At 40.3% G+C, this 72,089-nt stretch overlaps 1 non-coding gene across 1 annotated transcript; it reads left to right on the top strand.

Annotated features, from left to right (window-relative positions):
- Positions 1-23,306: 23,306 nt before the first annotated feature.
- On the top strand, positions 23,307-23,388 carry trnas-uga (transfer RNA serine (anticodon UGA)). Its single transcript has one exon. It is a non-coding gene; the product is annotated as a tRNA-Ser (tRNA).
- Positions 23,389-72,089: the final 48,701 nt, after the last annotated feature.

Below are 72,089 nucleotides of genomic sequence, written 5' to 3'. Positions count from 1 at the left end.
GAATACATTACGTCTCTTTCTATGGACATAATCTTTATGTGCACTCATACATAAAGCAGCAGTGTCTACATAGAAGCCTAAATATTTATGGGAGGAAACTTGCTCAATATGCGGCAGGACAGTAACTGGAGGAGGATATGAATACACTGCAAGATTCCATGATTATTTATGCCCTAAACCATACCTAACAGTGTAGTGTCGTCCGAAACTTTACAAAAATGCATTTTGAATGTAAGTCACACAATCATCTGCATAATGTATAAAGAGTGATGGGGAGCTGTGCATTAAATAAAGATTAACCTCCAGTTTGAGCATCGTTATGAAGAAATCTTGCTGAATTTGTCTGTATCTAAAAGAAGTAAGTTGTCTAAGCTGTAATTTTATCTTGCTCAGTTGGTAGAGTTGTCATCTCTCAACTGGACAGGTCAGGGGGTTCGATCCCCAGCTCCTGCAGCCACATGTCCGATGTGTCCTTGGGCAAGACACTCAACTTGAGGTTGCTCCTGCTGCTCTGTCGGCGATGTAAGAATGTGTATAAATGCAATTAGTTACTTTAATGGACACTTTACATAGCAGCCTCTACCATGAATGGGTGTGAATGGGTAGGTGTGACATGCAGTGTAAAAGCGCTTCGTGTAGTCAGAAGACCAGAAAAGCAGAAGTCCATTTAGTCCATGGATGGCGGGATGGATGGAAGGAAAGAAGGATGGATTAATGGATGCTCCATGGAAGGATGGATACTAGAAAAGCACTATAAAAGCTCAAGTCCATTTAGTCCATGGATGGATGGATGGATGAGTGATGGAAAGATGGATGGATGGATAGATAGAAGTCAAAAGACTAGAAAATTGCCATACTGTACAAGCTCAAGTCTATATACCATTTTCATAAATTGATATGTAAAATGGAAACATTAGCAACCTACTGACTATGTGATCTTCTGAACCAAAGTTAGGACTTACTCTCCTTAGAGTCATGTGTGTCTACACCAAACTTTCCAAAGTAAATGCACTGTTGCATCTTGTTGCCATCCTCTCTCTGATTTAAATATTTTAAGGTGCTAATCACCTGCTTAACAGAAGCATCAGTTCATTCCAACTGCATTGTTAAAACCAATTTGGGAATGTTAATTTTTAATGCTATGATGTACTCCTAAACTGATTGGCTATTTGTTTCTGCCTGTGTTATAGGTAGTAATGCAGTTGTATTTTTTTAAAAACACTTTTAACAATAAAGATGGCTTCTAGTCCGTTACCACTGGATGTACCATGCTGTGCTGAGAATGCTCTGCTGCACACCTAAAGCCTATGGCTGTGAAGTTAAGGCAGTGTAGTTATCCATGAGCACCATAAAGCGGGAGGGCCCCAGCTGTGCCAAATGAACCCCAGCTGATTTTGTCTTGAACAGGCGTAAGAGCAGTCACCTGTTTACCTGCCTGGAACCTCAGGCAAGGGGTCCACTTCAGCGATCTGATGCTCCATTGGGGGTCATGGATCACAGAATCCATGTTTTTCTTTTCCGCCCTGCTGGTGGTTAAGATAGTATGGAGAGGCTGGCCATGGCGGTGGCACAGTAGGCATGAGGGGTTGTCCCCCTGTGTGCTTTAGGAGCCAGTAGCCTCATTAATTCCACCACCCACTGGGTGAGTCTGTACCATCACAGCAAGGGGTATGGGTCCCTTTTAAATCTCATATCTTCATTTGGACAGCCTGATTTCAGATCCACATATCATCCAGGTGAACAACTCATCTTGTGCTTAAACAATGATTTTGTGGGATGCTGAAATTGAAAATAAATGTCTCTGAAATGTGACATGTTTGCCAACTAAAACGAAACTTCTTCAACTGCCAAACAGCGTTAGGATGCTACACAGTAAAAACAGTTAGTCATGATACTGTCAGGTTTATTGTCAGTTAAACTAGGACATAGTGAAAAATTAAGTGATAACACTGTCAAGGTTTGGACTCTTTGTTTCTTTTGTAATTTTATAGAGTATTTTTTTTCTCATACATCTAGTGTTCTTGGGGCTTTTATTTTGTTTGTTTTTTGGTTCTTTTCTTCCTATGTTTCTGGTTTCAGAGGTGTGGAGCGTTCGTGAGCGCTGGGGCCTTCTTTCGCAACTGCAGACTATTTGGCTCATCAACGGCAGCACTTATACCCCACCTCGTCTTCCAGCAAGCTGCCAGATTGTCGTCGCAACTTTGTGGTATATCAGCCCTCTTAGAGTCTTTGGAGATTGATCCTTGTTATTTCTGTTGGGATTCCAATTATTGTCCCGTGTTTTCTTTCCCAGTGTCTCGCTCTGATTGTCCCAGTGCTCCTGAACGCCACCAGCCTCACCACCATTCCGAACTCTCACTTCAAGTCACTGTTTGCAACACTTGGATATCCTTTTCCCTCAAGACCCTTCAAATTACCTTCAGCTATACAGAGACTGTTTTTTTCCCTGTTTTCATTCATAGCCATAGCAATAGACCTTTTGAACATTTCATCCTGGGTTTCACTTTTGGGTTCAGGACAGATAAACCGTCACATAATCAATATGTTGTGTTCATGTCATCTCAATTAACGTACAATTATCCAACTTATAAAAATGATTTGACTGGAATTAATAATAAGCACCAAAAAGATGTACCTTATGTTATATTTGGCCCAAATATAAACATGTAATAAGATATCATTATATGAAGTGGGCCAACTAATTTTTTTACATGTATTTTACATACTTTATTAATCCCCAAAGGGAAATTCTGGTTTACACTCGGTTATGAGAGACATGCTTCACACACACATAGGCCCAAATTACACACATGCACAAACAGGACCTGTGGACATGCATTAACCGAGAGATCCCACAGAGTGGGGGCTCTACACACTGCTACAAAGGGATTATGTCGGAGTTCTTGGGGGTACGGTTCCTTGCTTGGGGGCACCTCGGCAGTACCTGGGAAGTGACCTGGCACCTCCAGCAACCAGACCAACTTCCATACTTTGATCCCCAACGGGACTTGAACTGGTGACCCTTCAGTCAGAGGTGCTGCTTGTCAACAGGCAAGGCAGTTAAATGCCTGGGGCCCCAGACCAGAAGGGGGCCCCGGAGGGCTGACAAAATGTCAACAAAAGCAGTGACCCATAATTTACAAACGTTGCAATGACTAATGACAAATTCAGTCAATGGAAATTACAATTCAGCCTTGAGACTCTGATAAGTTTAAAAAACTATTTTTTTTTAACCTTTGAAACTTTTTACTTTTCACAAGCTACCCATTACTTGAAAGTGATGGCATTAGTTAGACTACAGGAAAACAACCTCAGATTGAAAACTAGTTTGGTATACTAAAGCTACTTTGGGAAAAAAAAGATGTTGAAAATATTTTGAAGGAAAAAAGAGACTGAATTCTCAGTAGCATGCCAACAAAAATGGCTTACTGCCCACCTTTACTGGCCATGGATATTAAAAGAAGCAATTTTGTATTGGCATAGCTTAAAAGCATTCGGAATGGACAAGAAATGGTGAAACTGGTTGAGTGAAATTAAGAGTTGGAAACAATTGTGAATGAAAAATTAATTTGCCTCTTATCATTGCTTGATTTGGAATCCATTAATCGGTTCATTTATTGGACATTTTAACCTCATCAGTCTTTGTTGGCTGTGAAGAGCTAAAGATAACTGCGGTAATAATGACGGCAATCTCCAATGGGATCTATAAATTTCAAAATATATCATCGTTCTTTATTTTGGTAATTTGGCTTATGTCCCAAAAAAAAAAAAAAATCTGAGTAAATTAACACCCAGTTTCCTTAAGCACTTCAGTAGCATCGAACATTCGCATCAGCACAAGTGCACACACACACACACACACACACACACACACTTACCTTCCTCAAGGGCATGAACAATAGCACACAGGAGAGCGGGCTGTGTGGAGCGGTGTGGCATATTGCTGGGACTAATTTACCAGCGGCGAGGGGAAGTGCTGAGTGGACACAGCTCGGCGGCTGATTCGGGGCCAGGGCTGGGGCCCCTCGGCGACAGGCGGACAGCGCCAAGGAGCTGATACAGCGGAAAAAGTGTTTCGCACACAAACACTACAACACGTTTGCACGTTCTCCTTTCTTTCACACTCTCATCTTTCACTTCTTCATCAAGGGAAGGCGGGGGTGCATGTCAAGGATATGCCACCCTCAGGTGCCAGCTGCAAGCTCCTGTCGATCCATGTACTTTTCTTTTTTTTTTGTTTTCGCTGTTTTCTTTTTTCCCTCTTGCTTTTCATTCCTTGGCATCTGTCGCCTTGCTCCTTGTGCATGTCCATGCTGTGTCCCCATCAATGACAAGGGCATCCCATGGCGCCAGATGGACCTCCCACCTAGCCAACCTACACTTCTTGACAGTTGATGTTGTCACAATTTTGAAAAAACAAATAGCAATTTCCCACCTCATGACATCCCATAAACACATTCTTTCTTTGCTGTGAATATTTTAGAAACATACATCATCAAGTTTGGGTTACCAGGGACATTATTCAAACTCTCTACAACTAAAAGTATGGACTTAAAATAGCATATATGCATATAAATTCTGCATCATAGGATTACACACCATTTACCAAGATTTACAAAGGAGAGTTAAAAAGTCCTTATAGATCACAATATAGTTTAAAGGTCACATACTCATTGTCAAAAAGTTTTAATAAGTCTCAGAGCTCGCTAAAACATATCTTTAAAGTTTATTTCCAAAAATCCACTCCCATCCTATATTTGATCATGCCTATAAACCCCTCTATTTCAGCCCTGCTCAGAACAGACTGTTTCTGTGTCTGTAGCTTTAAATGTAAATGACCTCTGTCTGACCACGCCCCCTCTCTGGAAGGGCTTGGGTGCCTTGGGCGTTCTTGCACTAGCCCTATAGTTAACGACGAGAAGGCAGACTCAGAGGGCAGAACAAACTACTAGCTGTGGGAGTGTCACGCACCCGGGGGAGGGGTTACTGCCCTTGGTGATGTCACAACGGGATAATCTCCAAACGGCCTGTTTGAGCACACATTTTCTGAAAAGTGAAGCAGGCAAAAGACGGAGAAGATGGACTTTTCTCACAATTGGGGGCTTTGTAGACAGACTAGAGATACTTATTAGTGTTTGAAAAACATGGTTAAGTGTATTACGCATCATTTTGTGAGCTTTAAGTTCAAAGTTTCTGACTTTAACATTAAAAAAAACACCTAACCGTCCACTCAAAGGGACTCTGCTGCAGCTCTGACACAGATTCAGCACCATGGACAGCAACAGCAGCGCGACAGCCTGGCCTTCAAGGAATAGCAGAAACGACATTCTATTAACTTTTCATTATGGCTTATTACATTTACTTCTGTCAGTTTATTTGAGTGTACAAAACTCTGCATTACTTTTACTCAATATAGTGCCCTAAAAAGTCTCACAATGAAACTCTAATAAAAGAGCATAGTGCATAGATTGACTTGGAACTTGTTACAGATCATTTTACCACACAAGTGTCTTTAAATAGACATTGTAGGGACAGTTATGACACAATATTTTCAAGGTCTAACCTGTGTATGTCTGCTATGCTTTGTAGGTAGTGCAACACATAGTGTTGAAAGCCTGCCTAGTACAGAAAATCATAGCGTTTTCTACTTTGGTTATTTCAACTTGAAAACATTTTTATTGATCCACTAAGGCCAACATGATTAAAGATTTATTTGGGGGGCTTTTTGTGCCTTTATTGTAGAGGTAGGAGCGTGGACAGAGTCGGAAATCAGGGAGAGAGAGAGAGTTGGGAATGACATGCAAGGCAGGAGCTACAGGCCGGACTCAAACCCGAGCCGCCCACTGTACATGGGGCGTGCGCACAAACCACCACGCTACCTGCGCCCCAGTCCAACATGATTATACTGAATGATGTGATATTGAAATGCTGCTGATTTGCACTGTCGAGATCATTGAGATTATACTGCAGAGTTTTGGTACAAACATTTATATTCATTTAAATCCATTGTTTTGTTCTATTTAATCATCATTGTGAATACAAATGAGGCAAAATATATGTTTTTTTAGAGATGCATCAGACTCTGGTACTTTAACAACGTACATTTTATTTTTTTTCTGGTTTCAGTTTTACTTGCATTACCGCCTTTAATCGATGCAATTTCAAGACATGTCAATGCTATTATCATACCATACCATAGGCATAATAGAGGCATTGCTTAATAGAAAAAGAGTGTGTTATCATGTCATTTCATCTCTTTAAGTGTCTGCTCATTTTTTGCAGACAAACAGTGATATGACCCGAGTTTGGCATCATGTCGCTTAGTTGTCTTTATCTTCTCTGCGTGTCACTGTGCTCCATGCTGAGCCTGTAATCACAGCCGATCCTTGACCAAATAGACCTTGCATACCAATCGCTTGTTTTAACTACGTTGGCACATGTTGCTCTTTTTTGCATTGTAAGTCATGTATCCATTAAATGTTAAAAGCTGCTCCCTGCCGTGCGCTGTTAGTCTCTGAATAGGAGGAAGTAGATCCCTGCTGTCACCATGATGATAAAAGCACGGTGAGAAAAAGCATAAAAAGAGAGTCTGCAGGTATTTTAGGCCTAAATGCAGCATTAATTAGTTATGAAACAGATAGTTTCAGGCCAGGATGTTCTCTATGGCGTGCCAGCGGGGGGGGGGGGGGGGGGGGGGGGGTCTGGGGGGGGGGTCTGGGGGATTTCAACTCAGCGAGGTATACAGTATAGATCTGGAAAACTTGAGGATTGCGGGGGAAATGGGCGCAAAGGGCCTGCCGTAAGCATTGCTGGTCTGAAGGCAGCCGGCAGCCCTTTCCTAAAGAAGCTCTGGGGAAATTTATGATACCTGCCTCCCACCTTGAGGCTTCAGCTTGTACAAACCTGTACATTGCTCACTGGGGCACAGAGATGTAAGACACACATGCAGAGACTTTAGTTCTCCCTGGACCACCCTGCTCGTCTTCTTCAACATAGGTCCTGCTCCTGCTTGTGTAATTCCTCTGAGTTCTCTGAGCGAAATTTTACCTACTTAACAGTTTAAAATTCTTCAGTGGAAACATGAGGGCCTGTTTTTGCTCTTCATTTGCGTTTGCCTATATGACTGCATTATATATAGTGACTATACACGATGACTGGAGAAAAGTGTTAAGCCAACATAACATGTGTATACTCAATTTTTGTGTGGTTATATTCTATATTAGACAACATTCAAGTTAATAAATTCTGCCTGTTATAGCAAAGCTGCTCAATTCTGCTTCAGGAAAAAACTTTGTGAAAGCAATATCACGCCTACTGCCAAATTACGCCGCAGTCCGCCATTCGCTGCCACTCTAGTCAATGCTCATGTTTCCACAGAGGCTTTTTGTGCCTTTGATAGAGAGATAGGACAGTGGATAGAGGAATGACATGCGGGAAAGGAGCCACAGGTGGGATTCGAACCTGTGGTCGCCCGCTTGGAGGACCAAGGCCTCCATACATGGGGCTGGCCTCTGTACAGATATTTACAGACCACTAGAAATGGGCAGTTAAAGTGTTCTGTTGTCCTCAACATCGGCACACCTGTGACTATCTTAACCACGGTTGTGCTTCTTTTCAGTACAACAGCACAGCCTTAAGTGTGACGTCCATGTTATTAATTTATTCTCCGGCTCCTCTGCTCTCATCATTTGTATTATTTAAACGTTTTTGGGGTTCATTTCACACACGAAAAGACACAGAATCCAAGGCACAAAGAGTCACCACACGAACGCAAGAATAAAACGAGTTCTGATTTGGCCAGAGGATAGTTTCACCAAAGTGTTTCTGTTTGTCTCATACTGACTTCATAGAGGAGGAAAATGTGGCATCATCTACTATTAAATCTTACAGAAGAATGTATGAATTATTCATGGCCTTTTCGCCTTTGGTAAATTGAAACAAATTCACTGTTTGTGCTGCATAGATCTGTAACTTCTGTTAGAAGACATTTTTTCCGACAGTTGTTATGTCTTTGCCTTTCTCTGATTTTGCTGAAAAGATCAGAAAAGGAGAGACGAGGATGCTATGAATATGGCCAAGTGGCCTTGTGGGAAATCCCTTTGCAAGCAAAACTTAAAAAAAAAAAATCACAGGATAATTTCACAACAGACCAGCAGTTACTTTGATAAATGGACACTAAGTCTGTCTCTCGCTGGTCATTTGAGGCAAACTCACATCATTATCAGGCACAATCATTGCTTAACAGTCCATAGACTTCGCATTGATCAAACAGCACAAAGCAGCAGCTCCACTTGTTAGTCACAAACTGCCGCCCAGGGGATCTACCTTTGGGAGTCCACAGCCCTGAGGGCAAGATGCTCTGCAACATTTGGCACAGCACATTTTTCACTCTGACACAAACGCACAATGTGGCAGTCTGTCGTGAGCCACTGCTGTCTAAATCAGCAGAGATCAGTAGAGTTGTTTGCTTGCATCTAAAATTAATTGGTTCACATTTACACAGTGACCTACTGGCAAAGTGGCCTCGTCAGCTAGTTTCGACTGTGGCCTCCCTTTTGGGACACTTTTTTTTTTGTGGTGAAAGCTTGGGAGGCATCCCGGCCAAAACTCTCAAACACGGAGTCTTAACCTTTTTCTTTGGGGAACAGGCTGCTGCTGAATGCACAAAAGTGGCTTGACATTAAGGAAACTGAAACTGCTGGCATCGACGAGAGGGGTGGGGGGGGGGGAGGGGGCTAGGCAATACGGTTTGAGGACCTTTAGCTGAGGAGTGAGTCAGCAGAAGTTCTTAAGTGTATAGATCTGACCTTAGAGGTCAGGATAATTCCACGGCATATACACTGTCTCTTTCACACCAGATAAAAAGGTTAGATAGCAGCTGTGAGAGTGCAGGGGGGCTGAGACCAAGACAAATCTGTATCACTCTTACTATTCTATACAGCTGTTCAAAAAAAAAAAAAAAAATCAAAAGGTTCTTTGATAAAAGATTTTCGAAAGGATTCCCATTTTTTGCTTCTTTGTAACTTTCCCTAATAATGTATATGGCTTTCTCCACCAAGGTCACATTTGCTCTGTTAGACTTACAATGATACTTCAAAGTCATGCACACTCACCATCATACAAAGAAATAGAACAAAATAAAATGTTTGTATTCTTGTACCTTTCAAAAGTGGGGTAATGCTTGTATCAGATTTTTACATTTCAAGGAGAGGGTTTGTGGAAGAGAGGAGGAGGAGGGGGTACTGGAGGGTACTAGGTAGGTGTCTTTATTCAAGACACTCAGAGGTTGAAATGAATTCAATTCAAGATGAGCACGATAGAGAATATTAAATGTGCTAAACTGGCAACGTTGGATTGTGCTTTTCCTTGAACATTATTGAGGTGGGGCAAAGATAACCCTGGTTTGGAACAAGTGGGACAAAGCTGCATCCAGTTTATCTCTGACTCCACAAAAGTGCTCTCAAGTCATCACCCGATAGTGTTGGTCAGAGATTAAACATAGGCCTACATAAAGAGTTGACTCCAGTACGGGTTTGGATGTGTTGCACTTTAAGAGGTGTAGTAGGCCTATACAAAATTACACTCTAGAAATAGAGCTTTCCCTTTGTTAACGAGTAACGCAGGAAGGCTAACTCGTTAGCTTGGCTTGTTATGTTAGCTTAAGACTCTTAGTAACCAGATCATTTCTTTATTTTTTACTCTGCTTTTACACAGGGAGTCACACTGTACTGTTATTTAAATCTTTGTTCCCTTTTATAGGCTAACAAACAATTAGCATAACTAAGAAGGCTTACTTCCTCCCATTAGCCACCTGTATGCTAGATAATCATGGCCAATCTCTCCTAACTAGCAAGCTAAATCTTCTGTTTTTGTGTAGTAAAACATAAACAACTCTTAATTGCGATAGATTATAAAGGATGTTTTTATATCTAAAAGTTAATCTTGCTCAAGAAGATTTACTTTTTCTGAGAGTTAGCTACTTGTTAGCCTTTGCTATGCCTTCTTAGAAGTCAACATTTTTATTCAAAGTCATTATCAGCTCAAAAAATACGTAGGTTTTTATGAATAAAGTAGTGATGAAGCTACCAATGTGAACCACATTTGCTACAAATTCTGTTATTTTGCTATTTAAATAAACCAAAATGTTGGAAAGTAGGAGTATGCCTCTTAGTATTTTGCCTTCATGACTTTGTTTCTTAAGTTCTTTTGTTTCCACTGGTTTAATTTATTCCTTTCCCGTCCACCTTGGGAGCTAGAAGTGTCTAAGTTGAAACTGCACTTGCTGATTTATGTGTTTGAAAATAAATCCTAACAAATTATTCTTTTGCTAGCAAAGCATTTTTGAGGGTAGCAGATTTGGAACTCCAGAAAACGCTAACACAACATTTCTGCAAACAGGTTTCTAGCATATGTTCCTCATCTAAATGGAGGCGCAGTATAGTCGAGGTGAGTCCTTTTCTATGTTGCATGAGGTGAATTCTGTATTTATTCTGAGCTGTAAATGACTCCAGCAAAAGTTGCATTCATAACTTGGCGCCAAGGGGACTCACCACCATCTGGACTTCTTTACTTGTAGCTTGCTCAGCTCCTCCTTCAAATGCTAATCAGCTATTTCAGTAGCCTTCAAATATATTTTTTATTAATCAAAACCTAGGTGTGCCTTAAAACAAAATGTAGTAATTTCTGTTATATCCCACTCAAGAGTGAAAACATACAGAGGCACTTACTTACACACACTTACACAACAGTGCATTGGCTATCCTGCTCACACAGGAGCATACTCAGTGGAACACTTTGAACCAGTACAGCATCATTAGCGCGCTAGGTTGCCAGAGGCTATGGGAAAGGGCTACCGCACACGGCTCAGGCAGCTCGCAGTGTCTTCTGCAAAGCCCAGGAGGTTCATTACTGAAACACAGGCTCCAGTAGCCAGCACAATGTGAACAAGAGGGAAAGTTATCATGGCAATGATTCAACTGCCTGTATCTTTCACTCAAAAATGGATTTCCTGAGCTTAGCTTGCCTTCCTCAGGCTCATTTAAGAAACAGCGGGGGAGAATCTTGAGGCAGTCTGTCATTTGTTGTAAAGGGAAAGTGACCACTTGAAATAAGCAAAATCGACATTTTGTCTTATATTGTTATGTACCCTTAAGCGGAAATATGTTAAGTCATATATATACACAGATAGTGCCACAGAGGTGGGTATTAGGACCTACACACATTTACACTCCAAAACACACACACACACACACACACACACAGATTGTTTGTTCCAAGATGCACAGTCTACTTGTCTCTAGAGCTCATCTATTAACGCTGATGCTTGGCTTTGACACTCAGGTAAAATTACACAGGAATATCATTATCTGTTAGCATTTGCTGACCTTGACAGTGCATGAAGTACAGCTCCTCTCGTCTCCTCCCTCTGAACAGGAGAACAGAGCAGTGAGAACAAACACGCCGCCTAATCCGTGCTGGAGTCAGCGCTCTCAAAGAGATGAAATGCAAAAAAAAAAGCAGAGTTTCCCGAAACCAAAATCTGTTCACCCCCCTCCTCAAACTCCCCCATCTCTCTCTTTTTCTCTCTTCATCACCTTTTTTTTTTCTTTCTATTTTCTCTCCTTTCTCGCCACCTTTCCTTCTCAAGAACGGTGTCATTTTCACTCGTGGAAAAGTGCTGTCAGCGCTTGTCTCAAAGTGCCGAGAAATTTCAGAAAGTCTCTGAAAGTAACCCTACACGTGTCAACTCTTAAGTGGTACATATCCGGTACACTGCAGTCGGAGAAAGTGGGAAAACTAACGCGAATGGAGCTCCTGCAGATTTAGCAGTGTCTGATGTCCAAAAACTCAAACTGTAAAAGGAGACTTGATTCAACTTCATGGCTGCAAATAGACAGAAGTCTTTAGCTAAATCTAGTGAGGTTAACTTAAATGTTTTGCATATTTGTATTTGCAGTGGCTAAATCTTATAAGTAAATTAGGAACACATTTATTTTAACAACTAATTCTTATTTTAAAGAAACATTTTCTGATAGTCACTAAAACATTTTTTTTTATTTTCAGGCTTAAAATAGAAACAATATGATGATACTACATCCATTGTTGATGTCCTCTAGCTTAGCATGTCCTTGAATTATCATTGAAAAACTAGCTTTGGTGTGAGCTATCAGTAATTTCTCATCAGAGCTGTGTGTTAAAAATTACATACATTTAAAGAGAGGAAGCTAGTTAGCCTACCATGCTAAAACAAATAATTTCAACAAATCACTCTTTATTTGTTTAGCACCAATTTATAACTAATGTTATCTCAAGACAATTTACAAAACGGTGGGAAAAATTGCAATAGATATTCATTTATAGTAGACTATACAGGGTGATATATTCTATGCAAGCTATGCGATATTTAAATGCAAGCAAGTTAGCATATCATGCTAACATCTGATTTGTGTCCGACATGATATGGTGAAGTGACCTCACTCTCATCAGGATCTCCGGTGGAAACTGATCGCTGATTGTGAAGTTGGATCCCCTCAATTCTCTGCCTCTTCTTGAATAGCAAGCTTCATCTTAGAATTGACGACTTTGGCAACACTTCTGCTTATCGGCCTTGGTCTGCCCGATCCTGGCGAAGCAAATGGTTTCCACCTCACTCTCGTCCATCTTTCAGTCGTCTTTCATAAATAACTTCACAAACAGCTCCGTGGATTGGTAAGTTTCTTTGTTAGCTTCAGGAAGCCCATGGAATACTATGTTGTCTCTCATACTCCTGCACGTATGTCATTTGACATTTTAAAGTCAGGACCCTCAGTGAGGCGTTGTCACGTATGTTGAGGTCATCCATTGATATGTTAGAGTTGTCAGGTTCACTCAAGCTAAGCTGCTTCCTACCACGCGTTTCCGTCGTGTCCTTTTGACATTTTGTTGTAAATTGTATGAATGTAAGACTCTAAATCCTCAATGGATTGATCCACAAACGGTTCCAGTTTGATGTACACAGAGTTGATCTCAACTCATGCTTAGTTTAGCAGCATGTTTGGGAAGGCTGGCACAGAGAAATGCTCACAGAGTCATGCCAGAGGCGATCTCTGTATCAAGGATGCAGCCTGTTCATAGCAGATGATGTCTCAGATTCTACACTGGACACATGCAAGCTTCCCATCTCTCATTTGCAATGATGTTCACTCATAGAACACCTGTTGATGCTGTATTGTCTTTTGTCCTATCGTGTGATATTAACATGTGTGTCACACAAGCTAGCATTGGTGAAGTCTTTTAATGGATCCCAGATAGGCACAAAACAATCTCAGTTGTCAAAACTCACAGCATTGGAAAGATAATGGATGGAATATGAAAATCAGGAGAGAGAGGGGGGAACGATATACGGCAAAGCACGGTGGATCAGAGTTGAACCTGGGCAGCTTCAGGACTATAAGCTGTGTGGGCCACACTATCTTACCGCTAGGCCAACATGCGCCCCAATTAGAACATCAGACATTATCAATCAATATTTATTTGTATAGCTCCAATTCATAACAAATGTTATCTCAAGACACTCTACATAAAGCAGGTAAAAGACCTTACTTGCAGGTCGCACTTCAGCAACATATAGCAAAGTTACAATGGCAAGAAAAATCTTCTTTTTAAGAGGCAGAAATCTTACAAATCCAAGGCACAAAGTTGATTTTGCTCAAAACGGTATGAATCACTACATGATGCTGAATTGATCCTCTCTGACTTTCTTATACCAACCTTGATTTAAAAAGAATCTAAAGTCATACTGTATTATCCTTTTTGTTTCCGCATACAGAGTAGCAAAGAAATGTTCCAAGTACCAATAAATTGCAGCTCTCAACTTCAGCGTCACCTAACCTAGCCCGTGCCTGGTCAACTACTTTATTCATCCCTCTTAGATTACAATTCTACAATTCTACAATTCACTTGGCAGACACTTTTATCCAAAGCGACGTACATCAGAGAGTAAACAGAGATTACAAATATTTGTCTGGCTGGGAAGTAAAACTGTTTAATTATAAAGTCACACCCTCCTGAAAAATTACCAAAAGAACTTAAAAAACCTGATAAAAAAACAAGAAAGGGGAACATCTGTATTGTTTCTCCCTGGGGACTAACAACCTACATAATGTTTGGTAAAAACAAGGATTTAGTGGCAAACCATTGGAATTAAATCGATATATGCAACAGTAAAAATATCACACAGGACATTTTCGGAAACAAGAAATTACCTTCGACAAAAAGATGTAGTTTAAACAGAAAGATTCATCAGAAAAATGAAGAATACTTTGGATTTGTTAACTTTTTGTGTTCATGTTTATGCAAGACATTTTTTAAATTAAATTTCACTTGTAAAAAGATTGAGATTACATTGACTTCGATTGTTATGTTCCCAAGATTTAAAAAGTGTGTTCCCAGCATGCTCATTGGGGGATGACATGATTAATGTCGAGGTCAATTGAAAACAGCCCTCCTGAAAAATGTACGTGTCACCCCACCTTTGGAAGACTTCCTGTACACGCCAGCGTTGGTCGCACCCTGATGAGTGAACGATGACTTGTCTGATGTCCTCCTTCTATAAATTTGCTCCTTTTCTTTTTTGGCTGGGGTTTTCTCCTAATTAATTTCCACCTCTAAAGGAAATTAAATGGGTTTTAGCACTCCTACACCATCTATATACTTCTCATTCCCCGACAGTATTCCATAATCATTAATTAGTTTGAGTGTTTTATGCATTTGCTGTGATTTGGAAGAAATGCCAGCGAGCAAATAAGTAAGGATAAAGGAGGGGATGGAGAATGTGTCAATTATGTGCTATGGTATCTCGAGCAAAAGATGCCAAGTTTGTATATTATTTATCGAAGCTAACAGACGTAGCTCAAATGCAGCGACGACATGAGTAATCACAGCCCTGGGCATCTGCCGAACAGTAGATCCTAGACGTGCCAGGGTGCCATTCATGACACGGTAAACGCTCCTCTCTCTTTTGATATTAATCATTTCTTGCATTACTAAAGCAGATTTCCCCTCTGTTCTTATTCTCCCCCCCCCTCCCCTCTGCTACATCAGTTCTGCCTCTCACTTTCTTCTCCCAGTCTGTCTGAATTTTTTATGCTCCGCTCTCTTTCTTTTGCCGCCTCCAAAAATGTGTAGACAAGACAGTTACGAGGCTGTCAAAAAAAAACTAAATGTAACAACAGAGAGGGAATAAATAAAGTGAAAGAACATCAGGCACATGCTTTTATTTTATCTTTTATTCAACTGTAAATCGGCTTCTATTTTCATCTGAGCAGAAGTACTAATTAAAAACAAGATGGAAAGGTCAGTGTAGCAATACCTCAGGCAAATGGCAGGGAAAACAGCAGCGAGCCACAAGCCCACATTCTTCCTTTTTTTCTCCCCCGTTTCTCACTTACAGCGCGCACTCATGCAACGATTTTTTTTTTTTGCCTGCTAACCTGTTCCCACTCTCGCAAATGACCTCCCGCCCACCCTTTTTTAAATTTTTTTTATTTATTTGTCGAATATAACACACATCTCCTCACACTTTGCTGCAATTTTCTCATGTGATAGTGTGTTCCACTCCCTGAGCACCTTTTTTCCCCCCACAATGGCCCACTGAATCATGTGACAGAGCCCCCTTGAGCTTCTGTAATACCACTTCTTTAGCTCCCAGCCACAGAGAAAAAAGGGGGAGATGACTCTTTAAAGACCCGGCAGCTTCAGGGAGAGGAAGAATATACCCCATAGATGGCCACTTTTATAGGCTGGAGCTTTCCATATCCCCCCGCCCCTCTCTCCCCACTATTACCCTGATATTTGACTGTAGCCAGAGACGAGGCACCGTTGTTCACCCCGCAACAGTGGCACCATGCACCTTAGTCTCAAAGAGCTGCAGTAAACGGGAAGGAGGGAGAGGGAGAGGATGAGAGAGGAGTCAAATGATCCATAACATATTATTCTGTCATTTGAAAATAGCATTATAATGCGCCCGGCCTCACCAGCACCTAATGCTTTCCCTTCCCCGAGGCCCCTTAGGTGACATTTCTTGCACACTGTGTTCTCTGACGATTCCTTATGTAGCCCTCAAATTAAAGCCATTAATTTATAGTCACTGGAGATGGCTTTCCACCAATTAGTCCGGTTCTTTCAGGAGGTTTCTGCCTGATTTTTCCCCCCTTTGCTTCTGTTACCAAGTACTTGGTCACAGGTGGATTAATAATGACACTAAATACTTACATACATTTTACGTCATTTCATGTCAAACTTTATTTCAAGCCTTGATGATCGTGGAGGTTTTCGCTCATTTACAATGATGTCGAGATTCAAAAATGAACCTAGATTGCGACAATTGCACACTGTGGTGAAGTGCTTTGACATCATTGTCATTGGCTTGAGTGTGTTGTGTTACGACCCTGGCTCAGGGGAAGCAACATAAAAGGAGTCAAACACATATGACCAGCAAGAAATGATCTTTATTCCTAACCAGGTTAAACATGTGGTGGCTGAGGTCATGCTTCTGGTACTGGCTGCAGATTGAGAGAGGGGGGCGGCGCTTGACTTGGAGTTTTGTAGGAAACCCACAGGTGCAGCAGATCAGTAGGTGAGGAGTGTATGGCGGTCAGGTAGTGCCTCGAAAGACATGAAACAATGTCAAACATGCACATAACAGTTGTAAATGATTCCACATTTCTGGAGCAAAAACACTGAATCCTGATTTTCCCAGGTTGGGTAAACCTGCAGGACTTGAAGCAGAAGAAGGTCAGCAGAGCAATTTTGGTAGGGTCCATTGGTCAAATTCACCATAGATGTTATATGAGACAGATATAGTATGGACCTGCTCTATATTAAAGGTGTTATCAGATTGTTATGAAGAATGCAGACAGACCCACAATACGAACACAAACACTTTTGGAGAGAGGTTGGGAAGTTATTTTGTACAATGTCTGTTATTTTGGATACTGGCTGGGAGTTTCATGTTTTGTGAGAGGGATTCTGGTGTTTTAAGTCTTCAGAGTTAGAAGCAGAGTTGCAGAAGTAAGGGCTTGGATGCTGGGCATCTTATAGCACATAAATCTGGACTGAAATCAGAAGATTAATATAGTCAAACAGAAGTTTTCAAAGATGCTTACAATAGACGCCTGCTTTGAATAACACGATGGGTAGAGGGCTGATCTGGTGACCAGTGTGAGTGAGGCAGCTTTTATACCGTGGAGTGTGTAGGTAGCTTGATTGCAGATGAGCGGAAGGTGTGCAGGCCCTAATGGTGACAAGGTGTGATGATCCACACCAGTCTCACTGAACACACACACACACACACACAGAAACAGGACAAAAAAGAAAACACAAAAGAGAGGGAAAAGACGCAGAAAAACAGACTAGGATCCAACACATCGATAACTTGTACTGTAAGGATTCGTGGGTTCAAAAATATATAACGAAAAAATGTCCTCCTGTTTTCTTTAAAAAGCTAAATGTATCACTCATTGAGAAACTTTGCTATTTGCTATTTTTTTTTAAAAGGCTGTTTCAGAATCATGCCGTTAATCACCTACCCTGCGGCAGCAATTTCAAACATGAAGATGACTACTGATGAAATCAATCTTCCTGCTGATAGTTTGGTTCGCTTTGTAGGTCATAGAGAGACATCAGTATACATTTCGGTGCGTTTCATGAACAATTACAAACTCCTCACAGGAGCTTTAATGGTCGCCCCAGATGGCTATACACCAATGAATCTGGTACTGCGCAACGAATCTGCCCGTTAAAAGGATATTTTTCCTTGCCACTGTAATAAAAGTACATTTTTCGCTGCCAATGTGGCCAAGAACATGCCCAATGCTGGATTTATATTGTGTCAGTAAGTACAGTCTTGACCCTCCCTATGTGCAGAGGTGGGACAAGTCATTGTTCACATGCGCCCTCACAGATCACGGACTGTGTTCTGATGCACTAAAAGTAAACGGATGCAGGTGATGGCTGGCGTTCCTTTGTATGTGTGTGTGTGTGTGTGTGTGTGTGTGTGTGTGTGTGTGTGTGTGTGTGTGTGTGTGTGTGTGTGTGTGTGTGTGTGTGTGTGTGTGTGTGTGTGTGTGGCCAACATGGCGCTCTGACACATGCGCACAGCTAAGGAGCAGGAGGAAAATCTCTGCAGGTACACCAAACACCTAAAAACTGACTATATAGACATTGCACAAAAAGTAAGGAAATTTGTGTTTGGTAGATTATTTCTTTGTCGTAACAATGCTTCTTAGCAATAAATCATATACCATTGGAAAGCCTGATTATTTCCCTTATAAATGGTACCACATTTGTAAGAAACATGCATTTGTGGGATGAGCAGCAGAGCTGAGTATGTGGGTTGCGCCCATGAAAAACTTGGCAAATCTTGCCAAATCCAATGCCAAACAGCTTATTCTGCTGTCGACTCTTTTTTGGTTTAGTTTAGTGGATTGGATGATTGAAGTCTGAAGAAACAAGACATATTAGCAATTCAACAATATGTTTATATATATTAACCACTTAGATTAGTAGGAAAAAACAAGATTTGTTTTTAAATCACACAAACATTTAGGCACATTCAACGATATTCTGTGTGTTACAGTTGTTTCTCATGGACACATTACTTGATTTTGTGTTTTACTTATCGGGGTAATAATAGGACCCTTAAATTACATGCACACATTCAAATCCCAAGTCCATGTCAAGTTGTAAGTCCTTTATGATATTGTCAAGTTGAGTCCAAAGGCAGCAAATCTGTAACTCGAGCCTGACTCAAGTCCACCCCTCTGCCTGAATTTAAAGTGTCTCAGTTGAGTTTTTTGTGATCATTGGAACCAGTGAGCCTCTCCTGGAGAAGATATAGGTGTCTTACTCAAGGACACTTTGTCACGGTTGGACACTCACTTTCTTCCAATCGATTGAGTGACCTTTTGGTAAAGGGAAGAAAAAAAAAAGCTCCCTGTCCACTGGCCCGTTCTTTTATTTCACACATCCATAAACAGCGTAAGAGGTGAACTTAAATGACATCTAATACCTTGAACACGATCCCATTACCCCGCCATTTAACGCCGGCTTCCACAAATGTGTATGAACTGTAGTTCTAGTGATCCCATTTGCACCAAGAATATGGTGAAATCTCTCATCCTCTTAACAACATCCTCCTCGTGGCAAAAAAAGAAAAACTCTACACCCTTGATGTCTCACGTTCAGCCAATCAATGAGTGTTTTCCCCACCCTTTTTTCCTACAAATAAATCTTTCAATGTACTCCTATTGATTGCACATACAAGTGTTCAAACGTAAAAAAAAAAAAAATTCAGAGCACTGTGAGATTCCTTTGTGGGTCTTTTTCTGGTATCCTCTCAAGCTGGAACAGATCTTTCCATCTCAACAGGCTGTATCCAATCATTCGTATGCGCTGGTCAGGTTTTTTTTCCTTTTTTTTTTTTTTTTGCCGGGCTTCATCCGACACTGATCGATGGAAACGGGTTGTGAGTGAGCCAGGATTTCTTGTCACTCTGCAAATTAGATCTTCTTTCCGTCAGCACTTCGCCTGTTTCATCTCTGAGCTCATGTTTGGAGAAAGCAAGAGTAGGGTGCCAGGGAGGCGGAGGGGATGGGAGTTGGTAACATACCATTTGCAGGCGCACAGGTTTCCCATTGACGCTTTCCACCTACACATCGAGTATAGACGGTGAGAGTAGATGAGTGGTATTCGGCAGACAAGAGGCAAGCCTTTGAAAACAGAGAGGGAAAAAAGTGTTTACAGTTGCCAGGAGGAGAGGCTTGAATATTAATGCGAGCCAGGGTCATCAATTTATTTATCTATCCTGTTAGGCAGGTGGATGAGGAGTCAGGGTGGGTTTTTGCATGGTTAATTATTCTCAGTTGTCCCAGTTAATCCTTGAGCACTGAGGTACAGGCAGATGCAGTGAAGAGTGCCGCTGCCAAAAACTCACATCTGTGCTTCAGGAGGAAAAAAAAAAAAATACTCAAAGAGTAAAGAAAAAAAAAAAATGGAGGGAAGGGAGGATATTCATTGCTGTGCACACACTTTTCCTAGGTAGACATTTCTTGGCACTGGCAGGTGTAATTTAGAGGGGATTGCATATTGCAGACTCTTGGATTTGCATTGAATTGTGGGAAGTAAGCAGAAAAAAGTGTAGAGGCGTAACTTATTAAGTATTGCATGTTTCGACTCAAAATGCGTGCCTCAGTTTGGAAGTAATAAGTGAAGAATAGGCGTTATTCTTATGAGGCTGAAGTTGAGAATATTACGATCAATATTGTTCTGATGTCTCAAGAGAAGAAAAAAAATTAAATAAGTTAACTGCATTTTTTTAATGAATTGTTGTGCAGCGATTTTTCTTCATTAGTAAGGATTTAATTTCTTGTAGGTTTATGACTTATCCTTACAAACAAATAATTACAATACATCCTACTGGGAATCGCACACATTTTAATCAGTGCAAACCTCAAGCTTTGACACGGAAAACTCATCTCGCTGCATTTCTTTTTTCTTTTTCTTTTTTTCTTCAGAGATGCATGCATATTCAGTAGTCATTTGCGTTATTGTCTTTACCCCCAAGATGAATAGCAAACAGCGCTGTTGGAAAGGGAGCCGAGTCGTATGCACACAGTGGTTTATTCATTAGTCAATACTGAGCGTCGTTTCTTTATGTACTGCTGTGCTGTCACTCATGGCATTTGAGGTCAGAGGCAACGTTGTGTAATGTTCTTAACCTCTTAAATCCTGCATAGAAGGGGAAAGTTTGTGCACACTGCAGTACTGTTATACTTATTCAACGACTACTAAAAACCGCCAATTAACCAATAATACAAATTAAGTAGAAATAAAGACATTTTACATGACTTGTGTCTAACCGAGGACTTCTACTAGATACCAGTGCATTGCATGTCAGCTCAACTCCAGTCCTGTTCTCTCTTGTCAGTCAACACCCACAGGCTGCGTTCTTAAAGCGCAGCATGGTGCAGCACAGCCAGACAGCTGGAGTCCCGAGACCAAAGAGGTTCGCGCTGTAATTACAGTATCACGAGCAACAGCGCGAGATATTATGATGTATGTGGTGTAAAACCGTATAAAACCCTTACGAACCCATCAACAAACACACATGAGGTCTTTGTTCTGAACCGTCAAAACCGAGTGTTTCATTCTTAAAATAAATCAGATGTGTTCATTTTGTTTCGATGTCTGACTTCATGTCCCGATGGTCTGCTCTGTGGTAAATAGATGGGTCGTCTACAGCATGTGGCATATATAGAAGCCTTGCGTATCTGCTACGGAGGGCACACACACACTGACTAAAGTTAAAAAAAAATAATAATTTACTACACTGCTGTGGCAGAGCGACAGACCAAACACGCATCTGGTGAAATTCAGCAGTAAAACGAAAGTCATCTAATAATACCATAAAGTCAAGGTAAAGAACTGTAAAGCATTCAACATAAAGGTAAACTATGCTAAAACAAAACTAACTGACTTCATATGAAACAAATGAGGACAATCAGAAGCCGTTTTTAACGAGGCAATTTTAAGAAAAGTACATTTTGTCCTCTGAAGTACCAACTAGTGTCATTACAACTGTTCGAGGACTCTTTCGAAAAACCTGTTCTTGCAGGGTTTTTAATGCTGCATCAATGAAACTGTAAATGGACTTGAGCTTGTCTTCTTACTACTCAAAGTGCTTTTACACCGCAGGTCACACCTACACATTCACACCCACGTTCATGCACCGCCGCTGAAGCAGCAGGAGCAACTATTGTTTAAGTGTCTTGCCCAAGGACACATCGGACATGTGGCTGCATGAGCTGGGGATTGAACCCTCCGACCTTCTGGTTGAGAGCTATATTTTTCAAATGTATATAAAACCGACATTTTAACACAGCTCACTGTGGATCTATGTGAGAGGGAAAAAATGGGGGCTCTTTTGTGCAGCTACTAGAGCAGCAAATAGCAGGCACTCGTATTATTTTCAATCTGTTTGCTCAGCTTCAGTGGCAAAGATGTTGACAGAACAAAGTATCGCAGTGTGCTGAAATGATGTGCTGTCCAAGGGAAAATTCAGTCCACGGCAGGCCGTCTCACCCCAGCTGTGTGGGCACATGTGCATTCCCGCATAGACTCTCTCTCACACACACACACACACACATTCACAAATATTCACACAGGTGGAAAAAGCGCCGTCCCCCGTGTACCTTTGGCGCCGTGAGATTTGCCCATCCATGTCTAATGCCATCAGCGTACGCTAGAGAGAGCTGATAGCATTTTGTCCTGTACTCTGCTCGCTGAAACTCTCCCCGGGTGCTGCCCAATGACCCGTCCCTTTTGCTCTGTCACCTGGAGACCGAGGGGGCCCCTCTGATGTGACATCACTTTTTTTTCCCCCAGCCACTGAAACACCATGCCATTATTGATGAGAGAGGACGAAGCAACTCAGGACAACGTTTAGAAAGCATTAACTGTGGTGTACAAATTCACAATAATTAACATGCGCTGTATCCATTAAGATCGAGTCTGGCTGTGTGGACATTGGAGCTTTTTCTATAGAATACATTTAAACATTTAACAGCTGGAAACACAAGGCTTAGGTCCTCAATATCAATGATGGCTTTTTTTCCCCAGAAAAAAAAAAAATCAAAGTTGTATTCATTATTATTTACTGCAGGTTTTGGTTCATTTAAAGAGGGGAAGTAATTTGCTCACATTTTTACAATTAAATTTGAATTAAGCGTCTAAGCATACAGCAAGATTAAAAAAATAACCTCCTTTGTCTACCTTATTGTTCGACAAATGGATGTTTATCAGTTCTGCTTTAACCTTATACATTCTGTAACTTAACAATGCCGTCTTTTCCATAAAAATCTTTATCTTCATATAGCTCCCATTAAAAAGTGAATCCAAGCTGATTATTTTGTAGAAGTTCTCTCACTTATCTGTGCCATTGATGAAAAGAAAAAGAAACAGATTTAACCTAAACAAAACACATAAATTGATCAGTAAATGCATTTGACATATTTCCGAATAGTTTGATTTCAGTCACCCGTTATAAAGGCAAAGCTAGCTTGGAGCCTTAGCTGTTAGCTAACTGTAAGTTAGCATACTGTACAAATTTGCATTTTGGCCTCTTAAGAGCGTTCCTGCCTCTTAAATTGGGTTAACAATTATTTTATTCTCATACTGAAAAAAGACAGAACTTTTCGGAAATAGTGTGACTAAGTAGCGCTAGCATCTCCAGTTAAAGCTTGTTTGCGCATAAGCAACACCATTACCTGGCTGCGATGGCCGAGTGGTTAAGGCGTTGGACTTGAAATCCAATGGGATCTTCCCGCGCAGGTTCGAACCCTGCTCGCAGCGATACCTTTTGTGGGGACCGGCTCGCCGGTTCAAGTCCCGGTGCGGACCAAATATGGAAGTTGGTCTGGTAGCTGGAGAGGTGCCTGATCACTGTCGAGGTGCCCCTGAGCAAGGCACCAAACCCCCTCCCCACCACCAGCTCAGGAGCGCCCACTGTGGGCAGCTCCGTCACTCTGGCTTCTCTCCATTAGTGCATGTCCATAGGATCCTGTTTCTGCATGTGTGTGTATATTTCAGCCTATGTGTGTGTTCATGACTATAGAGTGTAAAAACTGAAATTTCCCCTTGCGGGGATCAATAAAAGTAAATCTTAAATATTAAATCTTAAGCATAGGGAGCAATTCCAAGGCTTCTAACAAACAAGAATCTGAAGTATTTTCTTTATCTCATTTTCTGTTTTGACTTGACCTTTTATGCGTTTCATTTATTCAATGTAGGTGATATACTGGGGCGCAAACAAGGAACATAACCCTTAATGGTATACTTTAGCTTCTCTTAGCTTGTACAAGGACCCTCTCTTGAGATCTTTGATGCATAATAACAAATATGGCCCCTACGAATCTGAAATTTTCAGATGTGTTTTGTTGTAGTGTTTGTACGAAAAGGTTATTTCAAAGTGCTGTACTCTCCTCTTAGCCGTCTCTCTTTCTATACTCTCCTCTCCCCTATCCTATCCTCTCCACTCCATTTCCCTCCTCTCCTCCCCTCTCTTATCCTCCCTCTCTCCCCCTCCCGTCTACTGTAGCATTCTGACCTGGCCTGTCAGGGGTGTCAGCTGTAACTCTCGAATTTGAAAAGCGCCCATCTAGCTGCACACAGTGACGCTATGATTACCCTTTTCATCATAACTGTGAGGTCTTAACTTGAGCTGATTCCTCTCCCCTGAAAGAGCTGCATGGAGCCAGGGGGCGAGTGAAAGACAGGGAGAGAGAGAGAGAGCCATGGAGACAGCAGCATGACAAAAGAGATGCTAATGCCAGGACGCACGCAGACAGAACTCTATAAATAAGAACAAACATTTAAGCATAATGACCTATGTACTGGTTAACTATTCATATCTCTTAGAGGGAATGATTGGGCCTTTAGCCTAATAGATCCATCAACAACTCTTTGAAGCACCTTCCATTGGAAACATTAAAAAGTTTTACAGATTTGTTTTTATGTTTTTAAGAGCCAAATGCCACAGTACAGATTTATACCTTCATTCAGGTAATGAATAGAGCAGTCTGGTGTAAGCCAATGAAAAATCAAGGTGATAATGAGGTGTTAAATATTTAAAACAGGCAAAAATCACTCACATGTGGAAACACAATGTATCACATACTGTCAGAGGCAAGTAATTATTAAAAACAATTGAAGGTAGCCTTTTTTTTTGTTGCCACTATTCTGAGGTGCTAATAAGTGGTTAGTTCAGAGCTACTCTTGAGTAAGAGGTGATGGTTGTAGTTTTGCTGAGATAGATGGGCTTTGATAAATCATTTTAACGTCATGCTAGGAAGTGTTCAAGAGGTCAAACTAGCACACTTCCCATGTAGGGAGCTACTAAATCACATTGATGCTTTTTCCCTTAGCACTTTGCTGGTGAGCTAGCTAGCATCCATGTCCCATGAGGTTCGGCACGCCATTATTCTTTAATTGGTGCTAAGCATCCTGGGCTGGTGGGAAATACAGTAATAATGCAGATTTGTGGGGATGAACTAAAGTGATGGAAAACACTGACATGATGTCAGTGCTAGTAGAAACAAGAATATTGTTGGCGGCGTGCTTCATATCAGCTGTTGAGTCCATTTCCATCAGAGAACTGATAACTAAAACACCTAAATATAAAAAAATGACTTTGAAATGTGTGACTTTTCACTGCACAGTTCTGCCACAGCAACACCAGAGAATGTGAAAGTTAATATGATAATTAAGGCAAAAAATGTAACCCTAATGTACTTTTCCAAGTAACTAATTACTTTCCTAATGCTGTAACTCTGTTAGTAAAACAGTTACTTTTTGATAGTAGTAACTCGTAACTACAATACGTTAAGAATTTTCAGTAACGTGCCCAACACTGACTTTGACTCATTCTTATGACCCAAAATGTGGCAAAAATTCATGGATTCCATCTGAAAGTTATTGAAATAGTTTAGTCTGGAAAGTTGTAGAAAGTAGTAGAATAACCACAAACAATATATCTCCATCCCTCGAACCATTACATTGGATTAAAGTCTTTGCTACTGAGCCTTTTTTTACTTCACCATTTTTTTTAAAGAAGGCAGCCTGAGGCTGAGAAAACTCACAAAGTCCCAGTTCACACACCAAAACCAGTGTGTTAAAGTTTTAAATTTAGGGTGCTGACACACGACTGAGATACCATGTGAGCACATAGTACCCCACCATCCTCTCCTCTGTTTGTCTTTCTCCACGGATTGGGAGCATCATTAGCCCAGATTCCATCAGTGTCACTAGTTTTTGTCAGCTGCCATCTGCTTCACTCAGTTACAGTCGGGATTAATGGCCATGGGGTGAGACGCGACCAACACCCCTCCCTTGCTACCAATCTACAGCTGCTAATCTACCGCCTCCTCCTAATCCTCCGTCACCACCTCGTATCCTGTCAATCTGATAAGTGTGGGTTTATGCATGGGTGCCCTTGTGGGCATTTCCACATCATAATTTAAGAAGAGTCAAAGTTGACAGCCGTCCATTTTCTGTATTGGACTTACAAGCAGTAAAGTGTAAAAAAAAAAAAAAAAAAACATTTCCAGAATGACCTCTATGATTCCTGTTACAATCGACTTTTTGGATTGGAGAAAGCATTACGTTTTGTATATTTCTACTTCAAACATTCAGCTGACAAACTTGTAAAAACAGGAAGGAAGAATGAAATAGTTTGGAATTCCACTCACATTTTATCGAATAAAAGTTGTTGAGTTTCCTCCTGGAATGGCTTCTATTTGGAAATGAATGGCTTCTGGCTCTGAAAAACCCATTTCCGGCGTGTAATGAATACACTTGAATGTACATTGTAATATCTGGTTGGTAAAGTCAGTGTAATAGATCTAGTGCCTGTAGCAGCTGACACTGAACCCAATAGTGCGCTTTAGCCACACTGATAATTAAAAGACGCATTGATCTCTTTTCCCAGTGCGTGGACCCCCTCCCCTCCGAGATCCAGTTCCCATTTCCTGCTGGATTTATTTATCACCCACAATGCCACTGGGGTGCTATCACTCACGGCATAAAGAGGGGAGAGAGCTCTAGAAACAAGTCGAGAGAACTGAGAAAATGGTGCTCTTTGTGCTCCTGCGTCAGCATACAGATGGATGGGCCATTAGTGGTCATGGGAGCATGGTTCAAACCTTGTTATTAACACAGGTGAGAGAGAGTGCATCTCCTGAATTCCAAATGGACACAATGCACAGCAAAACATTTTTAATAACACAATAACAGAAATTTGGTACACAGTCAATCAAATCATTTTTAATGGACAGGGCTTCATGTGAATTACACACATTTGACCCATGACTCATGGTTTGGAGCGAGAGTGCTCTTACTCTTTGCTAATGCTAAAGTAAATGCAGCTATTGTAGGGACATGTAATGAGGATATGGAGCATGGAAGGAACAACTACAAAAGTGTATCGTATCATACTGCACTTGTATCAATACTCAACCTGCTGTGGAATGACATCACTGTAATGTTAATGTTTTCACTTTAGTTCCACTGGCTGTTACATACTGACAGGCAGACGTAGTATACCATTGCTTTACACTTCAGGTTTGAGGATTAAACAATATTTGTCAAAACAAAAAGTATTTTTTTCTATAAGAAAAACACACAAAAATAGCTCTATATTTTGGTTCCATAAATTGAAGTAATAGCATTTAGGTTTACATTCAGTCGATTGAGTCATAAATTAAGTGAGATTGAACAAAAAAAAAAGTTTCTATCTATCTCCTATCTAGATCTAAAGATCTCTATCTATGTCAGATATCAAAAAGAAAATCCACAATCATCATCAATGCTGAATGTATGAAAGAAAACCAGGCCAAGGCCAGCTTCCTGTTTGATCTGTTCTTAATTTTAAATCTGTTCACCTTTTTGTTTAGATGTGTGAAGCTCAGTGGTACAAAGAGATAAATTGGCAAGCTGGCCTTGTTAAATTAATTGGATGAAGCTACAATGAAATAAGGTTCATTATACAACAGTAAGTTCCGACCGCGCAATCAGATTGGACAAGAGGCATTCCATGAGTAATGATATAGGAGTACAACATCGCTGGGACTTATTACAATATGGATCACTCGTCCTTAGCCAGGAGTTCTGAATACTTTTAATTTACATTTACAGCTGACGGTGTCTCTCGTACTTTAGAATCGCACAGCAGACTCTAATTTCACTGGTTTCATGATCATGCTTTCTTTTTAACATACAAGTAAACTCCTAAAACCGCCAACTCCTTCATGAAATTTGTGACCCAAATGTCTGAGAATTTTTCAACCAATCAGATTCATTGAATGAAAAACAGTGCACCTCGATGGGCCTGAAATAGTATGAAACATACCAAACACAGAGCACAGAGAGGGAACAAAACCAACACGTTTTAAGAGCGCATCATAGACTTTTGACACTTTATTTCCCCCTGTCACATGTCCGTGACCCACTGACAACAGCTCTGCGACCCACTTTTGGGTCCCGACCCAGCAGTTGGGAACCACTGGGCTAGAGGATAATCTGGCCGATTTGAGGTCTGATTCCCCCTTCCCGACAATCGCGGGGTTGTCCCAGAGTCGAGGCTGCTCAGAATCGATTATCTTGGTGGTATAAAGATCCAATCTTAATTTCCCCGATCTGCTTGGAGATCATGGCCCCGATTTACATCAAACATGTTTGATATTTAGGACTTAAAACCTTGAGGATGATGTCATGAAATGTCTGGCAGAAGTCGTACATGACTACAACGACCACTGGAGACAAAGGGAGGACAGTAATACATGGACAGTAGTGGCGACTGGTGGCAAGACATAACACAGACAGGTGTGCTGAACATCTGAAATTCATGTGATAGTTACAATCTTCCATCCCCCTCCCCTAGGATTATAATCGAAAATTTAATTGCCGGCTCATTTGTTTTTGTGAGGTCATGCGTTCTTCCAGTAGTATGAAATTTGCCTTTATTTTTTATATCTTTTAGTGTATGCATGCTTGAGATTATGGAGAAATATATGTGTTAAGATTCTCCATCTGTGTGTGAGCCTACCCCATTTCAAAATTGTCTAGGATTTTTATACTCCTCTAGTCTGAGTTTTTTTAAACCACTATTTTCTACTTGTATAACTCTTGTATGGAAGCAATATGACACTCGAGGTCGAGATATTGTACTTGATATCAGCACATCTTGACCTCGAGTGTCATATTGCTTAACATTGCACATTTTTTGACAACTTACAAAGCAATTAGTAAGACACTTGTATGACATGTGAATGTATTGTCATAAAAAATACAAAAGCTGCCGTTTTGTAAGTGTAACGACTCATTTCTACTCACAATGGAGGAAAAATGTATTTTTATTTTCTAAACCATTCAGGCTCTCCAATTAATTTACATGTGGCACAGACTGTATGCAAAATAACAACATAATTCAAATGTGTCAAATATGCCATAAATAGAGTGTAAATTCAGGAACATATGCATGGATGCACAATGGCCAAGTGCACATATAAAGTGCATGCAATTGCACACAAAATGCAATTATGTTAATGCAATGGTAATCAGTAGTTAATTAGAATCACTTCAGTGCCCCTACAGGAACTCAATACAACTAATCCATCAGGAGCTGTCTTGTTTATATGTTGTAGTGGGCGGATTTTCACACATTTTTACAAAGACAGGTTTAAAAAATCAAACACAGAACAGTTTAGAAATTCCAATATTTATTATTCAAATTTTGATTGTGGATTTGTATAATGAATAAATGCATTTTTATATCACTCTGACCTCTTAGTGGTTCAGGTTTCCCCTTCCTTTCTATGTGACGTTTCCTATGCTGTTCCTTTAAAAAAAAAAAATTTGATCTTTTATCTGTTTCGTAAGATATTTTGCATTACATCTGTGAAAAATGTTAATCATCCTGTGTTATACAAGGGGAAAAGAGACAAGACAACTGCACTACACGCCACAAAAACATTCAAATACACAGTTATAATTTTGTATCTCCTTCCATTCGTATTTTAGTTGAAGTACGTATTGCTTTAGTATGTTGTTCACCAATTCAGTTTCAGTTAGAGCACTATATGTAATTTCTGCCCCATGGGGCCCCTCAATGAAAACCATTACAAGTGGTTTATAGTTGTGAAGAAGCGTGGGATCATGGGAGTTGATGTCTCCATAAAAAGTAATCAAAATTGCAGGACAAGTCTATCTGACTCAGGCCTGAATCTGTGTTTTTTGATGTTGTAATCCATTAAATGTAACTTCATGACATGGAATTCCAAGTTATGCTAAAATAGCTCCAACATGTGTTAGCATAGGTAACTTATTGTGCTTCAACACTGATCAGAAATTGGGACGCATGTGTGAACACTTACCGCCATTTTTTCTTCCTCTGACTTTACCCAGACTATTGTCTGACATCCCCCTGTTAAATTTTGAAATATTGGTGTGAGTACGCGGTGGTAGTAGCAGTGATATAAAAGCAAAAATTCTCACTGGAGCGTCAGACTTTGTTGCTTCCTCCACCTCTTCGACGTCATTCTTTTTTAAGTCATGAATTGCATCCCGAGATCAGACGCCACCCCTCCCCACCCAAAAATGTCAGGAGTGCATGCGTGAAAACAGCTTTATACAACTGCTTATTTCCTCACTGTCTGACGCATTATCCGGCGCTTTCCATTTTCCTTTGTTCCCATTGCAACTGCATGACAAGCATCATTACATTACACACAAAAAAACAGCTCTAAACTCCCAAGTACACAACTAAACTTTAATAATATTTTAAAATATAATACATAGTTTGTTTCATGTTAATGCAGATATAAGATGTATTATACGTATAAACCAAAGTACATTGGCATGTAGCATTGGAAGCGTACACTTGAATGTTGCATCAATGAACACTAATAGGGTCTAAAGTGACCCTTCCTGCCTCTTATTGCTGGTGGTATATATTTCTCCTTTCATGCTACATCAGCTCGTTCATTCTTTAAAAGAATATCTGCCCAGTTGCACGCCAAGTACTCCAGTGCATTTCAGCATGATGGGCTTCAACTACAATGGTTGAGCACACACACACACACCCATTCAGGGCTGATGAGCACTGGCTCTCTTGAGACAGCTTGGTGAGAACAGCGAGGTGGAATATTCATGCCACTGAGCAAGGGCTGGAAATCCATTGAAATGCAGTGAGTGGTGTTGTCGAGTCATAATGGTAACAATTACCAAACTGAGGAGGCTCACTTTTTGAAATAAGGCCCTGCTTCGCCATCCAATTAACGCTAGGATGCTCCCACCAAATTCCCAGTGTTAGCACGGCTGAAAGGTTATTCGTGCAGTTAGGCCTGATGCCCGCGCTTTTCTCTAACACTCCTGCCACATTCAGAGCCCGCTCATTCGCCCCGACATTGAGATGGATCTCAATGCAAGCCAGATGAAATGGGCGTTATGCAGAGAGAGCCATTTCTGAATGGGAGATTGAATTACCCAGGAGCCCTTATAGGAGGTTCATTACAGTCAGGCTATCCAAGATCTCCTGATTCATGGCTCCCATGCTCTCTTTTTTCCCCCCCCGTGTGTTTGAGGAAATGTGTGTGCACCAGTGATGGTAACATTTGCAGACTGATGTGGTAAACAGTCCTGATGGACAGGGCCGAGGGTAATCAGGGGTAGACACCCTCATGAGCCGTGCTGCATCTAATTAGATTAGTTCAGGTTAAAGAGCATAAAGGTATGACTAAAGCTCAGCCCTCCACCAGATATACTGTATAAAAAAAAGAAGTATATTTTTAAAGCAGTAGTTCATCTGTTAAACACGTCTGCTCTCTCTACTGTGAAGGATGGAGTAGCTACAATGCATGTTTCCAGCATGGAGGTTCCATGGTTTGTATCAGAATAGTAAAAACATTGCAACACTAATACTGGTTACATGGGTAATCCCTAAAGACGGAAATCTCTTGCATGCAAAAGTTTGCTTGGGGATAGAATCAAAAAGTGACTCACAAAATTGCAATCCCAGAGCTTGCTTATGAAACAAATATTTCCCATAGACGCCAAGGTTCAACCAATAAGAGAAAAGGGAATGAATTAAGTGTTTGACTTCATCGTTTTTTTTCATTGATGCTAAGGGCCTGTGTCCACACACATTGCCTAGGTTACGAAAGTTAACTTCCGCTACTCTCTGCAATGTCCATTAGATGTATTTAAGATAGCTCCATGTGCCTTACTTTAAGTCAAGGAAATATCACCAAGACGACATGAACAAGATGTCATTGAGTCGTGTTGTGGCATCAGCAGCAGCTCTACACCTGGAAACTGTTCCCTCGAAAAAACATGTCAGAGTAACATCTCCTTCCATTGTTGCTGAGAAAGCTGATGTCGAGAAGTCCCGCCCCTTCATGCTTTTGATTGGTCGGTGAGGGAGAAGTGACATTGACAAGCGTGCCTCGGTTTCAGATGTTGACCTTTTTTTTTTTTTCAACTAAGTGCACTGTGAGCGCAGCGACCGAAAAGAGTTGGCGTGGAGGATGTTTTAGGGCTGAAAAAAAATAATAATTAAGCTGAAATATATTTGTTTTTTCTATTGCGCTACCAGCACACAAAACGCTGTCTGTGCACACAGGCCATTTAAAAAAAACAGGCTGTTGATAATTCCAATATTCACACTGTTTCAATTTGTACAGTGCTAATATGATGCCCTCTCCTATCCAACACGTTCCTTTTTGTAAACTCAAATATTATAATTTAAGTCCTGAAGCAAACCAAAGCAAACCAAGTCGTTTCGGTGCCGTAACCTAACCCAACTTTGACGGATTTGCCAAACTATCACAGGTTGTCTAGGATAAGGCTCCAAAACGACTTGGTTGTGTTCCAGAAAAGATTGTGGATTGATGTAAAACTATTCATTCATTGTGTAGTTTGACAGTCAGAGAGCTTTGACAAAGCTTGTGCTGAATGTAATAGTTTTCTTTGAGTTCATGATATTTAAGTATACGCATCTTCCACATCTCTATTGCATCTCTATATGTATGGACAGATTTGCAGTATTGCCCTGTAACGTGTGCATTTCAGTTAAGGAGAACCTGTCAATTCTTGACTTCCTGGAGAAGACATGCACACACCTGTCAAAAACAGAACCTTTGACTTCTTTGTAATGGGATGCATCTCTCTCTCTCTCTCTCTCTCTCTCTCTCTCTCTCTCTCTGTCAGCTCGTACAGCTCACTGTGCACCGAAAAGTTTCCGAAACAAATTTGTTGCAAGCTGCCAGCATGAGCACAGCTTAATATAAAGAATGCCAACAGGTAAGGCGCCGACATATGGCCGGTAAAAGGTGACAAGCAATAGCAAGACCAAACTCTTGACAGTGCTGAGTGCAGAGCGGTCAGGGCACTCCTTGACCGAGCACCACTACACCCAGCATGCTCCTCTTCCAACCATCCCTGCCATTACCACTGGCTCTATCAGTGCTATTTATAGTTGGCTAACCTTTTGTTACTGGGCCCCCATCCAAGCACACTCTCTCTCGCTCGCTCTCCCTCTCTCTCTCTGTCACTGAGTGGCCTCTGGATCGCCACATCCCTTCTAGCCTGGGATTGGAAGGGATAATTATGCCGACTCTTCACTTCAGAATACCCATTGTTAACCCTCCGGGGGCCACATTTCAGGTGGCCAATGAATATGTCTGCCAGAGCCATGGCTTTCGAGAGTGAATCACCTTTCATCATGCTATGTTTCATGCTTTGCTAGGTTTAAGGGACCTTTATGACAGCTCCTGCAGCCATGTAGGGTGGAACTGGTGGATTGTTCTATGGTGCATAAAGGAAAGAAAAAAGAGCTTTCCGAAAGTTTGACCAACAAATGTCAAACTTTATACTGTTATCTTTTTGCAGCGGGACAGAAGGACGGTATAGAATGTCTCTCGAAACTGGCTCCAACTGAAATGTGCAAATCATGGATTTTGAGCTATGCGTAATTTTCAATACTACGCTTTATCATTCTATAGAGCTCAATTTGTCAGAGAAGTACACACTATTGCACAACAGGAAGTGCTGTTTAGTGTAGGAGTCGTAGTGTAGTTTATCATTCTGTTCAGGTATGTGTAATGTCACAACCTGGCTCAACAGTATGTGACAAAAGAGAGTCCACGCATAGTTGGTTTAATTATGCAATCTATTTTAATTAAATGATTAAGTTACATGGTTTTACCCTTGTGAGGATGTCAGGATGTGTGCAGTGTTGAGTGTATGTGGATGAATGAGTATATGTCTATAACACAAGCAAATGCTGACAGCAGTCTGCAGGCCAGGGAAGAGAGTGAGAAAGACTCAGTAGGTCTGCTTTATAGCCTCCTGAACCCAGCATGCTCAGGTGTGCCGCATTACAGAAATCTATCAGACTCCACCCACATCTACCTGCAACAAGCAAAACAAAGACAGCTAAGGGCAAGAACAAACCGGTAGAGAGGCAAACTCTGAGGCTGTCACAGTAACTAGAAACAATACACAATATTACTAAAGAGGGAGTTCTGGTAGACTGGGAGTTCTATACTTGATCGTAATATTGCTTTTATAAAACAATATCAAGCAGCAAAGAGCTGAACACAGTAACAAACAACAGCAGATCAAGTTTTTTTTGTGTGCATTAATTTTGCTCACCTCATACAACTAGTTGCTCTACTTGACTGTTACTGGACTCTTGCCAAGTAACACATTCTTAATCCTTTCAATCAAAGACCATGTACTGTAATATTATTAACAGTATTCAGAACATATGAAGCATACATTAAAGGGGACATATTATGAAAAATCTGAAAGAGTTTTTGAGCATATATTTGGGTAGCCTGAGTGCCTACCGACCCAAAAATCCACCCAGTCCTTTGTTTGTGGTCTGCGTAAGGATTTCAAAACAGAGAAAAATGCTCCATTTCAAATTTGCTCTCCATGTGATGTCACAGTGGGATTCTGGTAAAAGAAAATCCCATCCCCTCCACTGATATCTCCACCCATGTACTCCACCCACTGCCTAGAGCAAAAGTATTGCGCATGTAGGCCATTTTTATTCTCGCTACGGAGGAGTGTTGTCTATAGGGAAAACTCAGGGGGGCTCATTGCATTTAAAGAGACACACACACCAAAACGGAGCATTCTGAGAGAGCTGCTTTATACAGGGTCACAAACCTCCTCTGATGCTTGATTCATGTTATATTTTGACCAAAGCACAGCACTGATGTTTCATTTAGACCCCAGGGGACTGTTTTACAACATGGAAAAGGGGTATAATATGTCCTCTTTAAGGTAAATGTCCCAGTGTTGTTATGCTCAGTATCATCACTCATGGAAAGCCTTGTGTCCAATTCAGTTATATGGTCCAAAGTCACTGTAATATTTACAGAAAACACAAGTAACTTAGAGCATGACAAAGATCTCAATAGTTTAACTTAAAATATATTCCCCCGAATCCATTTCTGCTAAACTGAGCAAAAAAAAAGAGTCCGGTGGATATTCCTGCTGCAAAGTCCTGGTGATGCAGCAGTTTTCCCTGGCTCGCTCCCAGTCCAGATGCCTTTTTTTTTGCCCTGTGACAGCTGCACTTGTGGATGATCCATTTAACTAATAGACCGGTATTTAAATGCATCTGTTCAGAGGAGGTAGTTGTATTCCAAACAGGCAAATAGTGAGCTGCTGACATTTTCACTGCGAGAGAAGGCAGGCGATGTAAAAAATAGGCACTTGACGTTCTTTTAAGCGCCTAACTGAGGCTGATGCAAACTCAGAAGGGATGACATTTTAAAAGCTATGTTTCATATTTTTCTTTTATTATAGGGAAAATCTAATTAAATTTGCTTTACCATAGTACAGAAGCGACAGGGTACAGTTGGTTTTGCTTGTATATAGTTTAAGCGTGTTATGGACCACTGGAGTGTACTTTTCCATCCTTTTCTTTAGTGTGCATGTGCTAGCTTGTGCCTTTTTAAGACTTAAGGGACCATAGTTAGAACAAATTTATTTTCATTCTAGCTCAGGCCAAGTATATGCAATTTTATTTCCAATGCTTCCAAATGGAAGGCCTATTGAATTACTTAAGAATTAAGAGGGGCAACACTTAAAATAATTGGACATGTACCAAACCACTGTTTCAGGGACCATTAGCAAACAGGTCAGCTAAATGTTTTTGGATGCGTCCGTCACAGTTTACAGCTTTTACCTGCTGAACTTGAATGGATTACAAGCAGCCAGTTAAGGTAAACAAATCAACTTGTTTTTGACCTGTTGGATTGTATAATATGTCTTCTTCTTACATATTTATATATTTTTCGGTTAATGGAAATATTCCGGACATCTCAGCCATTTCTTAAAGTCAGTCACCTATTACTCGTACCATATTATCTGCAACTGACAAGATCAATGAACCAGAAATGTAAAGGTCCCATACTATTCTAAATACACTTAACTATGTCACTAGCTTGTCTACACACCCTCCACTTATGAGAAAAGTTCATCCTCTGCGTCTTTTGCCTGCTCCACTTTCCAGAAAATGTGTGCTCAAACAGGCCGTTTGGAGATCTTCCCTTCATGACATCACAAAGGGCAGTAACCCCTCCCCCAGGTGGGTGACACTCCCATAACAAGTTTTTGTTCTGCCCTCCGAGTCTGCCTTCTTACCGTTAACAATTGGGCATTGTTCAAGAAAGTCTGAGCCAGCCAAGAGAGGGGGCGTGGTCAGACACAGCTCATTTGCATTTAAAGCTACAGACACAGAAACAGCCTGTTATAAGCAAGGCTGAAATAGAGGTGTTTATAGGCATGATCAAATACAGGATCAGAGTGGATTTATAACAAGGAACTTTGGGTACCTCTGGTTGAAAAGGAGGATAGTGTGTGACCTTTAAGTTTAAAAAACGGTTTATGCCTATAGCGTTTCCAGTTCCTTTAAGGTCTTTATAGTTAGGTACATGCAGCCGGAGCATTACCAAGGAATATGTTAACATGTACGTATATACCTAACATGCCAATACATAAACATTCCTGTGACTCCTGCTAAACAAATGCATCTGTTTATTTTCCCACACATTTGCAACATTAGTCATAATGCATTTACCATCAGCATATTTTCCTATTTTGCACAAGTGCTGCCTCTTTGTTGTGTTTATGGTATTTTTGGTATTTTCTACCAATCATCCACTTCATTGCCTCTCCGCCAGCTCTAAGTGCTGTGTTTTACCACACTTATTACCATTTTTGGATGGGGGTAAGTGAGGTAGGGAGTAAAAAAAACAGTAGCAGAGTGAAAGGCAGTACAGCCAATACAACAAATCAGCATTACTTGGTATGCAAAGAGCAGCCAGAGCTATCGTGTTATAAATTGGCGTGTGGCAGCAGGCCAACAGTGCATTGCATTAGTCAGATGCCCTCAGTGTAATAAAATGCAGTAGAAGGAAGGCGGCTGGGGGGGAGGGGGAGAGGAGTCAGGGCGCTTTCTGTAGATTGAGATCTTGAAAAGGGAAGCTGCTGAACAATATATCTGGGAAGAAGCTCAGACCAGTGGAGGAGATCATATCAGCATGCAGGATTATTCCAGACTAAATGAGATGACATTCACTTTGACAAATAATTTTCTCCTGTTGTATGCATATAAAGAAAAATCAAATTGGAAACCTGCATTTGTACAGCGGCGCGAGGAAACGTAAAGCTACAATCAGCCTTTTGTGCAATTTCTCACAGCTGTGCGGAGAACAATTTATTTCCCAGAATACAAGATTCGTTGCTTTTTTGGTACCACATTTGGGCCCTGTCAGCTTATTTCTTATACAAGAGTAATTCTCTGATTTATAGAGAAAAAGGCTTTCCTTTTTTTTAAGACTAAAGCTAAGAAGTGCACAGTTTGAGTTATAAAAGGTTGGAACAAATCGTGTATTCTGGAAATATATTTGCTTTTAGAGTACATTCTGATTTAACACTGAACTTCTACTATTTTTTTCCTATAGCCTGTCTTAACCAAGCTTGACATTTATTCAGGTTCATTGTTTCACATTTTCTGCCTCGTCTTCTTTGACATAATTACCTGCTCAAGCATTATGTAGAATTGTCTATTTCGGTACATATGTTCTTGTCTTTCATTAGACTTTAGAAGATTTTGAACTAAATACGGCTTCTTTCCACTTTGTTCTCTCGAGTGCTCGTCAACTCTTTCAGAATAAAACTCACAAGATTCAAGCCAGTCAATGACAAACCAGACGAAACCAATCAAAGAACCACATTGACGTGATCCATCAATTCATCCATGATGGATTTGAAGCTCTGTCTTTGTCATATGTGACTGTTTTATCATCCTTTCTTTTAATGTCCTTCCTTAGAGGTTGGAAAAAGATGATGGACAGCATAGATTGATTGTTCCTAACATCTCATGAGACCCACAGGAGTGTTTTCTTCTTGCGACCATTTTGATCTGTCAACCAAAATAGAGACAAACCAATGGGCATCCAGACTGTTGTCCAAATATGGCGACTTAAATATCCAGAATACTGCGATAATAATGGCCAAAATGTAGACTCCTAACAGAAGTTTACAAATCAGTGGGCGACCGTATTAATAATGGATGTAGCCACTCTGGTTTATTTAATGCGTAAATGGAGCCTCATTTGTGGCAGTTGTCCTCTGGCATGTTGGTTTTCTGGAGCCAGAAGTTATCAAATTTAAAGGCTGGTGCTGGAGAGAAGTGATGGGTTGGAGAACGTCAAGTTATCAAAGCTAAACAGTAGACGACCATGGCTAATTCATGAGCTGACGAAAGAGCTAGTTTACCTGTGAATTTCCCATAAATGAGATTCCAGTTTTGGTGATAGCTGGCTGCTAAAGTGTTTGATTTTTATCACACCAAAAAAGCTAAGGTAAGTGCCATGAGTCAAACAGAAAGCCATGTGTTTTTTCCAATATTTGGATGAAGAAATCCTGCCAACAACACAAACACTAATTTTTGCACCAGGCTTTCAACATGTTAACTTTCACTGTAAAAATGAAAAAAAATAGGCACCTCGAGGACTTTTTTTGCTTTTTGGGGTTAGCCTCAAGTGGACAATTGGTGAACTGCAGTTTTTTTGCCTTTCGACATTGGTTTAACTATGGTGATGAAAAGAAGGGTGTGCTTAAGGTTGTTGCTAATGCAAAATTCTAGGCTTTTGTCTCCAAAAAAAATACATGTAACAGTGGCCCAATCCCCTTATTTCATACATTAAATTATATAAACATACATGTAGAAATTGTGTTTCTGTTGCACATTGGACCAATGGAAAATCCAATTAGAACAAGCAAAAGAGCCAACAATGCTTGTCTATTGGCATACTGTCAAAAACTAGCATGATAATAACATCAAACACTAAATTATGACTTATACATGAAGCCTGTGATCTCTGCATTAGCCACACAAAGTTCTGTCTCTTGTCTCCACAAATACAAATGATGAGTTCCACCCTCCCCTAACCTGATGCTGCACTATTATGCAGATTGCACCGGAGGAAAAGATGAGGAGAAGGTGTGATGGTGCACAGGATGATTTTTATGGAGATAAGAGTACATGAATTATGATAATATAAAGAACCCAGTTGGGTGGTAAAGTTCAAAATAATATTGTATGTGTTCAATCTCGTGGTAATAATCATCACTGGAGCCGCTCCAGGCTGTATATCAGCTAGAAATCACTGATTAGACATGTGGTTCCTGGTCTCTGGCTTTAGGAGAAGGAGGTTCATAAATAACTGGCTACAGAAGTGAATTAGTCCATTAAAATTATCATATTTTGATTTAACACTGACAGAATTTTCCCGGACAGGCAGAGAACATGTGTGGAATAATGTGTGTAGCAAGCTTATCTTGTCCATTTGCTCATTTATGGTCCTCAGTTGAGCCGTGAAAGTTTTTTTTATGATACAAGCGCTGACTTTTTAGCCCCTGTTAAAATTAAGTGCTTTTTAATTCGTAGCCTATAGAACAACCTTTTCTGATCAACAGGGGGTTTATATGGTAAACCAAGGGCTAATTTAGAAATTGAATACAATGCTAAATCATAAAAGTTGGAGTTCCTCGTCTTACATTTGCAGCATATTTCATTCAACTTTAATTATCAGTAAACTGCCCAACCGACATCTGGAAGTCTCATTTTCCTCTTTGTAACAGTCAGTATAATAAATGAATAATGCATTATTGCTACATAAAACATTTAGCTCTTTTGGAGTTCATGCACATACATTATGTGCAGAATTGCTGGAAACCATAAGCAAAAAACCTTCAAATGTACAGAACATAATTCTGACTTTTAAAAAATTCAATCTTTTCAGCCGTTGTCTTGGGAAGGTGCGTATACTTCTCCAGCATTTCATTAGTAAATCCATTACATGGCCACAGACGATTGCTTTCTTCATATTAAGTGCATCCACTGGTGGTATTTGAAGGATACTGAAGAAGTTGATTTGAAATGTCTGCTAAAAAGAAAGAAAGAAGTCCATTGTTGCTTAAGGCAGTGGTTCCAAAAGTGGGGAACGCTTGACCGTGAATGACTTGTGTTCTGCTTCTAGTATTTCTAACTTTAGTTTACGAAAGTAAAATTACACTGTTTTGGCCATTATGTGTGACTGTTTTGTGTTGTTCTAATGTTTGGATAGGCCTATTAATGGTCCTATTAGTGTAAATTGACAGTTGGGGTCCCAAGTCTCTAACACCTTAAGCCCTGTTTCCACCGTGCAGTCCGGTTTGGTTCAGTACAGTTTGGTACAGTTCGTTGTGGTACGCTCAACTTGCTTGCGTTTCCACAGCCAACCGTATCCTTATTTGCTAAGTGGAGTGTAAACAGATGGAGATAGCCTCGTCAGCTATGTAATAGTGTGACATCATAGAAGCCCAACACAGTGTTGCCCTCTATAAATTCAGTTAAACGTTCAAGTGACCCTGTAGGGTCGAATCAGTACCCTTGACAACCCAACAGAAGGGTACCAAGAAAGTAGGACGGTACGGATCCCTTATTTTGGTACCATTCCCAACTTTAGACGGTGGAACCGCTGATAAATGGGCACCGTACCAAACTAAGCCGGACTGCTTGGGAAAAACAGGGCTTTATTTTGGGGATCTTGGGTCAAAAGGTTTGGGAACCCCTGGCTTAAGGCATATTTTCTTTGGTTGGTGTTATTAATAATGTTTCTCATTACTTTCACTTAAAATAATTCACTTGTCATTTGTATGTGTAATTTCCTTGTAATTCTTTCCTATAAAAGAACCTACAGCAACCCTAATTGCTTATGTTTGCTGCAGCGTCATTATTAAACACACTTCTTGTCCAATGGTAAATGATGAATGTAATCTCTTCAGTGCTGGCAGAAGACATCATGCAAATGTGGGAAGCATTGCAATCAATATGAGCCAGTATACTCATGAATGATTGATATCAATATTATATAAAGTGCATAATTTTTTATCCTCCTGCATCAACTGAATAAAGGCTTGGCTGATGTAAAACAATATTCTAATAACTCGTGCCATTTTCTCAAAAGTTGAACCACCAAGAGTAGTTACAGACTTTCTGCACCAAACAAAACTTTGTATTGTGTATTAGAAAAGTCATCACATATTTTTCGTAGGAGCCATGCCATGTTTTATATTTGCATTCGGCAGAAAACATGGTTTAAGCAAGGTACAGCGTGTGCTTTGAGTTGTGTCTATGCTCTCCAAGGAACTGCTGCACTATTTATCTGCCAGAATTAATTTTCAAATTTCTCTAATAATTTAGTATCTGTTCTGTGGGAACCAAGCAGTAACCTCTGGGGAAATGCAAAAAAATCGCAGTTCCTCAAGTTTCCACTTGAGGCTGGCTGCAAAATAAATAAACATGTTTAGACCTTGGGTAAAAAAAAAAAAACGAATAGAAATGTCTTCATCTGAACACACTGAATGGATTTTTCAGTTTCAAACCTTATTATGTGATGATATAACGTCCAAGAGTTATGCATAATCAGTAGTGCATCCTGATTATGCATATGCATTACTAAAATTATCAGTAAACTATCCAGCCTACATCTGGAAGTCTCATTCTCCTCTTTATTTTGTTATGAGACAATGGCTAAGAGTTATGCACAATCAGGATCATGGCTGATCTGACCGACAGGTGGGTGTGTTGTAGCTATTTGTCAGGAGGCTAAAGGCAAATGGTAAATGGACTTGAGCTTGTATTGAACTTTTCTAGTCTTCTGACTACTCAAAGTGCTTTTATACCACAGGTCACACCTACACATTCACACCCTGATGGCAGAGGCTGCTACGTAACAGAATCTGCCTTGGGTGGGAATCCAATGGGTGACATCACAGAGAACCTAAGAACCATTTCTTCACATAGCCCAACATGTTCAAATTACCTTCCAAAGTTTAGATGTAGGAGAATTTGAATGAACCAGAACATTTCCTTGAACTTTAAGTGCTCATAAGCAGAAACATAGCAAAAGACATACTTCAGACAATGTTTGTGCCGTGGTTTGAATTTCAAATCAAACGTCTTCTAATCACGTACCGAGGCCTCACACTCAAGTTCAAATTGAACTTTACTATTTATTTAACAGATCATTTTGCAGTACTATCATGCTGTTTATTGTAAAATTGTGCATATTTTGGAGTTTCCGATACGGTTGCAGTGCCCTTCATCAAAATAAGGATCGTACAATGAGAAATAAAGTTATGTCTTAGCTTGTCTTAGCCTAACATGACATGAAAATCCTGTAACACAACTCGTAAGTTAAATGCCATCAAAACTGACATTGGGCGCCATATTTTGTGAAGGTATTTGCTGATGATTCTGTTTTTTTGCCTCTAAATAACACAACATTAATTAGGAATGGGGAAAGCCCTTAGGTGTATGCGTATTTTGCAATGTGATAAATAACACAATAAGTAATTGGGTTCTTTTTTCTTTGGGATCTTTTTTTCTCCATTTGAACTGGCAGTTGAACACACAGCCCCTGCAAGTCTACACGTATTCTAAAATGTGTAGGTCTGCTGGATCAGCAACAGTAAAAAAGCATTCACTTCAGTGATTGATTCTGATTGCACGTTTTCTGATGTATCAGGACATTTTGGAAGCTTAGAATTCTGACCAACCTTGTGACTCTCCTGAGGAATTAGTGAATGCAGCCTTTTTCTGATACCTGCCATTCTGTGTTTCCATCCCCACACTGAGAACATCTCCATTTAATGTGTGAGAAAAAACTGTTTCACACACAAACAGACAGCTGCTGCACTGGTGGGCCTTGGTCCTTGTAATAATGGATTTGGACGTGGCAGATTTTTATTGTAAGATGGTTTTGTGTCAGGATCTTTGACTATTGGAACTATTAGACAACGTCATCAAATCTTAAAAAAAGAAAAATCCGGTAATTTTGTGAGGGACCTAAATTAAAACATAACCATTTATTTTTCTTCACGACAAACCTCAAATTAAATCATCAACATTTTTTAAATGATTGCTGTGATGCAACATATCTTTAACTTGTCACGACCCGGTTGTTAAGGCCTTACAAAATACGAGAAACGTACGGTTATTAAACAACGTTTTAAGGTTTATTACTCAAACAAATCAACAAACAACAAACTATTCAATAAGTGTGGTAATGGTGCTACACCAAGGATGGATGCCAGAGAGAGTGAGGTTATCAACCCGGTCTTAAATAGCCTGCACCTGGGAGACTAGCCACGTCTGCCCAGGTGCGGAGGAACACCGCTCACCAGCAACCTGCAGAAAGTCAAACTATTGAAACTGCTTGATTAACCAAAACTACCGCGTCTGGTATGCACATAGAAAATCATATTCCTTTCAAATTCCAACACCAAATATTCCAACAAAAGGGAAAAGGAGATGTGAGGTGAACTATCTGCATTGCAATAATTACAATATCTTTACAAAATATGGAAACAAAAGTAAGATTTAATTATCCTGGAAGAGTCCTGGAAGTCATTTCATATCCCACTAGGACATTTGACCAAAAAACAAAATTACCAACCTCCAAGATGGCGCTGTAGGGATTGTCTGAGGATCAACTTGTAAAGTTTATATTTGTACTGTGAGTCATAACATTCCATCCAGTTGATGAGATATTTGGGCTATGCCATGATGAAAGAAAAAAACAAATATATATATATATATATATATATATAAATCTGACATCTAGCATCTAAAATGGGTACTGCAGTCCAAATTCAATGCAGTCCCCCACCCCCCTCCACCCTAGAGTCAGTGCACATGCAGGTTGCCATGCAGCAGACAATGAAGCTTCAGTGTTTAGCCAGCTCTGCATCAGTCTTGATAATGATATAGTAAGGATTGTTGATGATTTAATTCAGTAGATAACTTACAGATTGGACCTTTAATGAATATTTTTACTCATGTGCTTTTTATTAAAGTGTTGAGCAATCTTCATTTCTTGATTCTTCAATCATACATTCCAGAGTGTATCTGACACCAGTATACGGCTTTAGTAGGAAGACAATTACATACATAAATATTTTTTTTGTATCTAAGCACAAAAGTTGGACTGTAGAGTTTGTCTCAGCAAATCATAAGGTAATATTTCAACGGCCAATAGAAACAGGGGGGAGGGAATACATGAAACACATGTTCTTATGACCAGCTGCAGATTATTTGAGTTATGTTTTAATGTAAGACAAAAAGGGGGAATGATTCTGTTGCACATAGGCATTTGAAGCAGTAGAAAGAAGAATGTAAGCCTCAGACTACTGCGTCTTGAAGTTGATGTGATTTGCAAACACACATACTCTAACACACTCACATATTTACCAGATGAGCAATATTGCAGGCACGTTAGATTGGCCGTGCCGTCTGCTGCACAGTTATGGATTTATGCTTCATCACCGTGGCATCTCTTTTAGCGTTGATTATAATTCCCAGAAGCCCTTAATTAAAGCGTGCGCTGTAAAGGCCTTTTGTTTTGGTTTTTATAATTATTCATCTCTGAATGAAAGTGAAGCCCCCAGATTTACTGATCTAGTCTCCCGATGCAATTGAGAGATTCAAGAGGCCAACTAGCCAGTAAATTACTCAACCCAAACGAACAATTTGCTCTAACTGTAGTCTGCTTATGAGGCACATTTTCTATTAGCTTGTTTTTGTATGTTTATTTATCAGCCTCCCTTGCTTAATCACAGTTTGAGAGTTGTTTTCCACAGGACCCTGTTGACTTTGATGGCTTTCTGTGGTATTTGGCCAAGGCACAGCTTTTTTCAGGGGGCGATTTCTGCTCCCCGCTGCAGGGTAACGGCCCAGTTGACATTCAGCGGATGTAATTTGGCTTTTAATATATTGTGGAAGCTTGTTGTTTTAATTACACCACATTTCAGTGTCAACTCGGGTGTTTAAATGGCTGTAAAATAACAAGATAAGTTAGAGGTTAGTACAAACAGTTTTATAAACAACTTAATAAACAGTGAAAATTATATCATTGCGTTTCTTCTTTCAAATAACCTTTCTAATGCCCTTATTTTTAGCTGAATTGTAGAAAAATGCTTTGGCAAAATCAAACAGATGAACGGAATTCAATTTTCAGGCACACAGTACCTTTTGAGGGGGTTGATATTTCACATAATCTGGTAGGTATTGATTCAGCAAATCATTTGAGCACTGCAGCCTCTCTCTTCTCTCTCCTCACTCTGCTGACTGCTGTGACCGCACTGACGGGCTTGCTGGAAGAGAATGCACTTACCACTTTCCAGTATGTGTTTAAAATTAGTCCACACATGCACGATTACAACCACTAATTTGGTGCCATGGGAACATGGTCTGATGTATCCACTGTTTCTTTTTTTGAGTATTTTTTGACAAAATGGCAAAATAAGTAGATCTATTTAGAAAGAAGGAAAATGACAAATTTGTTTGGTACAAGATTTCTTTAAAGAGGACATATTATACTCATTTTCCACCTTTTCAAACAGTCCCCTGTGGTCTAAGTGAAACGTCTGTGCTGTGCTTTGGTCAAAATATAACATGAATCAAGCACCAGAGGAGATTTGTGACCCTGTATGAACCAGCTCTCTCAGAACGCTCCGTTTTGGTGTGTGTGTCTCTTTAAATGCAATGAGCCCCCCCTGAGTTTTCCCGGTAGACATCACTCCTTCGCTAGCAAGAATAAAAATGGCGGACCTGCGCAAAAGTTTTGCTCTAGCCTGGGGGTGGAGTCCATGGGTAGAGACACCTGGGGAGGGGAGGTTTTATTTATTTTTTTACTAGAATCCCACTGTGATGTCACAAGGAGAGCAAATTTGAAACGGAAGATTTGTCTCTGTGTTGTAAGACTTATTCAGACCCAAAAAAAATGAGTTTATGGGTTTATTTCACATTTTGTTGATCGGTAGACACTCAGGTTACCCAAATATATGTTCAAAAACACTGTAGAAGTGGATTTTTCATAATATGTCCCCTTTAAATGCATGTTTTGTCTTAAACTATCTAATAAGGTTACAACATGTACCCCCATAAACATAACATACTATTAAAATGTATGTAAGATAAGTATATGTTCTAGTTAATAATGCAGTTTGTCAAGATGTCCACTAGGTGTTCGAAAAGGAGAGGCTGCTTGTCTCCCAGATGAGCAAAAAACAGGTTGGGAGGGGCCGAGAAGAGAGGAATACAAAGAGAACGAGCGGAGTCTGTCGTGCGTGCAGCTAGCATAAAACATTTTTCAGATGAAACTTAAACATTCTTGTTAAAATGATGTGAACGCTATCAAAAAGGATTGTCAAGATTACAGCAGGATTAAGGAGGACCACTTTTGTGTGTTTTTACGACCTTTCTCCGGTGAGTGGGTACATTTTGTGTCCTGCTAGCTTAACGCTGTACCTCGTGTTCATTAAAAAAAAACAATACTGAAGTTTTTCACTTAACTCTAGTGCAGGTTAGAGTTGAATATGTTATTATAAAACAGATTCCTCTCACATTTCTATAGGAAAAGACAACAACACAACTCATGCTAGCTAGCACATGGATGCTAACTTGCAATATTACAGCAGCTCCTTTAGATAATCTTTCTTTTCTCTCTTTTCATCCTCTTAGCTATGATAAATTGTATTGCAACACAGCATCTCTAAAATGCTGTTAGCTGGTGGAATTAGCAGTCTGTGATCACTGCCACTTGCGTCATCAAATTCCCCTCGTTTATTATGGATAACAACATTTACGTGTTCAATAATCAGTTGATAAGGAAATAAACTATATAGGGATACAAACCAAACAAATCATACAAAGATCAGCAAAGGTCTACGGCATGTGGTACCAAAGTCATCTTGTGAATGTTGTTAGGTTTCTAATATGCCACCTGGAAGTCTTGCGTCACAAGTTAATCAGGAGTAGAAGCTTAGGGGGCGGTGCTCAGTCTTTCAAAGGAGGCTTAAGACCATGCTAGCAATCACCAGCCTCACAGCTGTTGCTACCACTGAGGCCACTATAAGCAAACCTACACTGAGATCAATCTTTAATAAGATAAAGCAGAAGACTCAGCCAAAGTGCAGCTGACAGTAAAACTGAATACAGACCTTTATCCATCTTCAATTGGCTGAGTTTATATTTATAGCTCTGCCTTAATTGTTTTACTAGTCTGCTAACAGCACAGCATCAGCACCTCCTGGCCTTTTAGGAGTTCACTGATAATGCTTTCAACATTCGATGCATAATGCTGTGGAGACTGCAGGAGGAGAGCGTACCGGAAAAATAGTGCCTAACCTTTCCATTAAATTACTGAGGAAGTTTGGAGTGAGTGAACCCTATTAACCGCAGACATGCTGCAATATTGAACCTGAGCCACTGATAGCAGCACACTTTGATCCTCAGTGACGACTGCATGTACTTCTCTCTATTGCTTATTGATTTGATTTCTCGTAGAGAGCTGCACATCTTCTTTGATAGTGCACTTTTCCAGCGTGTTTCCCAAATACATAAAGGTGAGGTAAGGTCAAGGTGACTCATACATGTTTAAAACCCATTCTTGTACAGCTGCACACTGAGTTTAATATACATTTTGATATCAAATTTGATGGATGAAGTGTTATGTGATCGAGAAGTAAAGCTATAAAGTGTGGCTCGTATTGATGAGCCACAGTTTTATTCCCTGATTTTCAAGATTCTGCAGCCTGAATTTAAAACAATAAACCCTTTAACCCCAAAATACATAGACAGCTATGTGTGTGGGCATTCCAAAATAGATGTGTGGGTTATCCCAGCTTCAGTTTCACTTTGAAAAATCATGAGGGAGAAGTACATTTTTCTGCATTCATGAGCTCTTAAAATGTAAAGACTCCCCAATCCGTCTCCAACTGTTGTAAAAATCCTCAGAATCACAGAAAAAGAAATACATCAAACTTTAGTCGGTCGTTTCTTGAGCGCTCTGTGGGCTTGTAAGTATGTAACATTGACTTCATCCTACTCTCTATGGTGTGCACTATGAGGAATTGTGTCGAGTAAAAATGCTGGACTGCATCAAATTCTATACATTTCAACAATGGCAACCTTCCAAAAGCTGTATTACCTTTTTTGTAAGTTGATGTTGCAACAGGTAAACATGCTTTACAGGATCATCTTGTACTCCTATAACTATATGCGTACAGTAAGGCTTTCGACAATGTGAATTATGTATTAATGGAGCGATTTTAGAATGAGGGGGCTGCACTTGGAGGAGGGCCCTTGCTCAAGAGAACCCCAAGCAGGATGTGGGAAGCGAAATGGCGAACCACTAGAATCGCTTGCCAAAGACTATATTTAAGATTTAGGACTCTACACAGCAACTAACAGATATTGTGTAGTCATTCCTTTTAACAGTGCACACAGCCATATGGACATAAAGTCTCAGCTGTTACATTTAGTTAGAGATGTAACTTCTGGATCCTTGCTTTCCGTTTGTTTGCATGTACATCAAGGCATCATATTGCTGATGTTATTCATGAGATAGCAGCACAAAACCCAATAATTATATTACTTGCGGCTTCTGCTCTATGCTTTGTTTTCATTGCACAACACCAATAAGGCATGCAAGACTTGGATCTGATATGATCAATTTCTAGTATTGTGCAGTCAACAGAGAAAACACAAATACACACAGATGCAGTATCAAAGAAGAGCTTCTGTTTTGTATACATCAATGAAAAAGTGTAATGAGAATCCAGGAACAAATTTAAGCCCTGATCCAACAGCAGGAACTGAGACTAGCACCATAAATGTTTAGGCAGCCCCAATGTAAATACACAATCTGATTATGGGCTTCATCCCCAGAAACAAATAGATAGACTGATACACGGTTATGTTCATTCTTGGAAACAGCTGCTTTAAAATAATATGAATCTCCATGTTTATTTAGCATTTATATTGAAACGGAAGTACCTTTACATGCACAGGCAATAGTGTCAGACTACTTTCATGTGATGCACCTTATGAAGCTATTCTGTTGCATTACAGATCATTCAAACAATACACCCGAGCCAATTATGAATAATGGTAAATGGTAAATGGACTTGAGCTTTTATAGCGCTTTTCTAGTCTTCCGACTACTCAAAGCACTTTTACACCGCATGTCACACCCACCCATTCACACACTGATGGTAGTGATCGCTATGTAGTATCATCCATCAGAAGTAACTAATCCCATTCATACACCACCACAGAAGCAGCGGGAGCAATTCGGGGTTAAGTGTCTTGCCCAAGGACACATTGGACATGTTGCCCGGCTGGGGATCGAACCCTAAACTTCCGGTTGAGAGGCGACAACTCTAACAACTGAGCCACAGCCGCCCCTGAATAAGCATTTCCAATTGATCCAATTCTGACCGTAGACTGACCTGAGTGACATCCCCCATCTGTTACTGCAGGGGGCTACGGAGGCTCATCGATGGCAATCTCCATGCTGGTCTCAGCCTAACTTTCAGTCAACCTAACGCCAGGCTGGAGCTGAGGCAGGTTCCCTCCTCAGAAACCGTTACAGTCTTAATATAGTTGAGGAAGAATTCTCTTCAGATAACTTCTTGTATTTGCAATGACTGTTAGTACTAACAATCCTGTTCCATAGAATTGTACAATATGAATCAAAGCTCTGACTCTACTGGGTAACTTATATCTTGGTTAAATGTAGAGGACACTACTTCTATGCTGTGTCTCTCACACAGAATAGCCATAAGATTGTTTGTGGATGTCCATTGGCTGCTGCAAATGTAAGGGCATGCAAGGGTGCTCTGCAGGTCCAAAGCCTTGGCCAAATTAATGAATTGTATTTTCCATTAAGTAAGCTCAACTTTAAGCCCCCTGTTGGTTTATTATAAAGTCAACAAAGCAATATACCCCCTGAGGCTCAGTGAATTCACTCCAGTATTTTAACAGTTGATCGGTGTCCAGTTGAATTACACGAGTGAGGTGTTTGGAAAAACTAGTGCAGCATTCCCATTCGTCCTCATTGTACCAAAACAGCAAATAACCTGTCACTTACAATCTTGGGAACTTGTTAAATAGCCAGACCTTATACATTAGGTGGAATTCTCTGATGCTTGAGAGTGACTGTGCAAGTGATTGGAGTCCCGCTGAATGGTAATCCTCTCCTAAAATAGAGTAGTCCCAAAGAGATGAAGAAATGTAATTTGAGATGGAAATCTTCCTCAACTGAGTCAATCTAGAAGGTAATCTTACTGAGAGTGGATGCAGTGGTACTGTGTAGAGGAGGACACAAAGGCATGGTGGGATTGGTTTCACAGTTTAGTAAGCATAGAGGGTAGGCAGTTCATATCCAACAATATTTAATTATACATAGACATACTATGTATTATAGTTAAACACTATGACACTTAGCAATGCGAGCACCAAAGTTCAATGGATGGAATTTTTCAAGTTGTTTAGTGAAAAACAAAAACTTTTGTAAAAATCGTAGTAATCTAGTAATTCGCTGCAGCAAGTCATGGTCCCCAGATAATGAATTTCCTATTGACTTTGGAGATCAACTGACTTTCCACTGGTGCAAATGTGTTGTTCATGTTGTAGTTTTGGGAAACAAATCTACAGGTATATTGATTGGATATTATGGAATATGGCATTGGTTCCCAACCAGGCCGGGTGCCAAAGAAGAAAAATTAAATATACTAACAATCTATAATCATGAAAACACATTTACTGGAAAGATATATACACAAATGTCTTCATTGAAGAATGTATGTGTTTAGGCCTATTCTGTTGGAATGCTAAAAGGAAAAAAAATGTCAAGCATCTACAAAAAACATCAATGAAAACAAAAATAATTATAGGAATTTTAGACAGCAATGTATCACTTTTTCCATGTCCTGGAGGTGAGGGGGATCAGCTTCTCTTAAAATGAGGGGGGGTGGGGGAAAATATTTGTCACAAATTAATTCACAACTCAATATATTAAAAAAACATCTTTAAAATGCTTTTTTTTTTCTTTTTTCACACTTTTTTAAAAATAACTTTTGGGGCTTTTTGCAATCAATTGATAGCAAATTTTCCATCCAATTCCATGTCCCAAAGGTAATGAACTTTTTTTTATTGGATATACAATACCTGTTTAATAAATCCTGCAAGCATGTTGATGTTAGAATTGAGGTCAAAGCCTATAGCCTTGTGGCTAAGTACAACCTTACAGAGCAGAAAGCTTTTGGATGCCAACCAAACCAACCTTTTCTTCTTTTGTTGATATGTCTTCAAGAAGACATTTAGGCTGCATTAATAAATAAAACCCGTCCATTGGACCAGTTCCTCCTTTAAATTTCTAAATAATTAATAACCCCACCAATAACCAAGTGCTACACCTGTTTGGACTTATTACCAATCATTACATGAAGAACCCATTCATACTAAATTATCATTGGGAATATATATATATATATATATATTTGTTTTTAAAGATTTATTTTTGGGCCTTTTTTTAATGTAGGGAAAGTGGATAGAGTCGGAAATCAGGGAGAGAGAGAAAGAGTGGGGTATAACATGCGGGAAAGGAGCAACAGGCTTGATTCGAAACCTGGGCCACCCGCTTGGAAGATTATAGCCTCCATACTATAGCTCACACACTAACCACTGCGCCACCAGCGCCCCATTGGAAATATTTTTTAACTCAAGGTTAAAGCAAATGATATACCACTTGTGATTATGCATTTTCTTCAGCTGACTTCCTGCCTTCCCAATCATGCTCCCAATCCCAGTTGTTGTCATAATTTGAACTTTATTGACAATACTTACCCCCTAGGACATGTAAGAAGTACATCTGTAATATCCTGAAATGGTCTTGTCAAAGCTGTCACATTCAACAGCCTATTGTCAAAGTATTATCTTGCTACATTCATTTTTTTGTGTTCATGTGTGTGTGAGCACTTTTTGACTATCCACATGTAGGGATATATATACCAGTGTTTGTGACCTTAAGGGTGGGTACATTCGATCCAGTTTAAGCTAAATTCACCACAGGTCTTGTGAAGGTTAATGTTGGTCCTGCCATCTGCTGTTTTCTAATCATCCCCTGTTATCTATGAAAAACTGGAGCAGAGGAATATGGTTGTAGCGTGCAACAGCCATCGTTTTCCATTTGCCCCTTCACTCTCATGGCCATTTCACCATCATTTGTGAAATCAGCTGTAGCAGCGGGAGGAGAGTTTGCACAAAATGTACTTCCCGGAGTGTCTATTTCATGCCGAGAGGAGAGGAGACGGCGGCGGCAGCTGAGGAGAATAAGTGAGAGAGGGGGAAGGTAATGAATAGAACAGTTGGAAAGCTAGCTGGGGATGGCCTCTGAACATTTGTCACTCCAATAGGAGTTGTCTCTGTTGCGAGATTGGATTTTGGTTTATTATTGTTGTTTTGCAAAAAAAAAAAAAAAAGGGGGTGTCACTGTGCACCCCGGATGCCAGCAGAGCTTCGCATGTAAGTGGCAAGGTGCAGTGTTTTTGATGGGATGAGAAAGTGTGTTCTGCCCTCACACTGTATCCAGCGGGAATCCAACAATAATATGTGATTCCTGCCCTTTGCTTGCCTCATACATACGCACAGAGGGAAAGCAATCTCATCCTATTCTGGTGGGGGGGGGGGGGGCGTGGAGCAGACACGCTTCCCTCTGGTTCCCTTTGGTTGTTCCTCTTGGGGACAGAAATCACAAGTGGTGGTTGTTGAAACATCACGGTGCAGCACTTTAAATACTTTGTAACAGGCCTCACTGATCCAGAACGCCCTTTTTAAAAAAGCTTTAAAAATCATATTAAGCTGTTAAGAGTCCAGTTCTATGTCATGCTTGTGTAACACGTTGACTTTATAAAGATGGATGATGCATCTCTCCCTCCTCGTGTTGTGTCAATCATGGCATTTTACACCTTCAGCTAACAGTAGACATAAGTAATACAAAAAAGTATACATGGACGACATGAACCGGTATTTATTAAAAATCTTATAAGTCAGTAATTTGTAGTTGTTTTATACAAAATTCAAATTTCCTTATCTCCTGGTTTAAAGTCCAATGCACGTTTGACCAATCCATCCACACAACCTCCTCCTTATGCAGACTTACACACTCTTCAAGCTAGAGGACAGCGTCCGGTCATTTAGCTTTTGACGCTTTATATTTTGTTGCATTGGCCCACAGAGTACGAGAATGGTGCGTTTGTGTTCACACTGATCAAATGAGCTGGACTTTGGGGCGAAGCGAACTCGAACCAGCGCCCGGTCCCCTAATGTGAAACCACCCTAAATAAAGCTTACTATTTGATGACTATAGAGCTAGAATCGATTGTCTGTATGGATAGCTTCTATACATTTCAATTAACTTCAGTATCTTCCAACCTTCCAAGCTGATGTGCTTTTTTTTTTTGTCACTTTTAATAAACCATCCGTTTTCCTTCAAATCTAACCAGAAACAGTCTGTCCACATTAGAACATTTGTCTCTTTACTTCACTCGGATTGGATCATTTTTGAATAATTCCCCAATAAAATAATCATACCTATATATCCCTCCTCTATATTCCTCCCTGCAGCACACCTCTCTTATCACTTTCTCCATACTGCCTTTTTTCTCCTTCTACCCTTGCTCTCTGACTCCCTCCCCCCTGCCTCCCCTCGTCCTGCTCTCTCGGGAGAAGCCCTCGGCGTGAAGCACTCTTGAGAAAATGAAGGGGGCAAATATACATGTGTGATGTTCAGAACTGGATAATGGTGCACTTGTTCAATGTAATTGGCCTGGAAAAGCACTGTAATTTGTGACTGGAGAACCCTGACTTGACTTGAGAAAAATGTAAATGTGCAGCAGAGGAGCCCCTTGGTTAATCAGTTCTCACAAAGAGAATACTTTAAGTTCATTAGTGTACCATTTGCATATTCGCCCTCATAAAGGAAGAGTTAATCCCAAATGAAATTGCATATTTCTATCATAAAAATGATCTCATTTCATATTCTCCGCCAATTATCCCAACTGAAATGTGTTTGTGTACGATCATATTAAAACGTGACATCTCTCTAGTTTTACTGAATCAACTTCATGTAGAGTTCTATGTTCTTTTAGCAGTTCTAATATGAAATAATTTCACAAACTAGGCCTGCAAGATTCATCAAATATTTCACCCTTCTTCAGAAATATCTGAAGTACTACTTGTTCTGCAAGGCCAAACAACTCAAACAGCAACTATCACACAGAAAGAGAGATCTGCTGGATGTCAAGACAGCAGCTAGAGTTCTTAATAGTGCCCCCCCCCACCCCCTAAAAAAAAACTCCTCCAAATGACAAAGAGTCTAAATGGAGGGAACAAAAGAAGCATGTCTGTGAGGATTAACGCTGAACAAAAAAGGCTAATTTGCCTGCTGATGATGGGCATCAACTTGGTAGATTAGAGGGCTTGAAGGCGACGAGCAGAAAAAGCTTTGGACAAAGAGGTTAGAACTAAGAGGGAAGTGAAAAACAATGAATGGGGGGTGGAGGTTACGGGTTGTTATTGTAGTTCTTTGAGTTTGCTTTTAATGAGAGTGCTTTAAAAAGTTCTGTGAGCCTTTCTACCAACTTTTCAGAACGGCCACTGCAATGTTACCTTGAGAGCCAATCAAGACACACGGGGGTTCAGGGGGCATGGGGTTCATGTTTACAGTCTTTCTTGAACATTTAGCTCTTATTTATGGTTCGATATAGCTATGTAACTTACACTGTTCTTTTAGCTTATAGAGTAAAGGTGATATACACTGAAATATAAACTCTACTAGCATACCTAATGATCTATTGATGGTACTGACGCAACAGACTGCAAACTACGGTCAACAATTCCCACCTGAAGCCACAGCTGTGAAAAAAGTTCAGAATTGAGACACTACAGGTATTAATGTGGATGTTTTAATCACAATAGTTGAATTGTACAGGTCTGTCAACAGATATTGAAACCATTTTTCACAGAAAGAGATACTTAACAAGGATAAGCCAGGATTGTTGTGGACAGAGAGAATATGACCTTTAGTCTAATACGATGGTGAAATAACAGAGAGGGGGGGGGGGCAACTTGGGCACTGACTTCTGCAGGTGTGGCATGAAGTTTTTTGTGCACAGAGAAGCAACTAAATTACATTTGTAAGGGTCGCCGGTAGCCTAGTGGTTAGTGCTTGCACCCCATGTACGGAGGCTATGTCCCCCGCTGGCCACCCCTCTGGACACGCCCCTGATTCAACCCATAAACCTGTGGATTAAAATGATATTGCTCCTCGAGGAAGTAGAGAAGAATATGGTGTTTGCAAATAAGGACGTTTACAATTTTGTGGTTAAAAAAGAAAGTACATTATTCTGGTAAGTTTTTGTTCTCATTTAGTTCCAGGCCACAATAAGTAACTATTCAATTGTTGTTATATTATTCAATGAAAAAGTTGCTTGACACATTTGGAGAAAAAAATCAAAACCATTGAATTGAATTATTAAATTCAGTTATATTGAATATCATTAATCACCAATAAAGATGTAGATAGATAACAACCACTTAAAATGTCTTATTACACATATTGGTTTGGATTTTAAAATCCTTTTTCAATAGTTATCATGCACTTATAAATATAACAGATGCTTACTTTGAACAGAATCTCAAAACTGAAATCATCTAAAACCCCGAACCTATATGTGACTCCAATGACAATTTCATCCGCGCAGACTATTCTTTGCTGATTCAGGACCATTGTAAGAATGGGCTCAGGTTGGCTCGTCAGTGCTGGCTCTCTCCCAAAACATCTCTTTGGATTCTTCGGCCCTGGATTCCTGGATGTTACCCACACTGCAGGAGGAAGCGATGTGGCGAGGGAGTGGGGGTGGGGGTAGGGGGGGGGTTTGAAAGAGTTGAAAACAAAGCCATCAATGTGATTGGTTGTCTGGACAGAGGCCAAAGAGAGGACAGAAGGAGTGTAGGGAGGAAGAGACAGAAGGAGGGAGGGAGGGGAGAACAGAAAGAGGGCGGGGGAGATTGTCTTGAAGCCTTTTAAGTGCCCTCTGGAGGGGTCAAGAGGATGCCAAATCTGCGGGGCATCTCAGTTCTGGCTCCCAGCATGTGTGTTAGCATCCTTCTGTATACCTGTCTGTACCGATCTGTGTGAATCTATCCATTTGTCCTGGTTTTGCTCCTACATGTCTGGTTGGAGGAGTGCATAATTGCCCCCAAGGGTATTAGTCCACATACCTTTTTGAATTTGGCTTGGGTACACCATGTTTGTGCACCGAATATTCATAAATGTGACACACTCAGTCTCGTCCACGAGTGTAGCCAGTCATCACAGCTAAAGGTTGGTTTGGATAACACTTTTTAGTTGGAGATTCAATTATACCATTGAGAGTATGAAGAGCTTCATTACTATGCTAACATTCCACTCTATTTTTTGTCTCTATGGCCAAATGGATATTAAGAGGGTGAGACTGTCAGTCAGGCGATGACCTTTGGCTTTTTTGAGTTTTTCAGAATTTTCTTTTTACTCCTAAAGGGGCAATCAGAAAGGCAAATTTTTCAAGCAAATATCCACTAGGACAGCAAGTTTTCTTAGTTGCACATGTTGCTAAAATGTCACGGTCACTTCCTGATAGCTTCCATCGAAACCGAAACCTCGAATTGAGAACCCTTCATTTCATTTTCATTAGTGACAGTATTCATTGTGCTCCACTTCATTTAAGATAAGGCATATTGACATTTCAAGAGAACAAGTTTTTCATTTAAAATCATGAAAATGAATCGTTTCCATTTGGTGTCAATTTACTCCAAGCATGCTTCACCTTATTGTACTCAATCTGATTACGTTTCATTTAGTGTTGTTAGCTCTGAAAAAGGATCCCTTTATTCAAACACTTGGATGGAATTAAATATGTGGCAAACGATTGCAGTGTCGAGAATTTTTTTTTCATCAAGTACTCTGTCCCCAAAGCAACCTCAACCCATTTTATTCATTCCATTTTACAATGTGTGAGCTTTTGAAATAAAACCTGCTTTTAGAATAGCACATGCTTACTCATGCTCCACAGTGGTACTCAATGACAAGTCATCGCTATCTGAACGAACAGAATAAGCTCAACATTTGAAGTGTGATAAAAACAAAGTATGACACAACAAAACTTTCTGTATCCAGCCAGGCTTATGACACTTTGAGGCTGTACTACTTTTTAATAAACCATTGTAAAGCAGGTAGGTTTTCTGTATCGTATTCACCGTTTATGCTACACATGTTAGCATGCTAACATCTACTGGTTAACAGTTGATAATAAACCAGTGTTGGACAAATTTGATATTGGCCTTCTGTTGGCACTTCAATGAAAATTATATAATTTAGTTATTTGTGCATCCCAAAAAAGATAGTTGGTGAGATATTTTACAAAAAGCCACACAAAAAGACAAGGCTATAAAAAACAAAAAGCCACACAAAAAGACAAGGCTATATGTATGAGTAACTGGAATTAAATCATTTAAATAAATTGCCTTCATCTTTACAAAACTTGAATATATTTTTCCAACATCGTAGAAATTCCAACAAAATTGTGGTTGGGATTGTCTTGGCTCAACCAGTGACCAACACTCAGTACATTTACTTGCAGTTAAAGAAAGTCGATGTGTGAGTCCGACTAAATCGGGACTTAGGGGCGGCTGTGACAGCGTTGGTAGAGTCGTCGTCTCTCAACTGGAAGTTCAGGGTTCGATCCCCAGCTTCTGCAGCAACATGTGCGATGTGTCCTTGAGCATGACACTTTACACCAAATTGCTCCCCGCTGATGGTCACTATACATAGCAACCTCTGCCATCAGTGTGTAAATTGGTAGGTGTGACCTGCAGTGTAAAAGTGCTTTGAGTAGTCCGAAGACTAGAAAAGCACTACACAAGCTCAAGTCCATTTACCATTTACTTTTAAAATCCATGTATCCATAATATAACAATGAGTAAGGCCTACTTCCTGCTCTTTTGTATGTATGTCTTGTGTCAAGCGTCTTGAGATAAGATTTGTTACAAGATTGATTGATTGATTGATGTCAACATGTTCGTCCGACTTGTACAGAGTCAAATTTCTCAAAGTCAGGGCTTACACACTTAGAAAATAGATTTCTAGAACGATTTACTCTTGAATGTATACGCCTCCATCGTACCCAAACTGGCCCTGGCATTCGGCGCATACTCCACACTTCCGGGCTTTGACGTGGAAGTCAAACAGCATAGAAGTGTAACACATCAGAAGTCACACTGTCATTTCCATTTAGAGATTACTAAAATGAACTGAAATAAAAGACGGCATATCTCCAAATATCATTGCAGTGTTGGACATATAGTACTGTACATCCGCCTCTAAAGCGATTCTACCCCAATGCTTGTAGACTGGGACCAGTGGTAGTCCAATAAAATGGCCTAGTCGAGCTATAACTGCAGCTTGACTTAATTGTGCATGGAAACATACTAATTGGTACCCCTGAAGCAATGTCTCTGATGACAAAAAAGCCAGACTAATACCTTTCAAGTTGGTATGGTTTTATATATGCCATAATTTTGATAATGTGCCCTTTGATTTAATATTTTATTACTGTTTTTTTACTGCTGTGTGAATTTTCTCCAGTGTTGGGTCGATGACGTCCACATCTTATCATCTTATCTCAAACTTGATCACATCAGCTCAACCAGAAACTGCTTTTGTTCCAATTAAAGGAATCAACTTAGAGATAAGATGAGAACAAACAAAACAAAATTGAAATGTGAACATGTACAATGAATCATCAAATTACATAAAAAGTACGATGGTGCAAGGCTATCTCATATTTTCTTTCTGGCTTTTTATCTGGTAGAAATGTCTGCAATTTCATGATACATTTAGCTTTCAAACTTTTAAAGGAAATTGAAGCTATGTCGACTATCTAAATGTAAATTAGCATAAAAACATAAAAAGTGGTCGACTGATTCCACACAACTATCTGCAGTGCTTTTCTCTTGCATTTTCTTTGTCGTTCTCTGAGTCCCGACACAAGTTAACTTACTCACAGCGTACTTGGCCAACAGTAGCAGCCAGTCCATATGTGCTGTTTCGCCACAGAGCTCTGACATCTCCGTCACAAGGTTTGTCACCATAGACCCTACTGTCCCTGTCAAAGCCATGCCAAAGAAAGTGTCGATTCACAGCCAAGATTGGTTTGTGCTCACACTTGTGTGTCCTTTCTGCCACTTTCACCTTCACTTGTGTTTCTCCGCTCACTCTCCTTCTGCTTGTCCTTCTGCCCGTCTCCTTTTTCTTTGTCTCGTCTCTCTAGTTTTCATTTCCCATAAATCACGACTTTCTACCTTCATGTTTTTCTCAGCTCTTAAAAACTTGATTTTCATGCATGCCCAGACACTCCCAGGATAATGTGATTGACCACGGTGAAGGTTTGAAACACTGCTATGGGTGATGAAGTCAATGCAATCCATTCTGCTCTAATCAGAATTCATTACATTACATTAGACAGAGGCATCGCTCAGGCATCCATTTGTCATTTTCTGAGAAATGGCCACAATGGGCCGGAAAAAAAAAATGGAGAAGAAAATCAGTATTCACACCAAATTAGTTTAGCTACAGTGAGTAATGGCAATTTCCATCAAGAGTTTTGTAATGAAGAAATGGTTACGAGGCGGCGGTGATTCAGAGGTGTTTCAACAGGAGATGCTGGAAGTAGAGAAAAAGGCATGAAAGACAAAGAAAATGAAACGCACACACTCGTACACACCAACACGAGCGAGACAGATGTGGGCTGCCACGCGCGGCCTCCAACTGTTCATAATGAAGGGCATTCACCGTTCTGTTCCGGCTCTCCCACTGTCAACACAATTCTCTCACACTGGGCCTCCTTCCCTCCCCCTTGTGCCTTCCCGTCTATCCATCCCTCTTCTTTCAACATTTCTCGCACAAAGTAGTTTAGGGTAAAGCAAGACGTGAGTATAGATGAGAGAGGGAGACATGGAAAAGTGAAGCAAGAGGAAGCAGATCCATAGGACAGCTTGGAGACCAGCATGGGGCTGCGCCTGTCACTTCTACCCGTCTACTGGCAGGAGCGCTTACTGTACCTGGGCATCCGCGGAGCTCCACTTGGTAGGGAAGAGGGAGGATGGGGGAAGCACCACAGGCCCCAGCACCTCTTTAGCAGCCAGGCAATCTGCTCCATGAGTCCTGGCCTGTCTGTTGGATTGCGGAGGACACACACACACACAAGGCACCCATCCACCCACCCGCAGAGGAGCATGGTCAGAGCCGAGGCATGATGGTAGATGAGGCACAACAAACACATACAGGGATTACTCACTAATGTACAGTACATACCAGACCAGGGGAACTGTACCCCAGGGGGTTCTTCTTCATTGGTGGGTTGTGTGTATAAAGATGGTAGAGAAACTTTTTTTTTGTGAAATAAAAAAGAAAATTAACATATTGAAAAAAAAATCAATGTGTGACTAAGATAAATACAAACATTCAGATAGGAGTGCAAATTGGTGTGATAGTTGTCGGTGTGTTTTTTTTTTTTTTTTTTTTTTTTTTAGCGGGGGCACAATAAACGAGCAAGCTCCAACTCCGACACAGTATAACTACACAGTTGGCTACACGCTACACACCAACTAACACAAATCTTCAACCTTAACGTCCGGCAGTGACCTTTTGCAAATAACAACAGTGAGAAAACGAAGGGTTGAAATAGCTCGCTGTATGTTATGGGAGAGAAGTTAAAATAACTACTTAAAAAACAGTTGAAATAGCTTTAAAAGTTGAATTATGTTTGATAAACAGCTGAAATTGAACGTTGAAAACGAAAGCTGCAGTAATGGATGAACTGTTTTAACAGCTAGCTTAAAGTTATCAAAAGCTAATTGGCAAAAGTTAGCTAAAAATGTATATACGTTGTCAAAAGTCTTTAGATAAACTTCAAAAGTAACCTTAAAGTAATTGACAGAATGTTTGGCAAGTGTTGTACAAATAGTTGAAAGAACTGAAAGTGTTGGACAAACTTGATATATTGCTAGCTTACGGTATATAACTGATTAAACAGATAGCTAACTGTCATAAATAAGAAGTTAGCTGAACATTAAAGGCGGACTAAAATGTATAAATAAGTAATCTAAAGAGCTAATGAATAAGTTATGAAATAAATAGTAATATAAAACTAATGAAGAAATAGTTGAAAGAGATATAAGACATAAGTAAAGAAGGTTAATGTAGCTTGATAAGGCCAGTAGTTCTCATGAGGTCTAGCCTCAGGACCCACCACCAATTTCTTCATCAAACACCACAACTCAAATTTTCTGATATTTTTCAACCAATCAGATTTATTTCATGAAGAAAGGTGTAGTTTGGACTTCAGACAGTACAAATTCATGTGGCAGACCAAAGAAAAGGAACTAATCAAACATGTTTAAAGGGCCCTCTGTAGAGTTTTTGGCAGACTCACTGAAAACCGCTGAACGACTCACTTTTGATACCCGGCCCACCAGTTGAACTGATTTAGGCCAACGAAATATTTAAAAAAAAATTGGTTTCAGCCACTGCAGGTGGTAGCAGGAATACAAAAATAAAGGAAATACACTCAGAACCAACCTTGACAATGCAGTTCAGCTATGCAACAAGTGACAATGTCCGCCTTGGTGTTGTGCTTTAGAAATTAAACAAAAAAAAAAAAGCATTTGTATTATGAGGACTAAAGCAATGTATCAAATTGAAAAAAAAAAAAATAAGGGCGCTAAGTCAGTATAAAAATGTTTGAAAAGAACTGTGCGCATCTCCTTCCAGTTAAATACATAAAACACAACTTGCATAAACATCCTGCAAATGAAGAATTCAGCACTGGATTAACATTGATTGCGTATTTCATGCTCTAAAAAAGCAGGGGAGACAGCTGTTGAGGCCAGAGCAATTTGTATGTGAGTCAAAAACAAAACAGCCCAAATGTGATGCTAACTAGCAGTTGACATGCTCTTGTCCCTCGAGGTCACTTCCTCCCACGCCTCCAGAAAGCATTCTACAGATACCCCCCCCCCCCACCCCTAACCCTTTCTCTCCCCCCTCCACTTCCCATTCCTCAGTGGAAGTGCTCAGGGCGTGTGGAGTAAGGAGTGAACAGCTGTTTGAATTAAATCTGCAAGAGTGAGTCTAGACGGGGCCAGGTTTATTGAAGCGATGTCGACTGTCAGATTGATGGAAGACAAGGGGGAGACGGCTCGGCTCGTTACAGGCAAAGCCAAACTGGATTCTCTGCCTGTAAGCTGCTGTAAATCTTGTCTGTTTGATGGGGAGATTAGTTGTAATTCGGAGGACATAAATGTGGTGTTAGCTTGGAAGTGATGCTGGCCGGAAAACATGAACATAAGGATAGAGAGAGTTCGCCTAAACACGTACTGTAGCTGTTTGCTTTGCTTCATTATGTGACAAATTTGACCAGAAAATCTTCACTCTGTATGCATTAATCAGTGCAGATATGATGAGCAATTTATTCAAAAACACAGACTTCCTTTAAGGGATGTAGTTTTTCCATGTAAAGATAATCTTGTATTTGTAAGTATTACAGTCTTACAGTCAAAAAGTGCAAAACTTTTTTAGGACTGTTTCAAACATGACATGCTCTACATCGAAATACTTCCCATATTTGATGCATTATTTTTGCATTACACACGACTCTAGCTAATCCCTAAATAACTCTTTAATCTATACGATATACTATCCTGACCTGGCTCAGGAGATCACAACAAAAAGGGGAGACAACACCAAGTTAAAGTTTAAATTGTTCCTTATTGAACCAGATAAGACCAAATTAAATATCCAAACAAATGTTAATTAAACTATTAGACCAAATTTGTTATACTCTTTATTACCTCCAGATAGACTAATAAATTCAATATTTACAATATAAGGTGTGGAAGTCAGTATTCAGTGGTGTGTGTTGTGTATGAGTGGAGTAAGTGTGTGTTGTTGTTTTGGAATGGAAAAAATAGCAAACGGTAATTTAGGCCTAGTCTACTCGTAGGCGGGTATTTTTTTAAATGGAGGTTTTTCTGTGCGTTTTGGTCTTTTGCACACATGCAAATGGATTTTTAGGTCACTGAAAACGCACCTTTTGGAATAATCCTTCCAGGGTGAAGATTTTCAGAAACTGTTCATGTGGTGACGGGGCTTGTCATGTCACACTGTGCACAGGTTTCGCCTCCGTTTAATTTAATTGTGCGACGTTCTCTCTTATGTCTACATGAGATTAGTGCGATAGAAGACCTAACCAAACTAGTGCTGGTGCTAATGTTGCTAACTGGACTTTTAACATGTTTACACATACATGACACAATTGCTTTCCCACTATGAGGCGCCTTAACGGACAACTTTGCAAATGAAATGGTCATTGCAGAGGAATGGCGAGAACATTTTAGCATTTCATACTGAATGACCACGAAAGTTCAGTCTACTGAAACTCCCTACTGAGAAGTACGTACTGCCTACTGAACTGTGGCTATTCGGAAACGGCCCTGTTTTCAAAAATACCCGCTTATGTGTGGACTAGGCCTTAGATTAACATTCTCAAACCAATTGCAGTACACTTCCGGTGAGGGTCAGAGCAGAGTGTTATAGTGTGTGTGTGAGACTGCAGGAGCTTAAGTAACTTCAGCACACTGGGCCCAGGTGTGCTGAGTTACTCTAATTAGAGAGCGGCAATGAGATCACAGGCTGGAGACACCTCTAAGACAATCACAAAGACAACAAGGCGATGAAAACATTACCTGATGACACTACTGAGGCATCACACTGTGTAATTAAAATGTTTTGTTTTGCTACATTTATACTCAAGTTAACAATAGAGGCAGGGAATCATTTTCACAAGTGCTTTCTTTTGATTAGTAATAAACAATTTGGTTCAATGACATCAATCCACAGAAGCTTACATCCTTCCTCTCCTGACTGCCTTTATGGTCTTGTCTTGTCTCGGTCTCGCCCTGCCTTGGTCTTGGGTATGTTTTGGAGCACTCTGGTCTTGGGTATGTCTTGGTCTCAGTTACTTTGGTCTTGACTACAACGCTATACAGAGGTTATAGTCATCGTCGCAGTGGTCGTGGGTTCGAATCCAGCCTCGGCCCTTAGCTGCATGTCATCCCCCAATCTCTCCTCCCAACATTTCCTGTCTCTATTCAGCTGTCCTATCTAATAAAGGCAAAAATGCCCCAAAATGGCTGCGAGTCTATCTAAGGTGACAGACATTTTCATATTGTTCATGTAATTAAAAAAAAAAACAGTCCATTTCAGGAAACAGTATGTTTCGTCTATGTGCAGAATGTGTGTGGTATCCTATTTCCACTGCATTCGCGCGGTCGCATCTGCAGCAGTGTGTGTGTACAAGTGTGTTTGTGTGTAAGAGGTGTGGACACCGATCGTGTCTCACCAACTCTTTTTGAAAGTGACTCTGACAGTTTGGATAACAGTGTTACCCTGCTTCCTCACTGCTGCCCACACACATACAGACACACCAGAGCAGTCACATTGCCTTCAGATGGCGGGCTCCTCAGACGGCAAGTGTTAGGGGCCAGCTTATAATTAACTTGCCTGCCAAGTGGCATTATATATCATCAAGGGCTCGACATTGGCCCAGAGGAAGTCCAAAAAAAAAGTGGCAGCGCTTTTGTTCACCGCCTAATAAGGTCAACGCAGTGGCATGGTAAATTACTGTAATTTCAACCATCCAGGCAACGATTGTGGTCAGGCGTCAACTCCCGCTTTCTCGCACAGGAAGTTTTCCGGTGCCCTGAAGGAAGAATCAACCAGGTCCTTATTTGTTGCGCAAAGACAGCGATCGAAGAGTGCTCTGCATGTTGTGGCGAAAACACGAGTTAAATTACGAGATCCAGACGGAAATAGAATGAGAAAAAAAGAAGGAGGAAGAAGCAGTACCGGAGACTTTCCAGGCAAGTGACGGCAATTAATGTTGTTGTTTATCAGCTCGAGGCAGATTTTTCTTCTTCTTCAATTAACTCAGTGTGGGCACACTCATGTGGTTTGATGAGTGCCTTATCCATCTAAGTGGACACACTCACACAGGCACTGCTCTGCCTCTGGTTCGCCCTGCTTATGTCTGGCTCTTCTTGCTCCATATGTGTGTCAAATGCAAGCTGTATGCTACCACTGCAACATGTCTACTCTGCACAATCTTTATCATAGGGGCTCGCTAATTAATGGAGTTTCAATTACAATTTTGAACTCCTACGGTCATAAAGATAATCAAAATTAAACGATTACTGTGCATGTTGCACTCGTTTTGTCTATAGGTTTATCATGTGTGGTAAATGTTCAATGTTGTTAGAGTACATCACCACTACTTCAGAATCGTTGTACATTTATTTGTATTTATTTAATTAGTATTGTTTTATTATTGTTAGATTTTCCCCCAATTTATTTTCATTTATTGCTTGTTTTTCAGGGTTCAGAATGTTAAAGGAAGAGCATGCGACTTTTTGATGCAGATTTTCGCGCTCATTGATCCACATTCTCATTTGAGTTTAATCACATTGTTAAACTATTCGTCTTCTAATCTTGAACATAAAGATGCATGCTGTCATTTTTTTCAGTGTTTTTCATTTTGACCCTTTCCAATCGGACTACTTTGAAGTTGCACGCAGGTGAATATATTAAAGTAAGGGAAAGAAAGAGGGCTTTGCACACTTGGGTTCTCCCGCACCTGTCCACTAGATGTCCTCGCTGAGTTTCCCAGCTCTTGGCATCACCTGACTCTTTTGTGACCTTCTCCCAGCTACCTAAATAAAACAGTTGTTATGGAGACTTAGATTAGAGAAAACCAATGCTGCAACACATTGCAAGGCAACTGGTCAAGCCTCAAGAAAAGTTACAAGACAAGCAAATTATTGATCATAGAACTTGGCTCTTTTTTGTATTGACAAATAAGATAGAAAATGTGAACTGGTTGGATTTAGGTTTACTGTTCTACTTATTTTACCTTTTGACAGAACCAGAACAGACAAGATATGAATGCTTATTTGCAATACAACAAATAAACAAACCTTTCCAAAATGTCTACTTTTCCTTTAAGATTGTTTTAGTTCCCTTTGCATAAATGCCACCTGCTCTGTCCAATTTGCTTGCTGCCTTTAAACTGTTCTTGATTTCCAATCTTGTGCGTTTTCATGTCTGCCTGTTTAGCCTGATTATTGAGTAAACCACTTTTTTAAATTGTCCTGCTTCGCCTACTAAATTTGCCTTAAGGTTTGGATTCGACCCAGACTCACAAAGCCATCTTAATAATCTCTACAAATCCACTCTGTTCCAGTGACACACTTGGCAATTTAAAACTAGATCTGCCAACTTTGGAAAAATACTCCCTTAACTAAATATGGTTCAGATAAAGACCTAAACAATGCCAACCATTTAGATCACAGACAATATATGTTATTGGAAACAGCACTGACTTAGGGACACATTGAAAAGGAAGGTTTGCGTGATTGGCAGTTGGTCGATGGATGTTATTGGACCTCATCCTGGGATCAGCTGTGTCATTCCCTCATATATTGAAGTCAGGTTGGTGCAATAAGTTGCATGACAATAAATGTGAGCGATTCTCAGAGACTATAAGCTTTGTAAAGTTGGTCAGACGGAGGCTACAGTCGTCCCCGCTGCCTCCCTTCTGTCTGCAACACATTCATTATGACGGTGTAATAAGGTTGAGGCGATTGATTGATTCCCAGGGACAGATGGCATGTACCCAGGGTGGGCATTTCAGCCTCCATCCAATAATGTGGTGGCTTTTCTTGGTCTGTTGCGTTTTCTCACAATTTTGAATGTGTTATGTCTACAATACTTGATTTGTCTTGTTTCATTGAGAAAAAAAAAGTTAAATATCAGTATACGCATGCAATTACACCATCCTTTCCTATCCAGGTGGTAGCTGTATTCCATCTGGAGTCCTTAACACTTTTTAATCTTGGAAATTATGACATTAAGGGTAATAGAGATCTAAATTACATTCATCTACTATTACCTTTGCCTATGATAATTACACACTATGGATTAAACGAATCATTTAAGTTGAGGCATGCAATTCAAGTTGAATGTCACCTCAGCAGGTGTCGCTCCCATAAAGTCCAACATTGATTGAAAAGGTGTATTATCTCCGCTACGTGTATGGGCCCACTGTGCCTTTTTGATACACACCTTTGTGTGATGGATGCTCAAGGCACACTTAAGTTGTAATCATCTTTATATGGCGACGAGGGTGGACTCCAAGTCAATTGGAAGGAAATGAGCAGAGGGGGTATTTCACATTCTAACCTTGCTCCTTCTGAATTAGGCTTGTGCACACAAATGCCTCCGTCTCAATCGCCCGCTTTGTCCTCTTACAGCTATTCCCCTTGCATGACTCAGTTCTAGAATTACAATTAACAAATTCCCGCCTGTTTTGCACAGACTGTGAATAATGGGAGTGACAAAAAGGGTCGCTCAGAAGCAATAGTCGTACAGGCTCTAAGCACTGTTTTGTTAGGCTTGACTAACTTTTGTAATTATGTTTTCCCCCGCAACCTCCCCTGACCATGTATAGCCCCAAAACCGAAACAGAATTCAAGCCACTGAAGTATAAAACGCATTCCACTTTGCAATATAATCACAAGCAAGACTATTGGAATGGTGGGGGGAGTTTGTTTCATTCCATGCAGAGACCATTTAAGTAAGTGAAAGTGGGCTGTTTTTTTATTAACTAGTGTGTCTGCGTTAATGGCAGAACCTCTTAATCCAAGGGGTCGGTCAACTCGCTGAAAGTAGGCAAATTTGATTTCAATCCAATTAAAATGTTGACTTTGCTTTTGTTTAACATGCTATTTGCACCTCAAACTTCCTTGGTATCTTCACAAATTTAATTACAAAGTCTTAAATTGTCCAACTACATACTAGTCCTGCTTGTTATATGCCATTAAAAGAGACATTGCATGCCTCGGAAGTTTAACAGCTTCTCTGTACAGGCCTTTGTGTTAAGAACCATTGTGTAATTACTGTTAATGGTTACTTCAAATGGTGGTATCCTCACAAAAGCAATGTGAGATAAAATGTCACCAAATTCCAGATGAACTTATCTCACAGGCCTTAATTGCCTTTCGCTTAATGACTCACAATCAACAGATCTTGCCAGCCATCTCCCAGTAGCATCACAGAGCCAGTTTGGTTCAGAGGTTGGAGGTGGGGGAGCTGTTGCTGTTTCCTAATGAAACCCAGCATGGAGCCCCCCCACCCCAAAAACAAAAAGCAGAACACAGTGATTAGGAGCTTACACAAACACAGGAAAGGCTGCAAACAGTGATTAGTATGTAATTGTAATCCTGGAAAGGAATAGGGGGATCTCTCTCTGTCATTGAATTAGAAGAGAAAAGGGTTGATTAAGAGAAGGGAAGCACAGGGGGTTATGTAACCACCACAGAACTACAAGAAATGTTTAATATTCATTCATATACAAGTCAGTAACTCAAAATCATCAACACACTTTGAAGAATATGCTTTGAAACGGACTGAGTCAAACCAATAGACTTAATGTCTGTTTGCGAACTACTCACAGCTGACTATTTCATCTAAATCTGAATAGATGATATATTACATCTTCTGGTGGCCTGAACCAATAAAAAACAAATTATGATATCATGTTTTAGATTCTTAATGCATACACAGAAAAATGTAGAGAAACATGAACATTCCTAACTATTTAAAACTCTGTTTGAAGACAGTTAATTTAGCTGCTTAATACATTTCTGAAGACTGTATGGGCTTGGCCGAAAAATATATATATATTAAAATCCTTCATTCCAATTGGTCACTCATAAATGGTAAGTAAAAAATGCTCTGCTACCTGTAGAAAACTGTCTTAGGGTGTCACATTTTGTGTTACTTTTCCTTTAATTCTGTGTTTTATAAGTGCTTAGAGTTCATTGGTCCAGAAGCAATCCATCATAGCAGTCTCCAATTATATTATGTTTAGCGTTTAGCACCTCTTTTATAATTGCTTCTCAGTCGAATAATTCTTTTCTGGCCTTTTCTCCTGGACCAAGTTAGAAGCATAGACTGGTTACAAGTTTCCAGAGTGGAATTATTTGCATCCTTTTTGGTTCCTTTTTGTGCGTTTCCCTGACAAGAAAACCACCAAACACAATGATGCCTTCTCCTATGCTGCGCAAGTTCCTGCAATAAAGAGTTTGGAAAGTACCTTACCTACCGTGTCTTGACGACACCCCCCAGAGATAGTCAGGCTTACCTTAATTAGCTTCTGTCAAAATCTGCTACACTGTAAGCAGTTAGCATGAACATGAAACATTAACTAAGATCCCATTGTCCCCAAAGTGGTCAGTGCTAAATTATGGGTTTGGCGTTAGCTCGTTCTTAATGGAGCTAAAATCCCCCTGAAGACATCAAAACCAGCCTTTACACGTACATCATCAAAGACCTGAAATTAACTATTAAAGCTGACAATTGACACATTGAGTCAACCCTCATCAACAGTCGTGTCAACAATTTGCCCAAACACATTCCTTTCACTGGATGGAAAAAATCTGAATAGCTGCTTTAAGTATTTTTTCTTGTGTTGCTTCACAGAATGAATTTGAGAAATATCTTAAGTATTCAAATGTAACAACTCCCAATTTAATCCAAACATGAGAAAAGTTTAAAAAACCATTGCTGACAACCTTTTGGTGAAACTAATAGGCAATGCTTTTAAACTGCACACTATGTACTCTGCACTATGAACTCTAAATGACATGGGAAGAAGCTGTTGTAGAGCTGTGAGTAAGTACAACAAACAAAAGCTAATGGAAGAAAAAGAGCGCCTTTAACCTGTGTTGTCATCATGGTTGTCTCATCCATAGGCCCTTCTTCATGTGTCATCACATTCCCACTGCATTTGATGGTCAATTAGGGTGGGTTACTTCTTTTAAGGTCAATGCTGAGCCTATTGACCTCAAACAGGCTGAGCTGCCCATAGTTGAGCATCATTGGCCTCCCCGCTTCCTCTCCTTGGTGTGAAACAAAAAGGGCAGTGTTGAGTAGGAAGCAGTCAGAAAGCTGTGTCCCCAGGGGCCTTCTAATGATGACAGGGGGGAGGGCTTCCTTCGAGGCTCATTTGGAATATAATCTGGAGGAGACTCCCTTAAAAGCACATAAAAGACAGTGTCTGGATGTACTAAGCAGCTGAAGCATGTTCTCACTGGGGTTACCGGCCAATTTATTATGTGTGAACTAGAGCAGCGCAATTCACAGCCCCTTGAATCCTCAACCCCAGAACATCAAAAAGTTGTTTCAAGAACTGAAAGCTTAAAGATAGACTGAACCCGCTGATATAAGAGGAAAATGTTTGCGTTGCATGCAAATGGAACACTTGGACGAAGCAGAGGCCAGTCGTGACTTTGGCGATCCTGTCAGCATAACAAGATCATTGCCCCTGACCCCCAGTACACGGCCGCTTCTTCCGTCCCTCGCTGTCTTCCTCTCTCACTCCCCCTCTCCTTCTGCTCTTGTCGGCTGAGAGTCAAAGTTCTGCCTTAATCAGCACAATGCTCCCAGTGGCAGGTGTTAGTGAGCTTTTTTTCTGGCATCTTGATCACCCCTCGGGGAGCTCGCTGGCCTGCGATGCTGGGCGCACAGCAGGAGATGTCATCGGGAGGAGAGCCACCCACGGCGGCAACAGAATCAGGCAAATTGCTCTCTCGGCGGTGAGAGGGAAAGGTTAGGGCGGTGGGATTAATCCGGGCCTAGACGCGGCGCACAGAATTACTGTAGGAGGTTAGGAAGATGCGTGTAGCTCACCAACAGCAGATTGCATAAACATCACTAGACGATAACAATATGGCTCTAAACATATGCGAGAAGGAGTGATGATATAGAGAACAATTTGCAAAGTTTTTCATAACAAATCTTCATTTAGGCTAACTTATTTAATACTGCTTTTTTCAAAACTGATTAGAATTAGACATTGTAAATTCAACATTGTAAATTTTACATTGATCTGACAAACAAGGTCAGCCGCACAATGTGTGTGTATGTTCCCCTTGACACATACCAACAAAAATGGTAAATGGACTTAAGGCTTGTGTCGCGCTTTTCTGACTACTCAAAGTGTTTTTACACCACATGTCACACCTACTTATTCACACACTGATGCCAGAGGTTGCCATGTAAAGTGTCCATCAGAAGTAACTAATCCCATTCATGCACATCCACACGCCGTTGACGAAGCGACAGGAGCAAATTGGGGTTAAATGTCCTGCCCATGGACACATCAGACGTGTTGATGCAGGAGATGGGGATCGAACCTGCAACCTTCCAGTTGAGTCGATTCTACCAACTGAGCCCCAGCCCCCTCAGTGTGTGGCACTAAATGTGATGTGGAATATGTATTTTGCCCGAAACCTCTGACCTTCCAGTTGAGAGTCGACTGACTACACCACTGAGCCAAATCCACCCTATACTTCAAAAAAAAAGTATCCTTCAATGAGCCATCAGGAATTGAATAAGCTTGTAATGTCACCACTACACACTCACCAGTTTTAGCAATGCCTTCAATGCAGTGCATTTCAACCAGAGCCACCAGGTGCAAGAGACCACCAGATATATTTGTTGTTTTTTCCTGAAAGCATTCCATTTCAAATTTAGTCTTTTGGGCTCATTTCAGTGTGACTGCTTCCCCAGTCAGTGGTAATACAACTCAGATCTCTCAAAGAAGCTTCCAAACCGATCAAAATTGCCTCTCCTTACTAAAGCTGCAGAGAAAATATGAGTGAGTAGATGTAAATCCATATTAAAATATGTATTAGTCGTTAAGACAACATACTGTATATCTTCATCTGGAAATCAAAGCTTCAATAGAACAAGTAAAAAAGAGGGGGATCTCTTTTTTCAGGTCATTGAGTTACAGAGGTTCAGCATCCTCGCTTCAGTTTCCACATCTGTATCCCTTAATCACATTTTCTGCTATTGCTTGCCTACTAT

Source organism: Labrus mixtus, chromosome 23 (assembly GCF_963584025.1).
Source record: "Labrus mixtus chromosome 23, fLabMix1.1, whole genome shotgun sequence".
Taxonomy (NCBI): Eukaryota; Metazoa; Chordata; class Actinopteri; order Labriformes; family Labridae; genus Labrus; species Labrus mixtus.
Note: the sequence above shows the minus strand (reverse complement) of the source record. Positions and strands in the feature narration are given on the sequence as shown.